The sequence below is a fragment of the Ambystoma mexicanum genome, chromosome 3p, assembly GCF_040938575.1.
Source record: "Ambystoma mexicanum isolate Mex_15411 chromosome 3p, UKY_AmexF1_1, whole genome shotgun sequence".
Classification (NCBI taxonomy): Eukaryota; Metazoa; Chordata; class Amphibia; order Caudata; family Ambystomatidae; genus Ambystoma; species Ambystoma mexicanum.
This window is the reverse complement of record NC_090925.1, coordinates 491,963,806-492,035,894: the sequence shown is the minus strand read 5'-3', so window position 1 is coordinate 492,035,894 and position 72,089 is coordinate 491,963,806.

The following is a 72,089-nucleotide window of genomic DNA, read 5'->3' as shown; positions in this document are numbered from 1 at the left end:
CTTCAACCGTGGCAAAAACCACGTTCTCATTTTCAGCAGACCTTTTCTCATCTTTAACTCTTACTCTTGATGCATGATCAGCCTGCACATTGTCCTTACCAGCCACTACTTCAATGCTGAACTTGTGGCATTGCAATCTCGTCACCCAACAGGCAACTCTTCTCGAGAACTTGTCCAAACCTTTGCTTTCAAAAATGGCCTTCAACGGTTTGTGATCCGTTCTCAATACAAATTCCTGTCACCACATAAAGTTTTTCAGCTTCTCTATGCCCCAATGACATGCCAAAGCCTCTTTTTCCAACACAGAATAGTTTAGTTCAGGACCTCTCAACATGCGTGATGCATGCAACACTACTGACTCTCCAACTTCATTTCCTACTTGTGACATAACCACTCCGATGCCAGTTTCACTCGCATCGACAGAAAACATCGTCCTCTTCTTTGTATCATACATAGCCAAAGGTTTGGCCATATCAATTTTGGACTTAATCTCAACAAATATTCTTTCACATTCTCCGTCCCAGACAAACTCCACCCCTTTCCTCAATAATGCTCTAAGAGAGTTCACACTATCAGCATAGTTTTCTATGAAACGATGGTAAAACTCTATTGTCCCCAAGAATGATCGTAATTCTGCCTTATTCTTCGGAGACTGCATTCTCTTTATACCATCTACCAGAGCTTTCTTAGGCTTTAGACCCTCCTCCGATATTTCGTGTTCTAAATATTCTACAATCTTAGTAGAAAAAACACATTTCTCACTTTGCAGAGTCATACCTCGTGCTCTGAATATATCCAAAACCAAACACAGTTTCCTTTTTATATCCTCTTCAGTACTTCCACAAATTAACACATCATCTTGGAAACACCAGACATTTGTAATACCTTTAAATAATCCATCCATGACTTTTTGGAAAACCGATGAAGCTGATATTAATCCGAATGGCATGCGCCGAAACTGGTAGATGCCTTCGTATGTAATAAAAGCCGTCAGCTTCCTCGACTCAACATCTAGGTTAATCTGATGGTAGGCACTCGCCATGTCTAATTTGGCAAAGTATTTGGCGTTCCATATTCTGGTCAAAAGTTCTCCCATATTCGGGAGTGGATGCTGGTCAGCTACTACACACCGATTTAATTCTCTTAAATCTATACATACCCTCAAATCCCCAACAGACTTTTTCACAACCACTACAGGAGAAATCCCTTCAACAGCTTTCGCTGGTTCAATAATGCCAGCTTTTTCCAATTTCTCCAACTCCACTCTCACAGCATCGCGCATTGACACCAGCAACGGTCTGAGTTTTGCCGCCACAGGTCTGCAACCATCACTCAAAAAAATCTTATGTACCATCCCTTTTAAGCAACCAACACTTTTCATCAGGATATTTGGCAATCAAACTCTTGGGACCCTCATACAAACCGCAGTCCACAGATATTCTCTCTACATTCAATACCTGTTCTTTGCTATTGGGATCTAATTTAATACACAGACCCCTTTGCTCTTTCCATCCCAACAATGTCTCACCTTTCTTGGTGATGTATATTTTACCATAGGTAACTCTGTCTTTAAATTTGAAAGTTGCAGGACAGCATCCTAACACATCAATTCCACTGCCACGATATCCCCCCGGAGTTTTGTCCAACGGGCTTAAATCATCCATGCTAACACCAACAACATTCTCATATACAGCCCTCGACATCAAGGTAATTTTGGAACATGAATCTGCCAACATTTTAACCTGACAACCATTCACTTCACCCCAAGCTGAAGGGTGTTCACATTCATCAATTTCTGAACATTGGGCCATATTTACAGTAACAATTTCATTTTCAGACCCTTCATATTCATCTGAGGAAGGTCCATCAGCTTCCTCGACTATCATGACAATTCTCCCAGCTCCGACACTATAATTGGAACAACAATTTTCAAAATGCCCCAATCTTTTACAATTATTACATAAAGCTCTTCTCCCAGGGCATATCGGAGAGTCAGATAGGTGACGGGCATTCCCACACCTTAAACATAAGCGTTCCTCTCTCCTTCTTCCGCCTTGTGCATTTTCTCTTTGTATGGCCTTATTGGCTACTTGGACATTATTGCCCCCCTTTCCTTGATACATGTCGCCCCGTTTGGACGTTTTCCCTTTTCTTTGGTCCTTGACCACATCTCTTTTTCTATCACCAATTTTCAAGACTTCACTCTGTTGAACATTTTTGGATTCTTTCACAGCAAGCTTCGCCACACATTTCAAAGTATGCTCAATTCTTTTTGCAATGCACACTACTTCATCTAAGCATGGGTCATCCTTTAGCCATACTTCCTCCCTAATTTTGTCATTGGAACAGTGTAACATGAACTGATCTCTAATATGCTCATCCAGTTTTTCATCAAACTTGCAATTCAATGACAAATGTCTCAGCGCAGTAATATATTCCTCCACTATCTCACCCTCATGCTGAGATCTCATACCAAAGTGATAACGTTCCAACACAGTACTTATTTTTAGTTTGAAATGTTTGTCCAGTTTTGCCAATGCCAAATCAAAATCATTGGCACCTTCTTCAATAACCAATGCATTCAATTCTGGCAATGTTTCAAAGATTCTCTGCCATTTATACCCAAGAAGATGCATGAGCATAGACACTTTTCTTTCAACTGACATGCCATTACCACATGTAGCCTTCAGGTAAAGTAGGAACCCTTTCTTCCAGGGCCCCCACTTGATTCTTGGTGGGCCAGGGGTGGGCAGAATAATTTGTGGGCCTGGAATGCCAGACAAAGCCATGTCTCTGGTATGTTGTCAATTGCACTTGTATATACACAGGAGTCTGCCAATGTGCAGACCGCTGATGTGCACTCACCTTTGGAGTTTCACAACATTGTTCCCAGTTGCTAAACACGTCCCTCGTTGCCGCCTTCCACAAGTGTCCCTAGGCGGATGGTAACGCTGCTGCCTTCCTTACCGTGATGCACGCGTAACATATATCCATCCCAATACGCTCCGATCCGCTTTCAAACGTTGATCCGCTTTCAAACGCAATCCGCTTTCCGACGTTCCTCCCTTCCGGACACGTGATGCGGCGCTTAGCACGCCTCTCTCCTTCCCGATGCGCTGGGAATCCGGCGGCGGCCGGACACACTTCCTTACACGTGACACGTCACGTGATGCAATTGCGGGTGCTTTACTCAGCGTGGGCACAGCTCTCGAGCTACCTTCGCGCTCTCGAGCCGCACTCGCATTTCCTTCACGCTCTCGAGCTGCGCTCGCACAGGAAGCGCGGGCAAAGCTCTCAAGCTTCCTTCGCGCTCTCGAGCTGCACTCGCACTTCCTTCGCGCTCTCGAGCCGTGCTCGCACCGCCTCCATCCCCAAAAGCGCTTCCAATGAGCCGGCGGACCTAGTTCCACTCTCACCCTCCTCACTTACAGATCGAGAGCGCTGCTGCCATAATGCCGACCACCAAGGGAGCACGGGTGGTCGCCGGCACCAGGCGATAGGAGCGGCTCAAAAGATCGCCGGCACCTCTCAGGGCCACCAGATCCATGGCATCTGGACGCGGCTCCGCCGTCTGATACCAGGTAGGAACGGGGTGCAGCAGGCAGTTCCAGAGGTGCCGGGAGGGAAGGCACAGCTGCCGCAGCGGGGCCTCATGGTCGGGGGTCTCGAATCTCTAAAGTGATTACTAATCCAGCCGCTGCCTCACCTCTGCAGCATATCCCATCCTCGTTGCCATATGTAGAAGCAAAGAACCAAGCCAATATAGTTAAGGCAAAAGGTTTATTGCATAATAGGGAAGCTGGATATCAGAAACCCCCAACATCTCCACAGAGCAACATCAACTGATATAAATCAAATAGTAACATTCTAACAACAATGCTTGAGAAGTATCATGGTGTCATCACTGAACAAGGTTCCATTCAACATACAGAAGCTGCCCAGTTAAACACCAAACATAACAGAGGGGCTGGTGGGTGCTGTCCAGTCTGGAGTGGGCTGCCTGTGGGTGGTGTTCAGTCTGGAGGTGGCTGCCTGAGGGGGGTGTCCCTGGTGAGGGGTTTTGTGGGTGGTGTCCATTCTGGAGGGGACTGCCTGTGGGTGGTGTCCAGTCTGGAGGGGGATGCCTGTGGGGGGTGTACAGTTGAGGGGGGCTGGTGGGTGCTGTCCAGTCTGGAGTGGGCTGCCTGTGGGTGGTGTTCAGTCTGGAGGTGGCTGCCTGAGGGGGGTGTCCCTGGTGAGGGGTTTTGTGGGTGGTTTCCAGCCTGGAGGGGGCTGCCTGTGGGGAGTGCCCCAGGTGAGGGGGTCTGCGTGTGGGGGTGTCTCAGATGATGGGGCTAGGGGGTAGTGCCTGGCCTACAGTGGATGATGTGTAGTAGCGGTAAATGGACAGGATGGGTGCCGAGCGTGTAGGCGGGGATTCACATTTTGGTAAGGGTGTAGCCTACACTTACAAGAAGGGCCTGCCTTATCACTGGGGTGCAGCCTGGGCTTGCGTGGGAGGGCTTGCATTTTCTATGTGGTGCGGCCTGGGCTTGTGAGGAAGGGCGCCTGTTTTCTCTGGGGTGCAGCCGGGCTTGCGAGGGAGGGCACTCGTTTTCTCTGGGGTGTGGACTGGGCTTGTGAGGTGAGGGGCACAATTTTGCTGGGGTGCAGCCTGGGCTTGCGAGGGAGAGCATGCGTTTTCTCTGGGGTGTGGCCTGGGATTGCATGGTGAGGTGCGTGATTTCGCTGGGGTGTGGCCTGGGCTTGCAAGGTGAGGCATACAATTTTGCTGGGGTGCAGGCTGGGTTTGCGTGGTGAGGCACGTCTTCTGACATGGGTACTGGATGCTGGGCCAGGGGTGGCATGGAGGCTTCTGCTGTGTTAGTCCTTTAGCCATTTTTGGTGTGTGTGGGTGCACGTTGTGGGCATTCCTCGCGCAGCTTGTTGTTACTTGCGCAATGGCTAGTAATGTGTCTTGAAATCCATGAATATGCATGGCACGCAATTTTATTTCTGCGCCACGGTTCATGTAGGGTCCTTATCGCTGCGTGGACTTTGTGACATTTCTGCACCCCATTCCATGAATCGGGACCTTAGTTATTTATTCATAGCCTTTTTGTAACTCACAAACCCTGAGGTATCACAGCGGTTGTACAGTAGAGGCATGATTACAACAGTGAGACCAGCAAGGTGGCTACGGTCAACAATTCAGTAGTACCGTGGTGGTTGTAAACGATAAGTAAAGAATGCCTTATTCCTATTTATTGAAGAGCCAAGTTTTCACCAGTTTCTTGAAGGTAGTGTAGGAACATTAATCTCTGCTATTTGGGGGAAGAGCATTCCAGAGTGAGGAGGCAGTCGCAGCAATGCTTACACCTCCAGCTCTGGACTTTTTGAAGTCTGGTGTGACAAGAGAGATGCTGTTGAAGAACGAAGAGCATGCCGATGGTGTTTCTGGGAAATACTCTTGTTCAGGCAAAGAGGGGTTTTGAAATCGATGTCGGCTTTGATGGGTAGCCAATGGACTTCAATCCTGGTAGCAGAAATTAGGTCAGACTGGCACAGGCCCAATGCTGCCCAAAGGGTTTTATGTTGGAGAAGTTGAAAGTTGGCTAAGTTGGTTGCTGAGGTGCCCATGAGGAGAATGTTACAATAGTCAAGTCTACTGATGATGATAGCTCTTGTGATCATGAGGCAATTAGTTGGTGACAGAAATTGTCTACTCAGGTATATGAGTTTTGCAGTGTAGGCTTTTGAGGAAGTCAAAGCATTGATATGCTTGGTCATGGTAACCTCAGTGTCCAAGTAGACCCCCAGGGGTTTGACTTGTTTTAGTATTGGGATGACAGTACCATCGATGGAGGAGGAGGAATAGGTAGCATCTAGTTTGTTGAGGGAGTGAGGGGATCCCACAATAAGTAGCTCTGTTCTATCATCATTAATGCAGATTATGAGTGGCCATCCAATTTTGGATAGTGCAGTAAATCCTGTTAATGATGATGGTGTCCTCAGTGTAGCAGCCTGTTATGGGGATTAGTATGTTGGTGTCATTAGCAAAGTTACTGTATGTGATATTGAGTGAGCCAAGGATGCCAAATAGTGGCTTAGTATTGGTGTTGTATAGGGTGGGTGACAGACAAGAGCCTTGGGGAACACCTAGAGGAACTGAGATAGGATAAACTGTAGAAATCTCAATGAATATTCTTGAGGTACGTTCACAGAGGAAAAATGTAACCCAGACGATGGCGTCCGCAGAGAATAGAAAGTGAACGCAAAGGTGTTGGTAAAGAGTGTCATGGTCAATCAAGTCGAATGCTGCTAACAAGTCGAGGAGGAGGAGGATGGCAAGATTGCCAGAGTCCCAGATATTATCAAGCTGTATTTTAAGATCCAGCAAAGCAACAATGGTTCCAATAAAATCTTTCCAAAAGATTGATCTGAATTGGGGGTTTCTTCCTATATATTGTAAAATCCTAATGAAGTATCGGTCCTTTTTCAAGCCTTCTGTAAATGGTCAATGGTTGTCCATGTTACAAACTGTACCTCCTTTTCAGTATCATTCCCACAGTCCTGGATTTGTCGGGAGAGGGATTAAAAAGAAAGTCAGGTGTGGGAAGGAACAAAATGGTGAAAGTCTTCTTCCTATATGTGCGTGCCGCCTTGTTTTTCTAAAACCTGCCCTCCGCCACCTCCTCTCCCTCACTCATCGCTGATTGCTTAACCGCCAATGACCTTTGTCTGAATGCCAGCAAGACGGAGATCCTCCTCATCAGCACACCTTCACCATCCTTTCCCCTCACTCTCTGGTTGGCCTCCCTTGGCCCTCCTCCTACCCCTACCTGCGAGGCTAAGAACATCAGGGTCATCTTTGACTCCACACTTTCCTTCTCCGCCCTCATCTCTGAGGTCTCTAAAAAGTCAAACTTCCTACTTTACCTCCTCAGAGGTACTCTCCCTTTCTTCTCCTTCCCCCGGAAGCTCACTGTCTCCCAAGCTCTGGTTCTCTCTAGGTTGGACTCTTGTAACAGCCTCTTTCTAAATCTTCCTGACTCTACTCTTCACCCTCTGCAACTAATCCAGAACAGGACTGCAAGACTTGTCTTTGGCCTCAAGCCCTGGGATCGTATCTCTCCAGCTCTGAAATCCCACCATTGGCTCCCAGAGGTTGCAAGGATTACATTCAAAACCCTCTGCATTGTCCACAAGGCTTTCTTGGGCCTGAGTCCAAAATACCTTCAGCTATCCCTCTGCAAATACCTCCCCTCTCGAACTCTTCACTCCTCTACCACTAACTCACTCAGGGTCAGCTGTTTTTCAAAGAAACGAGCTGGGGGTAGATCTCTGTCTTCGGCTGGGGCCTCCCTCTGAAACAGCCTCCCTGACACTCTAAAACTTGAGTAGAACCATCTCTGGTTCCAGAAGCACCTCAAGACATTCCTCTTTGCTTCTGCCTTTGCTCCCCCTCGCCCCTGCTGATCTGCTCTTTCTTGGCACTGTGCACCCGGCCACCATCTGTCGCCTGGGCCCAGGTACCTGCTTACCCTGCCACACTCCTGCACTGCTTCCTGGCCACCCCTTACACTGGGGACTGTATCTGTAACATTACAGTCCCCCACCTGTACCATTTTCTTCTTTTCTGCACTTATCAGACTTACCCAGTATGCTGCAGTGAGCACAGCACTTGCCACTTGCTGGCTGCACTACCACTGTTTATTGTCTCCATTATCTATTTATTTGTATTTATTATTATTTATCTGTTATCGTCTGCTCCACACTTTCCACTCTCCCCCTCTCATGCACTTTCCCCTTTCCCTTTGCCATGCACTTGCGCCTTCTCAATGTCACTGGGCCTAGTAAGATTGTTGTTTTGTTCCCCCTCTTCGCCTGCCTTCCCTTGTTGCGCTCTGAAACACTTGTGTATGAGCGCGAGACAAATAAAATATCATATCATATATCATATCATATCAAAATCCATAGGGGCACTTTGCTCTGCCACCAGATTCCTGGCATGACAATTTATCAATTCAAGCCTCTTTGTTTAGAAATAGAAGAAAGAACTTTTGATGTCTGAAACAAATGTGCCTTTTGTATTTTTTTATTAAAAGTTTATTTGGAGAAAAAAAATGACTTGCTCCAATTTTTATAGAATTGTCTTCATTCTATAATATTCTTTAACATTCCTCATATATGTCACATAGTTGATTCATCATCTTATATATTGTTTTTCTGTTGCACTTATCAAATTGTATTAATTCAATAGTATTTTGATTTGGACTTGTTATGCATTTGCACTCTGCTGCTGAATTAGGATCATTCAGTTGTATTAGAAATTAAGAATCTCTTGTTTAAGTTTATGTCATCTCTTTCTGTATTGTTATCTAATGCATCATTCAATATTGTGCTGATTCATTCAGGTTGGTATTAAAGCCACCTCAACACGTGTTTCCCCGTCTTGAATAGGGCAGTTCATCAGGAGGTGTTGTAAACCATTTGTACTGAGATTACACCCTATAGAGACAAACCAGACATCATTTGTTTAGCCTTATGTTTTTTGACCATTTCAAATTATGGTAATTAGGACCTTTTTGGTTATACTTACTTGTCAATCTTGATTGTGTTTTTCAACTATATAATTTTTCAGTTTCTTGGTACTTAGTGTCAACTTTTTTGATTGGGTATTTTGCATAGATTCCCCTTGCAAGTAATGAATATTTTGTGACCTTAGTGCTTGGCATATGCTATTTTCCATCTCTTTAATTTATACAATGACTTTCACATTAGGAAGAAGTTTACTCTTTTACCTTAAATTCGGGGGTTCATTGGTTAAGCTTTCAATCTCCTTTTTCAATGTTTCTATTAGGCTTGAAGACATCAACATGGTATGTTGTTTCTATCGATAATTTCCTTCCCATAGAGCGAGAATGTTTAAGTTCTTATGTTTCCCTTTGAAATTAGAATTACTTTGTAGTATTGTGAAGTGCTTAGCTTCCGTCTTGCACTAAGTAAAATATAGAGAGAAAAGAGAAATCGCTATTTACCTGGTTTGGTTTGAAGGACGATGTTTCCTTTTGCTCGCGGTGTGGTTGCCGTCCATTATGGTGGCAACTTGATCTTTTTATTTGGCGCAAGGACGCATATATGTGCATCTGCGCAATGACGTCTCTTGCGTCATATTGACGCGTGTGTCGTGACGCCATATGTCTATTTGGAATGACACATTTCTGGTTATTTCTCCTACATCCCCCATCACGCTGACCATTGGTCCTTTCACCTCAGTCACCAGGAGTGGCTCTGATCTCTATACTGGGTCAGTCTTCTTTTGCTGTGTGACCAGCATGACTTCAGCTATTCGGAGCGGGTGTTCTTTTGCTCTCCTCTTTTGGCCCGCCCACTCCTTTGCCTTCTTTTTTTTCTCGGCATCTCTTTCTCTGATTTCCGCATCTTCTTCCGGCGTGTAGTCTTCTAGTTGTGGAAGCCGAGTCCTCATTTTGTCATAATGTGGATAATTGTACTTAGACAATTGCTTTTAGCTTGTTGTTACTCTACTGTGGATAATTGCATTTAGCCTAAATTTTGCCCCTTAAAGGACAATTGCTTTTAGCTTGCTGTTACTCTACTGTGGCTAATTGCATCTAGCCTAATTGTGCAGACAAAGTTAGCCCTGCCTCGCCTCACCCCTCTCCTAATTCCTAGCTATGTTAGGTAGGATAATGCTCATCATATTCCCTTTCTGCCTTGTCCAAACAGACACCCCTTGCACCGGCAACCACTTCCTCACCCTCGGCAACGGGCTCACCAAACTGGCCTGCCCAAGACACCACCCTATCCCTTGTCCCACCACCTTCCTCCCCACAACACACCCATTCCCGTCCCTCCCCAATCGCTCCTCCAGTCACAAGGACCCCTGCGCAACCAATAGTGAATACCACTCGACCCAAACCTACCCTAATGACTCACTTGCACCCCTCAAACTCTCAGGCTTTGGAAATATACACCCCATCTCAGGTAATGAGAGAACGTCCCGACTAAGAGCACGCACCAAACCACCACATTAGAGCCCCATCACCAGGGACAGCCACCTAGACCACCCAAACCTACAGCCACCAGAACAAACAATAATCTTACTCATGTTATAGAAACCAAAACCTCAAGGAAACAAGCAAAACTAAGTAGTATTCCCTCTAAGATTGAACCCACTAAGGATACCAAGCCCCTCGTTAATCTGAAAAATGCACTCATCAACGCCCGCTCCCTAGGAGCCCATGCCATCGAAATTCATGACTTCATCATCAAACTAGATCTAGACCTGCTGATAATCACAGAAACCTGGCTACACCAAGCCTCAGGCCCTCTACTAGCACTAGCCATCCCACCTGACTACACCATACTCAGATCAGATAGGACCACCTCCGCAGGAGGTGGTGTTGCCATAATAGTAAAAAACACCATCAAATTAAGATCAAGTCCCATTGAAATAATCGCAGGATACAAACTACTACTCGCTAAACTAACTCTGAATGAAAATACCACAGTTAACATAGTGATCATCTATAGAACTCCCAGCGCAAACAGCCACCCAGAAACAGACATCCCACTAATACTGGCACCTATCCTCAAACCCAAAACGAAATTTATCATCATTGGTGATTTGAATCTTGGCGTCAATGATGTCCAAGACACTAAGGCAACCTCCCTTATCTTAGCACTCAATTAAATGAATTCCTGCCAACATGTAGAACTCTGGATTGGATCCTCTCCCTTAACACCAAAATCCCTATAGGCCTGATTACCCCACTTAGCTGGACAGACCACTACTGCATAGAATTCACCATCACTAGTGACGATCCCTGCCCGCCCAAGAATAAAATCATGGACATCATCGAAAGTAGAAATCCCAAAAAAACTCACAGTGGAGAACCTTGACCCCACATTGAATAAAATGCTAGATACCTACTCAAGCACTAGTAACGATCCTACTACCATCGCGGAGCACTACCACAAATGCCTTTCTTCAGCCATTGACACCATAGCACCAGTCACCACCAAACTAAGACGCACTAACAAAAAATCTGGTTCAACGAGGAACTAGTCACCCTCAGAAGAAAAAAACGCTCTCTCGAGCACATCCATAATAAACATCCCTCCCTGGACTCGGCCAAAGCATTCAAAGACGCCAATACCATCTACAGAAATTTTTTTCCATCCTCAGAGAACTTGAAAACCCTATACCGACTGACATTCCTGCCAACGCTAGCAAAGAATGGTGCACTACCATACAAGAAGCACCTGCCTCCAAAATTGCTCTGCTACAAAATAAAATAAACTCTAAAAGACTAGTTCTATCAGCCAAAAACCCCATCACCCCTAACCCCTGTGCCTCTCCCAGCGACAATGCTAACCCCCATTCTAATTCACACCCGTCACCCAAGATCTTGTATTTAACACAATCTCCAAACTAAAAGCATCCAACTGCAAAGGAGATTCTGTCCCAGCTAAACTAGTCAAAGCATGCGCCTCTACCTTGACCCCCATCATTACCAAATTTGTCAATGCTTCATTTAACTCCAACATAGTTCGTACCTGCATTAAAGAAGCCTGGGTTACCCCGCTTCTAAAAAAAACAAATCTAGACCCCTCCATTCTGACAAATTATCGTCCCATAACCACGGTCCCCTTTCTACTTAAAATCATCGACAAATTAGCTTATAACCAAATTCAAGTTCACCTTGAATCTAACCAGCTTCTCGGCACCAGACAGTCAGGCTTCAGGCCCAACCACATCACTGAAACAGCTCTCTTGGACCTCAAAATACAGATGATGCCATCAGAGATTCTGGGAAACTCTGCATCTTCCTGCTGTTAGACCTTTCAGCAGCATTTGACCTGGTGGACCATGACAAATTATGCAACTCACTTGCCCGTGAGTTTAACTTCTCTAGTGAAGCAACCGCTTGGGTGAAACATAATGCATCACACACAAATGCCTGACCAAAAAAGGACCTATCTATCTTAATAATACCTTACACCGAAAAGTGGACAAGAGATCACTAAGATCCAATGATAAATTCCTCCTGGCCCCCCCTCGCTTCAAATCCAATAGAGCGGGGGGGGCAACAGCTTTACCACGCTAGGCCCCAACCACTGGAACACCCTACCCATCAACATCAAAAAAGAATCCTCATTCATGGTCTACAAGAAACTGCTAAAAAGATGGCTATTCAACCATTACCAGCACACATAGACAGGATTCCGTTCCAATGGATATTGCTGTTTGTATCTGTAATTTGTATCTTCGCACCAACTGTCCACTAATGATGTAATGTTACCAATGAAATGATTGGTGTATTAATTTCTAAGTTGTCTTATAACCACGCCGTGACACCCGAGGGTCTGGGTGTGTAACAAATAAAATAAATAAATAAATAAATAAATAAGTTCCAGGGGTGTCCGTCCAGTAGTTTTGTGTGAGGTGTTTCGGTAACTTCTTAGCATCTGGCAAATGGATTGGGACAGCGACGTCTGATCAGTGGTCGCTTTCTGGCGGGTCCACTTGATGGTGGCCATGAAATGCTCCATCATGCCGTTGGCTTGTGGCCACAGTGTGGTGATTCTCTGGTAGTGTGGAATCAGAAAATACAATATTAAGGCTTTTACACCATGCAAAGAGAAATACACCAACACGGGCATGTAAAGATTCCCAGGATCTTTATTGCAATACTGTACAGTTTACAAAACAAAGTATACAAATAGCTATTTGGCCGTCAGTACATCACAGAGACCACCAGCAGGTTCAATGTGAGCAGTGAACAGGAATTGTTAGCTGGACATCAGCGTATTTATACAATTTCTTCATAACAATGTCCAGCATCCTACAAGTTAATCATGTACTGGGCTAGGGTCGCGCAAGGTTCATTCCTAATTTACATATCTCCTGCATGTAATTTATTTCTTAATACATTTACTAACAAACACTATTATTCTCTGGGTTTAACTTTACACTCTTTACACATTTGCTTTAATGTAGGTCAACAGATGTTTTGTATTAAACAGCGTCATTGTTCTTGTATACTTGTAGGTTAACATCGTCGATTCAAGTAATCCCCTGATCCCGAGGTCAACAAAGGACAAGGTCTACATGACCCTAACATGTAGCCTGCAGGCAGGTTGGACATTAACTCTCCTACAGAGGTTGAAGAGGTTAAAGTAAGAACAAGAGAACACAGGTTGGCCATTTTAGGCCACGGGGTGACTTTGCATGAATAACTAAAATGGCGGCTTTGACCTAAAATGGAGGCTCGATTAACTTAATGTTACGACCTTGCGATGCGGATTTCCTCGCAGAGCGACTGGGCATAGGCCAACATATACAATGAGGATGAAACAATATCATATCAGTTTTAACAGTCAGTCAAACAAGTTTATTCGGATTATAAAAATCCATTAAACAACAAAAAAGACACAATTAATCACAGATAAAGTTACATTCCATAAAACACTTCCTAATAATAAAATCATAAACATTTATGACCTAAATAACCTGGCATAAAAACACTGATCAGATAATTACATGAATAATTAAAACCCATAAAACACTGGCAGTGTCAATTAAAAATGAACGGTAAAGTTTAAATTTAAATACCTATTAAAGTCTTTCCAAAGTACTAACTAGCATTTCCCTGCATTAATAATAGACCCTTTCTGAAGAACATCGCTCTCTTTAAAAACATAAGCAGTGCCCACGCTGTGTAGGACGTGTCGGCACTCAATAAAAACACAAGAGCTGCCCTGTGCGAACGTATCGCTGTCTTCTTAAGGGCAGGGATTAAGGTCGCTCTACGAATGCCGGCATATCCAGTACAGAAAAACAACAAATGGGCTAAATCCTCGAGATGATAACCACAAATCGGGCAACCTGCAGAGTCAGGGAAGCCTTTCCATTTATAGGTGTTTCCTTGTAGCCTTAGGGAATCAAACCGTGCCCTTATGATCAACCACCTATCCTTTATGTGAGGGCTCCATATCAGATAGGGTTGTATTCCCGTGAGCCTACTAATACTGGTATGAAATTGACCAGAACTGTGGCCATACTCCTCCAGAATTCTTTTCCTCACAGTTATCTCTCCCAATGCTATTTTATGCTGCGCCCCCTCACTCTTTGTAATTAATATAGCGGGTGGGAAGAGGCATCTTAGATTAGCAGCCCCCAGAGTTTTCCAGACATATACAAGCCATGGGATTTTTTTCCATCCCTCTCTGCCCAGCACAGCATGAATAATGGAATGACAGAGAGAAGCGTGTTCATTGGCCCATAACCGGACCCAAAAAAGAAGTGGAGCCATTGCCCACTGATCCTCCCAAAACTCCACGCCTAGTTCTCTGTGTACAGCTATTCCAGAGACACTGGGCGGGAGTCTCAGCAGGTTTTTGAAAAATTTTGTCTCCTTCCTTTGTATCTCAGCTGCATTCTGGAAACCCCAAATGGCCGCACCATACATAGTGGTGGCTACAGTTTGTGATCCGTAGATCTTCATAATCACATCCAGTGGTTGTCCCCTACACTTGGTCATAAATCTAAAGATGCCCCCTAGTTGTTGACTCATCTTGACTGATTGTTTAGCCACATGGGTGACACCGGTTAGTGCTTCTGAGAAACTAATTCCCAGATAATCAAAAGCCTTAACTCTAGGTATAATTTCCCCAGCACAAAGCATTGGCTTCATGGGGGCAGAACGTTTTCTGCCCACACAGGCCATAACTGCTGATTTCTTTGTGTTTATTTTTAAACCCAGGTTATTCATAAATGTTGCATAAGTGTTAATCAGGGCCTGTAAAGCCCTAGGTGTTCTTGCTAAAAGAACTGTATCGTCAGCATATGCCAATACCGGGTAGCCCCTACCCCCCAGAACCAGAAAGTCTGCCAAAATATCAATAAGGTCCTGGGAGAGGCCATTAATATAAAGACAAAAACAAATTGGGGCCAACACACAGCCTTGTCTTACTCCACAGCCCACCTGAAAGCAGGCTGTGCAATGTCCCCCTGGACCACTACGAACACATGCCTGGTTGTCTGTGTGCAGGTCGACCAGCGCCTTCAAGATATCCCCAGGGCAGCCCAAGGACCCAAGCACAGCCCAGAGTTTAGCTCTATCCACTTTATCAAAGGATGTGCTCAGGTCCATAAAGGCCAGGTAAACTACCTCACCACGGCCAAATACTGAATTGGCCACTAAGAGGTATAGGTTGAGACTTTGTTCCATTGTGCCCACACCAGGGCGAAACCCAAATTGGATGTCAGAAAGGATAGACTGTTCACATATCCAGGTTTCAATTCGGGCCAACAAAATTCTTCCAAAGATTTTAAAGGAGGAATCCAACAATGATATTGGCCTATACGCACCTGGGCTTGACATATCCCCCTTCTTGAAAATTGGGAAGATTATCGCCTTTTTCCAGGAGGGGGGATACCTCCCCGATCGAAGGCACGCATTAAACACCACCGTGAGAAGTGGGGCCCATAAATCAACAGGATCTTGAAATAGATCAGAGGGGATCATATCAGGGCCCGGGGCTCTATTATGCGCTTGAAGCCTGATAGCCTTTCCAGTTTCCTCCACCTCAAATTTCAGGCATGGCCCAACATAGTCATGGTACACCTGTATACTTGTTGACCCAAACAAGCTCCCAAAATGGGTTAACCAGGCTTCTTCTTCCACATAAGTACCACTGGCCACGTCGGACCAACAGCTCTCCGGCCCATTTTTTACATAGGCCCAAAAGGCCTTCTGATCACCCCTCAAAGCAGCACTCAGAAAACCTTCCCACGCTAACCCTTCCAAGCCTAAGTGGGTAGCAAACTTGTGTAATTCTTGACCGTGGAATGGTGAACCATTGTCAGTCTTCACAGTGTTGGGGATCCCCTATTCACCGAACAGTTTGTCTATCACTCCCACAACATGGTGACATGCAGTGGACTGTACGTGTTTTAGGAGTGAGAAGCGTGACTACTCATCCATTATCACTATGAAGTGTCCCTCTTCTTCCAGGGTGCCATAGAAATTCATAGCTACTCTTTTCTACGGTCTTTCCGGTAGGAGTACCACCTGGAGTGGGCACTCTAGGCTGTTTGCCACTGTCTTTTGGCAGGGTATACAATGCATCAAGGTGTCTTCTACAATGGTGTCCATGTACGGGAACCATACTTGCTTCCTCAATATCTTTTTTGTATTTGCAACTCAGGCTCTTGGGGGCTACTAGGCGGTTGCCTCGTATTAGTGTTCCTTGGTCAGTTGTAACAAGCTCGTTCAGAATCTTTGCCATCCTGTGCAGGTCCCCTTCCACCTCCTCCTTCACAAACTGTTCCTTATCAAAGCGTTTCCATTTATTGGTGTTTGTAAGGCGTATCACTGCTTGGATCATGGGGTTGGCCCTGCTCTTGTCTGCGAACATCCCACTCGTGATGATGCGAGGGAGGGCATTGAGCGATAAGTAGGATATGTAGTCTTATGCCGCTTTCTCCATCTCTTCATCTTCCTTACCATCTGGGTACCGAGATAGGTAGTCTGCTGGACTGGCATCACCGCCTGGTTTGTTGACAATTCAGTAATCATATTCCTGTGATCTGATGCCCCACCGTTCGATACATGGGGGCATTTTGATTTTGAGATTCCCAAACAGAGGGAGCAAAGCCTGGTGGTCCGTAATGAGGAAAAATTACTGCCAATAATGAAATGATTGAACTTTTACCACTGCAAAACTCTCCCTTTCAGCTTGGGAGTATGCTTGGTTGATGGTTGACAGTTCTCTGCTGCCACTATCTCAGTCTTGCTGCATCCATCTGAGCAAGTACGGCCCCCAGGCCAACATGGCGGGCATCGTCAGTAATTTCTGTGTCCCATTTCGTATTGAGGTAAGCCAGTTAATGGTTGTTGGTGAGTTCGCTTTTGATAGTGCGGAATGCTTTTGGCATTTCTCATCCCACTCGAATGGGGAGTCTTTCTTGAGGAGTCTCCAAAGGGGGTTTGTGAGTGTGGTGTAGTTTGCCAAGTAGCAGGCGCAGTATCCTGCCATCCCCAGGAAGGATTGTATTTCAGCGACCTTGGTGGGGGCATCCAGGTTGACAATGAGGCTTATTTCATCAGGGTCAGCCATTATTCCTCGATCAGAGAAGATGTGCCTGAAGAAGCACAGGCTTCACTTGTTGATGGCACATTTGGGTCCATTGAGGGTGAGGCCGGCATTGTGGAGAATGCTGAGTATTGATTTTAGTGCGGTGTCGTGTTGTTCTTGGGTGATTCCAAATACTAGGATATCATTGCTGTAGTTGAGCACATTTGGTAAAGGGGGGATCAACCTCTGGATGGTCTCCTGAAATATTTCTGCTGCAGATGATATTTGGAAGTTGAGCCGCTTGTGGCAGAACAGTCCCTCATGCGTTGGGAATGTGGTGATCAGTCTGGAGTCCGGGTCAATGACTAGCTGGTGATACCCAGGGTTGAGGTCTAGTTTGGAAAATCAGGTGGCCTGATGGAGTCTTACCAGCATGTCCTCGATGTTGGGTACTGGGTGTCTCTCCCTCTGGATCGAGGTGTTGGGAATTCACATGTCCACACAGAGGCGCATGTGGGCATCAGCTTTAGGTACTACTACTAGGGCGACACCCATGGTGTTGGACCATTCACTCTCTCAATCATAACATTGTCGAGGAGGGGTTGTAGCTCAAGTGTGACTTGGGCCTGTAGATGGAATCCTATCCTGCGGGGGTGCTCAGACACTGGGCGGACTGTCGGATCAATGTGAAGGGTTATAATCGTATCTTTCAGCTTTCCTACTCCTTCGAACAACTTTGGGAAAGTGGATTTGGGTTCCGCCATGTCGAGTTCTTGTTGAGATAGAGCCCTCAGGATCTAGGCCCCTGGAGGCAGGCCGTGTATGACTTCTGATGGGTCGTATTGGAAGTCAATCAGAGCTAGGACACTGGCAGTCTGGTAGCTGAGGAGACATCTGCCGGTGATCAGACTGTAGATGACATGGATGGTGGTAGGTACTCGTCGTCCTCTGTGAAGTAGGTCACAGTGGAATTGGTCTTAGGACTGGAGCGGCAGAGTTGCTCCTCATTGAAATATGCATGCCTGAGATAGGCATACGGGATTGGTAATGTCTATGTTATCATAAGCTCCCTCGTTCATGACATTAACTGTTGAACCGATGTCTACGATGAATTGGTTGTTTAGTCCTCCTATCTGGACTGCGACCTTTGGTGCCAGGCTGTCATCTGAGGTGTCATAAATTAGTCACACGTTTTATTTGCTATACCTCTCGTATGTTTGGTAAGGTTCTCTGCTGGATGTTCCTCTTTGTCAGCTGGTGGGTTCTCATAGGGGTCACTGGGCACTGTATTCCTGCACCTGTTTATGTTCCAGAGCGTAATTTATTTGCGAGTCGGGTGCATAATCGTATGTATCGGAGTACCTCATCGGTGGGTCAATATTGAGGTTTTCCATGGTTCTTATGAACCCTTGGTTGGCGGGTACATCGAGGTATTCCTGCCTGGGAGTGTTCTCCTGCCATCTCTTTCTTGATATAAGTCCTCTAGGTGTGTCATATCTCCTGTTCGGAGCAGACGATGGTGGTGGTCTGTATGAGGCCAGCATCAGTGTTTTTCCACACACAATGCCTGAAAGTGGTTCTCTTGTCCGCATCTCATGCACATCTGCCCCATGACTGGGCATTGACCATTGTGGGGAAATTTGAAACTGCACCTGTGGCACTGTCTCTCCCCTGGGGGATGTCGGTTTGAGCTTCGGGTTCCTGATGGCCCGTTGGTCCAGGGTATCGTGTGTATCCCTTAGGGCCAGTGGCTATAGTTACAATGGACTCAACTTTCTTTGGATTCTCCATGGCTGCTGCTTGTGTGCACTGATTACATGTTTATCTTTCATAGTCTCTGTTTGGGAGGATGATTAGCTTTCTGTTGACCGCAGCAATGAGGCGTTCATATGTGGTTTTCTCTTGGGACGGGATGGTTTTCAAGATCCCTTTTATCTCTTTTCCTGTGAGGTTTGTAAAAATGTCCACTTTATTGGGTGAGTCTTGATCACTTATAGCTCTCAATAACCCCTCAAACTTCTCCATCTATTCCTCCCACCGCTGGCTCTGGCCATGATGTGGTTGAACCTAAACGGGTTGGGGTGCTGTAGAAATGCTGTAGAAATGTGGCTCTGCATGCTAGAATTGCCCCCATGGCGACTTTCTGTTCCTGCAGCTGCCTGTGCCCCATTCTGCTAGCTCTTTGGGATTTGCTGTAGGGGAGTTTACGGCTTGTACAGTTCTTGTGACCTGGACTTAGGGTGCTGGCTTTAACAGCTTTTTTCTGGTGCCTATGCCAAGGTGTTGTCTTGTCCCCCTCTTAGGGTGGTGCCGGTGCAGCTTTAGGCTGTGCGCTCTGTGTGGCCTCTTGGCACACTGGCTTCCTGTATGGCTCACCTCTGCCTCCCCCTTCTCCTCTTGACAGTCTCGCTGTCTGACTGGGTAGGTGTGGTTTCCCTTATGTGGCTGCTGGGTTTGACGATTCTTTATTGTCCCCACCTTCGGTTCAAAGAATTTTTTTTTTTTCGAGGCTGCACTTGTTGCGTGTGTTCCAATGCCTTTATTATGTGATTATGCACGTGATTGGTGGCCTCCTGCTGCCGCCTTTCAACTCTCCATGCACCCTCCTTCTAGCTCCCAGGGGGCGGGCCTCCCCTCCCTAACGTGGTCTCCTTAGGATGGGCACAGTGTCGCTGTCCCGGCCTGTGCTCCAGCGTTGCTTCCTTCCTGTCCCTGGGCAATGGATTATCCATTCTCGCAGGCTGACCACCACAGCGGGTCTCCTGCCGCTGTTCCCTCCATGGCCTGGTCTCCTCTGTCGGCGACCCTCTTTTTTCAGGAGTGTATGCCGTTGGGCAGCCATCTCCTCTCTGGTCCGCATAGCTTTGTGGGTCTTCCACCTGCAGCGGTTAGGACTGCAGTGGGGGTTGCGGCTCTTCGCCAGTTGTTAGGCCCTATGTAACACACCACACACAAACGACACCGAACACTCGGATGTTACGTCTTATCTCCTTTATTTCCCTAGTACAACTAACCCTTTCCTCCCTACCCCCCCCTTCCTCCCTATCCCCCTCCCTTCCTCCATCCTCCCGCCTTCCCCTTGTGGCTTGGATCTGCCCCCCGTAAAGGGCTACTGTACCATTTTCCCCTGTAACAGACACCTACCTGATGAGGTCAGAGGTGCGCCCTACCAAGTACTGTATTTTTTAGGAAAAAAAACGAGTTTTCAATTTGTAAGTTAAGACATCAGCTGGGCACCGTTTTAAAGGTGTTACCCTTTTGCTGTAAAAAGGAATTTAGTTTTATCAGATTATTTGTAGTTCCATGCAATACATTCTCTCACCCTATACTGAAGGATTAATAAAATGAGATGTGTCAATAGACAGCTGTATGATAAGAAAAGGTTTCCTTAGTGCCAATTGCACTTTGAAAAGGACAGCTGCATGAGAAATGTTTACTCGGTTTCTTCATATGCAGATGTTCTGATGTGCATACTGTTATTGTAGGTACTGTGTGCTAACATCTGTTGCCATGACAGTAACTGATGACCAGCACTATGTTTGCCCGGACTGACTTATATATAGGTGTTGGGTTCAATTATGCAACCAATGGCTGGCAGGCCGATACGGGTAATGCCTTTTAGCAGATCTAACAGAACCCACTGACTAGAGTTGTGGAGATTGTTTAGAATGTTCAGGCTATTCCCCGAGAAGACTGGGTGCTGTCAAAGACTGGGCAATTTGTGTTATCTCCAATCTCAGATTAGTTCACACAGCACGGCATCCCCATTGGTTAGCGTTGTTCAGCTCAGAAGCTAGATCGGCGGTCACAGGTTAAAAACCCAGCCCCCCCCAATGATCCCTTTCTATCTTTACGACATCTGTAAATGAAGTGAGACTTATCAGACCCTCCAGCTTATAGCGATTTTGCGATCCTGCAAAATGCCACGAAAACGGCCGTTTTGTGCAAAATGCCGCAAAAACGGCTGTTTTGTGCAAAAACACCATCTTTAAAAAAAATGTTTTTTTTAAACAAATCTGCTCAAATTAGTTTAAAAACAAAATACTCAGGGTGCCAGGTTCTCTCCTTTTTTTACGCAAGAAATGAAATGTGCCAACACAACTCATCACTTACGCCCAAATAAAGAGCAGCCCAATCCACAAGGGACACATGAATCGGCCATTTTGTATGCGCACCCATTCAGATGGACTTTTTCACCTCCTTGATCAAATAAAGTGGCGTTTCTGCCAATTTAAAAGCGCATCCCTCATTTCCAAGCAAGATTCACTTTTAAATGTGCAGAAATTGTAGGCAACCCTACGCGCACAGGAAGTGGGGCTGCCACTGAATGACAGGGTCTTTCCTGACCCTGTTATGCATTTCTTTTAAGGTATGAATCGCTGCTGTGTTGCTTGCATTTCTGTTGCTCAAACAGGATAAAAATGCATTTTTTGGGTTGCATTTTACAGTGGCAAGCCCCTGAAGGGCCTGTCCCTGTGAAAGGCGCTGGGAGCTTGCATAACACTGTCGGGAGAGAGATTCTATTCAAGGTACTACCCATTTTGATGACAAAAATCGATCGAATGGTACAGTTTGACCTATTTCGTCCAGTACTATTCGATCGATTTTTATATATACCGAACATGTTTTGTGGGGGTGTCAACCGCTCCCCAAGCTCAATATTTTTGGATTAGGGGGTTGCAGGGGTGTCCCCCGCTTCCTCGAAATTGGAGGCGGGGACAGAAAAAAAAATCATGAAAAAGGGACCCTGCGGACTCTGATCCGTCCCTCTAACACGGGTCGGATCTGACACTGCAGGGTTGCAGGGGAAGCAGCAGCGACTAAACAGTTAAGTAGGGGAGGGGGTTGGGGTGGTGGTGAAAGGTACATTTTCGGTTGTTTGGCTGAAGTGCAAATTGATTTGCGGCAAAATAAACTACGGTCAATTCCGCCGCAAAAAAATGACACTTCGGTCAAACAAACCAGAACACCTTTCAAGGCAGCTGGCCAGCGCAAACCTGTGGAAATGCGCCGGTCACCTTTGAGAATAAGGTGACCTGTTCATTTCCAAAAATGGGTTGTCGAAAAATAGCATATTCTTGGCTCTATTTTAAAATGCCCCATTTTTTGAGGATCTGCCTCAAAATCTACATTTAAAAAAATGGTTACACTATGAGAGGGAAAGGAGAGATAGGAGAGTGATGGGTGAGATGTGAAGTGATAGGCAAGAAAGCATAGGGAGAGCAGTGGGTCAGAGGAGGAAGTGGTGCACAAGAGAGCAGAGTAAGCAGTGATGCAGTGGGCCAGAAATCTGAGAGCGAGCAGAGGTACAGAAATTAGAGGGAGCGTGTGGTCAGTGAGCCAGAAAGCAGAGAGGAAGCGGTTGGCCGGAAAGAGGCAGTGAGCTGCAGATTGGGGAAAAGGATGAGGGAAGAGTGCGAAAGAATGAGAGAAGGGATGCAAGATGCAGAATCAGCACAAAAGAATGAAGGACTGTATATTGCGGGAGGAATTGTAGAGTGTAAGGTGTGAGTTGGGAGTATGATTTGGAGTGTGGCAGGGACTGGGAAGTGTAAATTGTGACTTGACAGTGTGACGTAGCACATGAGTATATGTATGACAGAGTGAGAGGTTCAGGAATGCAAGTTGTGATGGGGAGTTTGTGAGATATGTGTGTTGGTGAGAGAGGTGTGTGGGTGTTTGGGGGATTGGAGAACATAGAAGGGGAATATTTTCAGCATTACAACTGATAATGATCAATTTAGTTAATACTATTAAATATGCAAGCACATTAAAACAAAAATGTAGCCAAATCAAACACTGTTCTGCCAAGCCAGAGACATCTGGGACTCTTTCTATTAAATTAGTACAAATGATACATAATAATTATACCCTGGCTCTCTTGTAGCCTTGCACTCTGCCTATTTCCTGCAATGTGACAATCTTACTCCCTCCAGTTAATACAAAATGTCCCGCAAAAATGCTGCAACAAATAAAAGTTTGTGCCGCACAATTTGCCATTTCTGCCGCATAATTTGCCATTTCATGCCCCAAAATCCTGGAAGGTCTGACTTATATGCATACGAATAACAGAAGCAAGGGGTGGTATGTTTCAGAAGCAAGGGGTGGGAGGTCTCTGGCACGAAGCACTATATGAAAATCCTTTGTCATGGTGTTAGATTCTGAAGAGATGACACGCCTTGAAACACTTGTATAGGCGCGTTATAAATGCCATATCATTACATTATATTTGGAAAAGCTTAGCATTCACCAAACATCATGTTTGTTTTGCCTACACGATGTATGCAATCATGAAACAAAATGGCTTCAGCTGGCAAGCAACGAGACAAAAGCATGCAATCAATAAATGTAGGTTACTAAATGTCAAAGGTTACGGCAGGGTGGAATTCGGGAATGCTGCCACCTCTTCTACAGACATACATGATACAAGTCTACCTTTAGAAGTGTCCATGAAGCTCTCACTGATGAGCGCAATGTATGCAAGTTACATCCAACATGCATGCCTGAGATGTAAACATAACTCATGAATGTATGTGCGATATATGCATAGTGGTCCCTGCAACAGAGCAATCTGCACTACAGACATCAAACACACACCAAAACAGAGACAAGCCATGCACACATCAGCCTTTCCATGGAATCATTTCAACGAGCGCAGCCGCGCATGCGCCCCAATTAAACACACTGCTCCATATGCATGTCCATAGGTCAGTCAAGGGCGGACCATCGTGTTTAGAGTATGTAAAGATTAATAGTTTCAATTATGTTTCTAAGGATGTATGTATTTCTCATCATGTCATATAGCGTGAATATAATTGCTAACCTGAGCATTCCATTAGACATAATGTGCAAATCCTTGCAAAAAAGGCGATGTTATGTCATAAATCATATTCATTACAATCTAAACATGTTGTCAAGGAGATATTTACTACTTGATGTGCAAGCATGGACCCATCTGCCAATGCCGTGTCGAGCGCAAGGTAAGGGCCTTATCATTGCCAATATGAACATTTGCAAAACTTCTGAATGAAGCATACATGTACAGGAAGTTACATGAATGTTTGAATGTTCTTTTTTAGAGTGAACTGAAACACCTTCCATGACCACCTGGAGACATGGGAATGGACCAACTCCTTAAAATTCTGATGTGGAATATCACTATCAGGCTTCTTAGAACAAGTGAAATACAGACCAATTGTGAAGGTAGTCTGACAATATGAAGTATGCTTTTAAACCTACACTTGGCATCTCCAAATTATCAGTCTCCCAAAGATTGAATTGGGGACTCAAGCTGACATTGGCAGATACATGGACGATGGCAAATCCCATGCCTTGAGGGAAGTTATGGGATGAGAAGCTCAGGAACGTCTACTGTCCAAATAACCTCTAGTCCTGACGACTTCTTAGGCAACACTCAAATCCTGGGAGTGGTACTCACTGCAAACCTTTCACTAAGGCACCAGACCAAGGCAGTGACTGGGCATCCATCTCTAACTGTCCCGGCTCAAAAAATCACTTATCTTTCTCCAAACTGACTACAGGGTGGAATTGACTAAAGACATACTTAATGCTCTATTAGACAATGCAAATGTAGTATAGTCTTGGCACCCAAAAAACTGCATGACAAATTTCAAAGTATGCAGAATCAGACAGTGATATTATTCCTGAACCTCTGCAAACAAGGATACATAGAACCTACTGTGAAATATTTTCAATGGCTCCCAGAAGTCACAAATTGTTCACAAGTAGATTTTTTTAACACTCTTTGTATTCATATGATTGGCTTTTCACCTCTGCTCCTACCTTCTCTGTCCTTGCGAATGAAGCAATATACACCTCCTTGTTTCTCCCACCGGGACAGCGTGGTCTTCTCACCGTACCTGAGTTTTGGGCTGTCCCAATGGTTGGACATGCTCTCTCTGGTCTTGCTCCTTACCTTTGGAACTGTTTTCCCGCTGATTTAAGATCTCCTCTGGTCCTGCTGTCGTTCACACCAAGCCCTTTTCCACCCCTTTTGGAATTTGACCATCTGATTTTGGTTGACAATGTACTCTACCTCGGCGCCAAGAAACCACAGTCTTTTGTGAGTGCAGTTTTCACTATCCCATAACATGCCAATGCAACCACATTCAATTTTGATCTACTTTCCACCATGTGCAAGGCCGAGTTCAACAAAATGAATATATACAGAATAGAGTTCTGTGGGAGCCAACATTCATGAACCTTTGGTCGGCCAAAGCACAAGCGTACAGCCACCACACTTTCAAACAGCTCAAATCTGCAGGCAGATGCCTGCAAGTTGAATGATCCACCATCCGGAATGCCATGATCACAGCGTCAAAGTATACATGGAATACTCTGTATTTTTCAAAGTACCCGAAAACAGAACTGTTCAGCTTGGCATTCCATCAAGGACACATCTTTGCAGGATAGGTGGCTGGAGAATATCTGCACGGAGCTTGTGCGTGCCACCTGGTCAGATGCTGCCTGCCCCCCAGACTTGTGTGCAATGCCCCGAAGTGAACCCAAGGCACTCCATGAACCATCCAAATTATTAAATAATGATAAGAAACATAAAATTAAGACCCAGTTAACAGATGTGAAATGATGTGGCGACGCCTTCGTGTATGCAGTATCTATTTCTGTGCCAGTCTGAAAATGGGCAAGAATGTATTTTCGATGATGGGTCTGGCCGCCTTTTGCAGCAGCGAGAAAATCTTACACATTTGTCAATATGGGATTGCAATGCAAATCACCTATTTTGTTTCCTCATTACATTTCATAAACCACTGGAACGTGAACTGCGAGGAACAGGCAACACATTGCATGAAACGTCCCACATTTTTGAACAAAAGCTCTTGCTTTTCCTGTTGACATCCTCTAAGAAATCCTTCGTGTCTTATCTGTACTCCATGTTCCTTGCAGAAGATGCTATATTTATGTGGCTTTTTTCTGCTTCTATGGCAACCAGACACCTGTTGTTAGCACCTTGTTCAGGCTCAATCTAATGAACAGTGGGTACAAATGATGCTTACGCACCTGCAGTGTTTTCCTCAGCATAGCAATTTTTTCCGCCAAGCAGTCCCAGAAGGAGGCCGGGACCACATATTGAAAACACAGAGATGAAATTATAAGGACTAAAAGGAAACCAGACCCAGCTTCCACTGAGCATCAAGCAATGCACATGTTGGCAGAAACATTTCAACTCAGAGAAATGGCTATGTACGTCAACAGTTTGGGGATGGCCAGTAACACGCGCGGTGAGAAGAAGAATGAGAAGTGCTATTGACTAAAATGCCAAAACTGGGCATCGGACCTGCCGGAACTCGGGCAGTATCCAAGTATGAAAACACCTATAACATTTCGACCCCCATTTCCTTTTCTTCCTTATACCCTGATCCTAGCTCGAGCAGCGCACTGTTTTATAACAGCAGGTTGCAAACATGTGGCCTTACAATTTTATACAGTACCACAGTCATGTTGCTGGAGGGAGGGCCGGATTTGTATTCATCCAACATGCTTTGTTCGACAACCACCTGTCATTTAAATTAGACAGAGCTCGGATAATCTGCAGTCCTAAGAAAACAGTAGCAAGTACAATAAAGTATAAACATGACCTAATTTTAAATTGAAGTGAAAGATGTACAGTGCAATCCATTGATAGAAAGCAGTCCAAAAGCTTCCTTAAGGAACATATATTATATATATATAATACTATGAGGCCGATTCATGGAAATAATGTGCCCGTAAAAACCGGCGCACGCGTGCGAAAACGTGCGATTCGCAGTGGCACAGAAAAAATCGCAGAAAATCGCACAGAAAACAGCGCACATCCATTCATGGAAGCACCGGCACGCGCGAAATGTGGGATGTGCGCTGAGAAAGTGCGCGGCGCACGCTGGCGCATGCTGGCGCACAGGTCATCGAACGGCGTGCGATAAGGCCACAGCGAATTCGCACATAGCGCAGCGCACAGAACAAAAGTAGGTGTAACACGGGGCGTCACACGCAGAATGGGGAACAACTCGTGAAAATGTGGGCGTCACGGGGGAAGTACAGGAGGCAAGTGCGCAGAACGCCCACACGCTCGCCTACAACACGTATTCATGGAATCGAATAGGGAAAAACAGCGCACGGCCAAAGACGCGCACAGGCCCATACATGTCCGCCACACGAAAGCAGGCGGTAGCGTCCCTGCGCAGGAAACAAATGTGCGCCAAAGTCCTACACGCGCGAGAAGGCCCACACGCGATCGGGCCTGGGGGAGCGTGTGCGTGTATTTCAGGGGTGCGCGTGAAGTTCACACGCGCTTGGCCTGGGCGCGTGTATTTCAGGGGCTCGCGGGTGTGTTCACACGCGATTGTCCTGGGCGCGTGTATTTCAGGGGTGCGCGAGAAGATTCACACGCGATCGGGCCTGGGGGAGCGTGTGCGTGTATTTCAGGGGCCTGCGGGTGGTCCCACACGCGACGGGGCCTGGGGGAGCGGGGTGCGTGTATTTCAGGGGCTCGCGGGTGTATTCACACGCGATTGTCCTGGGCGCGTGTATTTCAGGGGTGCGCGAGAAGATACACACGCGATCGGGCCTGGGGGAGCGTGTGTGTGTATTTCAGGGGCCTGCGGGTGGTCCCACACGCGATGGGGCCTGGGGGAGCGGGGTGCGTGTATTTCAGGGGCTCGCGGGTGTATTCACACACGATTGTCCTGGGCGCGTGTATTTCAGGGGTGCGCAAGAAGATTCACACGCGATCGGGCCTGGGGGAGCGTGTGCGTGTATTTCAGGGGCTCGCGGGTGTTTTCACACGCGATTGTCCTGGCCGTGTGTATTCCAGGGGTGTGCGAGAAGTTCTACACGCGTTTTGGCTGGGTGCGTGTATTTCAGGGGTGCGCGAGAAGATTCACACGCGATCGGGCCTGGGGGAGCGTGTGCGTGTATTTCAGGGGTTCGCGGGTGTTTTCACACGCGATTGTCCTGGCGGCGTGTATTTCAGGGGTGCGCGAGAAGATTCACACGCGATCGGGCCTGGGGGAGCGTGTGCGTGTATTTCAGGGGCACGCGGATGTTTTCACACGCGATTGTCCTGGCCGCGTGTATTTCAGGGGTGCGCGAGAAGATTCACACGCGATCGGGCCTGGGGGAGCGTGTGCGTGTATTTCAGGGGCTCGCGGGTGTTTTCACACGCGTATTGGCTGGGTACGCGAATCCATTGGACCAAAGGCCCTTACAGCGCAGGCGCGTCTGTGACGTGAATTGCACGTCCTAGTATCAGCACTTGTAATAGGTCCTTAGCACGTATACGCGGAAGTGATGTTGGACGTGTGGTCCGGTTTAAAAGGTACGTGTAGGACGTCATTTCCTTGTACGTGCTTTTCGTGGAGAGCGAGTGGGTGAAATCTGTACTTCTTGTCGGTTCACACGCGAATTACTTCACAGCGTTTCGAGTTCGTACTCCCTGTTACCTCTGTCAGATTTTCTTTTTCTCTTCTTCTCTGGACCTGTTCCCTCAGACACCGTTCACTTCTCCTGTAGTTCTGTCTCCTCAGACAGCGTACAATTCTTCTTTTGGCGGGGGTGTTGCCAACGCGTGCGCACGCACGCACGTGTACTTCACGCACTTTTTCCAGGCAGACGGTGAGTTGCGCACCTATTTTCCAACAGTGCTTGCCCCGTGTGTCGCGTACCCCTTCAGAGGTCATTGTAGGCTGCGTGTGACACGCATACGTTCATTATTGTGTTTCTGGGTGCCACAGCGTAGTGCGTGTTTTTGTTTACACGCACGTGGTCTACGAGGGGTCGCTTGCACGTCATTTTCTGTTATTGGGGTGCCTGTGCATTGCGTGACCCGTCATCTTTCCCCAGGGGTTCCATTCAGCCTTGCAAGTGCACTAGGGTACGAATACCATCTAGTACCCTACCCCTTTGACCCCCAATTGCCCAGGACAATACTTCCCTGCTACTCCCATACGCACAGCTACATCAGTGCCATGTCTGGGAGGCGAGCAAGAGGTAAGGGTGGCAAAGGTGGCCGACCCTCAAGAGGTGGGCGTGGTGGGCGCGGTAGGGGACGTGGCCGGGATTTGCAGGCTACCCCTAGCACCCCACGTGTGGAGGACCAGTCAGGGAGACCCATGCCCCCCCCATAGTTGAGGAAAACGTGGCTGACACCATCGATGCTCAGCCCTTGTTGGACCCGTCCATTGTGGCACCTGACCTGGCACAGGCTGACTCCGAGACTGATTTCCAGGTCCACAAGTCTAGGCCACGGGTGGCCGTGCCAGTCAGTGTCACCAGGCCACGTGTATCAGGGGCAGCCATGTCATCTGCTGCCCCAAGTATGCGGGGTGGGAAGGCTGCAGGGGCAGCTGCAGCTCCGTCCACCCCAGCTCTGACTCTCCCAGCCAGGACAGTGTTGGTCCCAGTCCGTCAGTCTGAGGTTCCCCCTGCCACTATCACACTCGAGCTAATGCCTGCAGGAAGTCAGATGGTCAGTGTGCCATTGCACACTACGACACAGTCCACCAGTGCTCCTGCCCCGAGTGGCCAGAGCGGCATATGCCACTCACAGTCCCCACCACCTTACAAGAGGAAGAGGAAGAGTGCACGTGCACTACAGGCTGATGCCCCAGACACGGCTACACAGTCCGGCACGCCGAGGAAGCCTAGCTTCAATGATGCCGAACTGAATCAACTTGTGCAGTACGTGTCCGATCATGACGCCGAAATGTTGAGCACTCCAGGGTCTAGGATCACACCTGCTCGCCGTCAGGCACACTGGCAGGCCGTCGCGGACAGCATAAGTTCCCTTGGGTTTATGAGGCGCACAGCTACCGAGTGCTACAAGCGATGGAATGACCTGAAGCGCAGGGCAAAGAGTAAGCTGGCCTCAAGTCATGCCGCAACTCTGGTGACTGGAGGTGGGTCTCCAGTAGAGGACATTGAGCTCACTCCACATGAGAATGTCGCTGGGACCTACGTCACAGAGGAGCAGATCCAAGGTGTGGGAGAACTTCCAGATTACGAGGCATTGTCCGGTGAGTGCACATGCATGTGTGTGTGATCCATGTGTACGTTGCATGTGGGAGGGGTCCAGGGTGGGTGCCAGGTCAGGGTGTGTGTGCCTGAGTGGTTTGGGTCACCCATGTGCTTCATCCAATGCATTTTGCCCCCCAGGATTTGGGTATTGCAGTGTCCCTTCTGGCCACAGCAGGCATTTGCCACTATATTGTGCCAGTTGACCTTAAAGTGGCAACATGCAACAACATTGTTCCGTATTTCGCTGTGCACGTTCTGGCTGATTGTAGGAATACCCCCAGTTCTATTGCACATCACTCTGCCCTATTCTCACAAATATGACATGCCTATGGTACATGCCAACTGTGGGATGGCAATGCTAGCCAGCATGCATCTGATGTGTTGCCCTTCCATCTTGGTGTCATCAGTGTCTGACATTTACCTCCCCTTCCAACTCAGTGACAGTGCATGCATGTGAGGGACATAGTCATGTGGGACATGTGTCTATCAAGTACATCTCCTGTAGCTTGTCTGGCCTATTTGTGTGCCATGGTGCTAATGCCTGTTTCCATTTTCTGTCTTTCATGTTTTTTCAGAGGATGACGCACTTGATGCTGTTGAGGGTGAGGAGATGGTGCTCACCCAGGAGGGATCTCTGACACGTCCGAGCACGAGTGGGGGACGTGGTGTGTTGGTGGGTGAGAACCCACTCTTGCTGCAGGGCATTCTCTCCAGGGCTGTATATGGGTGCACCTCCCCAGAACTCTTTTCAGGTGTTGATTCGGATGAGACCCATGTGGATTCGTAGGTATGTGTTCATGGAAGGGATACTGTTCTGTCTGACCCACCTGCACCAGGGGTAGAGCCCACAATGGGGATGTCAGTGTTGGTAGGTGCGCCTGTGGTGGTTACGGATGCAGGGCCACACTCCGCAACATCTGATCCTGTTCCTGGGCCAGCAGATCAGAGGGGAAATGCAGTCCTGCAGCCTCAGGCAGTGCCGACACAGCGAGGCGCAGTTCGCCTTGCCCCAGACAGGTGTGGTGCCCACCAACGCGGTGGCCGTCCGCCACCTGGCAATACCGTATGGGAGCAATCCATATATGGTATGGCCAACCAACAGGCAGCATCATCAGAAATGATTGCTCAAGCCATGGACAGGGTGGCCACTTCCATTGTCCCCCCAGAAAGGCAGAGGGAGCTACTAGAGCAGGCAACAGCCTCCATTTGCCAATCAGTAAGGGAGGACATGTTGGCGTCCAACAGGGACAGACAGGCGGCCCTGGACAATCTGAGGGAATCAATTTCTCTAGATGCCCAGGGACAGAGGGAAGCCCTGAGGGGGGAGGTCCAGCACCTCAGGCAGACTCTACTGGACTTTGAGGCTTCCACTGTCACCAGGACAGAACAGCTGCTGGAGCGCGTCACCCGTACGCTCTCGGCAGAGATGCAGGCAACTCGTGCGGAGGTCCGGGCAACACGTCGGGTGTTGCATGGGGATCTCCGCACCATATCCCTCCAGAACGAGGCCTTCAACACCCGCATGCTTGCTGCAATGGAGGACCACACCAGGGCTTTGCGTGGGCTGCCTCCCATAGCACCACCACCTCCTGTGGCAGCAGCAGAGGTCGAGGAGAGCGAATCCAGCAGTGATTCTCCCACAAATTAGTAGCCGTGCAGGCCATGAGCCCATGGAGGTGTTTTATTTTCGCAACATTCACCCAGGTGGCTGTTGGTGAGCATCCTGTCCTCGGACCTCCTGGGTGGCCTCCCCCACCCCCCCTGGCCCCCACATGGCCATTTTTGATTTTTGCTTTTTGATTTTTGAGGTGCAGTGTGTTGCCTTGTGTGGCTCCCGTGGGCTTCCACTGTGTTCCGTTGGGAACATGCAGGCTTGTCCTGAGTTTGGGTTAGATGCTTGGGTTTGTGAGACACACACCCCTCCTGCTTCCCGTTTCCATGTGCTTGCAAAGGGTGTGCCCAAGTGACAGTGAATTACACAGTGACGTTGGACTCCCATGAGCTATGTGGCCAGTCTGTAGTCAATACTGTGTATACATTCCTAGTGCATATTGTAGTAGTATTGTACACTGCATGGTGTATTGATGTGTGCTTGTGCTTCCATGTCTCCCTCCTAATTTGCAGGGTCAGTCCTCATGTCTTCACAAGCCCGTCTACTTTGGAGATGGAGTTCATGTTGTTAGCAGTGCACTCGCAGATGTGGCTGGCACCAACACTGTACAGTAAGAGGTGCTCGATGTGCTGGCATCATCAGGTTGTAGGTCAACGTATCCTTTGGTATTTGGTCATGTTTGTTGGCATTTATACATGTATGTGGGCATACTGTGTGTGGGCAGTTTCCATTTGGGACACTGTACTCTGTGGCACTTGTGTAATGTTTGGGGTATGAATTTGTTTGCTCTCACATTGCAGGACATGCCATGGTGGAGATGAGTGTGGGCCTGTTGGCATGTGCCCCTCACTGCTGGGGGGTGGGGGTGCAGGGGGACATGGATGGGGGCCTGGGGGGGAGGTGTTGGGTGACATGGCACTGTTGTCATTTACTATCTTTGATGGTGGTAGTGATATTGGCATCATTGAAGTGTGTCTTTTGATGACACAGCATTGGTGGTGTTTGTGTAGGTAGGGTGGCACACAATGGTACACTTCCAGTTGTACAGTCTCAGGTTGGTATGGTTGTGACAGGTGACTCTCCATTGAGGCATCATCTTTGTCAGAATGAGTCATCATTGATTGTCAGCTGGTATGTGCCAGGGCTGTGCCCACTCCACAGGGGTGTGATTTTATGTGAAGTAATCAGCCACCAGCTGCGTGCGGGCTGCCTCCCCCCGTGCCCTTTCCCCTCCCATGCGCAGCGGGCGTGCATGTGGTTGGGGATGTGGGGGCACCACCATGTCCACGGCCAGGCCCCGGCGTGTTGCAACGTTGTGCAGGACACATGCTGCCACTATGATCCTGCACACTACTGGGGGAGCGTATAACAGCTGCCCGCCAGAACGGTCAAGGGAGCGAAAGCGTGACTTGAGCACTCCGAATGTGCGCTCCACTATGCCCCGGGTTGCAATGTGGGCTGTGTTGTATCTTACCTGGGGTGGCGTGGTGGGGTTCCGAATTGGCGTCATCATGTGGGTGCTGAGAGGGTAGGCACTGTCCCCTGGGGAGGTGGTGATGGGTATCATTAGTGGGGTTGTGTCATTACTCAGTATCTGACATGCATGCACGCGCAGTGGCATTTATACTCACCGAGCAGCCATGTATCGCCATGCCGCCCAGCCTCTATGTCCCGGTGTAGGGTAGACATTCTGTAGATGAAGCTGTCGTGGGTTGAGCCTGGATAGTTTGCATATACTGAAGTGATGATTCCCTTGGCATCACATACTACCTGGACGTTGATGGAATGCCAGTGCTTGCGGTTTCTATAGATGTGCTCAGTTGCCCTGGGGGGACGTAGAGCCACATGGGTGCAATCAATGGCGCCTAGCACTTTGGGGAATTGTGCCACCCTGTAGTATTCCTGTGCGACAGCCTGCCTTTCTGCAGGTGTTCTGGGCAGGTATATGTGCCTGCGGACTGATGGTGCAGTGATGATGGCCAAGACCTGGTGTAGGCAGCGTGACTGGGTGGCCTGTGACACCCCCCCCACTATGGCACTTGTCCGCTGAAATGATCCAGTGGCCAAGAAGTGCAGTACATTGAGGACCTTCTCCAGGGGGCTGAGGGCTTGGGAGCAAAGGGTGGGTGATGTGAGGTCATCCTCCCACTCACTGACCAGGTCGAGTATAATGTGAGGTGGGAACCTGTACCTCCCAAACACCTGGTCATCAGGCATCCCAAAAAGGCTGGTTCTGGGTCTGAATATTCTGGCCCGGACTATCCTCCTCCTCCTGCGATATCCCACGGCCACTGCTGCTAGGAACGGTATATTCATCCTGGCGTCTGAGCTTGTTTGTTGTTTGCGCGCACTTTTATGCTGTGCGGGTCAACGTACGCCTGCTTCCTGCTGGCGTACGTGCTTCCGGATTGGCCACGTTCGATTCCATGAATGCGTGTTGTAGGCGAGCGTGTAGGACTTCTCGCGCACCCCTGAAATACACGCACGCAGCCCAATCGCGTGTGGGACTTCTCGCGCACCTCTGAAATACACGCACGCAGCCCAATCGCGTGTGAAACCACCCGCGAGCCCCTGAAATACACGCGCCCAGGCCAATCGCGTGTGGAACTTCTCGCGCACCCCTGAAATACACGCACGCAGCCCAATCGCGTGTGGAACTTCTCGCGCACCTCTGAAATACACGCACGCAGCCCAATCGCGTGTGGATCTTCCCACGCACCCCAGAAATACACGCACGCAGCCCAATCGCGTGTGAAACCACCCGCGAGCCCCTGAAATACACGCGCCCAGGCCAATCGCGTGTGGAACTTCTCGCGCACCCCTGAAATACACGCACGCAGCCCAATTGCGTGTGGGACTTCTCGCGCACCTCTGAAATACACGCACACAGCCCAATCGCATGTGGGACTTCTCGCGCACCCCTGAAATACACGCACGCAGCCCAATCGCGTGTGGATCTTCCCGCGCACCCCTGAAATACACGCACACAGCCCAATCGCGTGTGAAACCACCCGCGAGCCCCTGAAATACACGCGCCCAGGCCAATCGCGTGTGGAACTTCTCGCGCACCCCTGAAATACACGCACGCAGCCCAATCGCGTGTGGAACTTCTCGCGCACCTCTGAAATACACGCACGCAGTCCAATCGCGTGTGGATCTTCCCGCGCACCCCAGAAATACACGCACGCAGCCCAATCGCGTGTGAAACCACCCGCGAGCCCCTGAAATACACGCGCCCAGGCCAACGCGTGTGGAACTTCTCGCGCATCCCTGAAATACACGCACGCAGCCCAATCGCATGTGGGACTTCTCGCGCACCTCTGAAATACACGCACGCAGCCCAATCGCGTGTGGATCTTCCCGCGCACCCCTGAAATACACGCACGCAGCCCAATCGCGTGTGAAACCACCCGCGAGCCCCTGAAATACACTCACGCAGCCCAATCGGGTGTGGAACTTCTCGCGCACCTATGAAATACACGCACACAGCCCAATCGCGTGTGAAACCACCCGCGAGCCCCTGAAATACACCCGCCCAGGCCAATCGCTTGTGGAACTTCTTGCGCACCCCTGAATTACACGCACACGCTCCCCCAGGTCGCGTGTGTTACTTCTCGCACTGGTACAGGGTTGGCGCAGTCCTTTGCGATGGTTTTGCGATCTTGTTGGCTTTTCCTTGCGCGAGGGTGTTCTTGGGGGCGTAACTGGCGCTGCTGCAGGGTCGCTGCGATACTCTGCGCCACGGCTTGTTTTGGAGGATTAATCCATGAATACGATGTGCGCTGAAATGGATTTTATCGCACGCGGCTGGCGCAGACATTCGCACGGGAACACTCTGCGCCAGCCGCGTGCGATACTTTTGACTGTATTTCCATGAATCGGCCTGTATGTGTATTTATAAAGAGCAGACTCACCCAAATGAGGCATCTTGGCAATGATTAAAGACATTTATTGGTACGCATCTTAATTTTCCTCAGTTTATTGACCTCGGCAGCATTCAGGGGTGGGCGTTCCCGCCGAGATTTGGACCTATGAGCGCGAGGTAAAACACAGAACTCTGTAGTATATACAGCCATGAGTCTATTTAGCCAAGACACGGCTCTGTGCATGATGCATGGTAGCCTCCACTATAAGTATCAAAGCCTGCACCTGCTTTCCTTATTGAGTGCAGCAGTGACATCACTACGTGCCGCGCGTTCCTCTTTGGTCTCCAAACTCCGTATAACGTGTGGTACAGTAGAGAGAACCCATCCCATGGATGCAGCTTGCCATTCCGCCTACACACAGAGGTGCCTTTTCCAGCCAGCCATTTTCCACAAAGCTGATTCGCCATCAGTCAGAGGATGTTCTAGCTAATGCCCCCTCGTGTTGCAGGGATGTGGGATTACTTTGCCGCACTGTGCTATGCTCTAGTCATTTAACATGCTGTGCGAGTCTCTCCACTTCAGGGCGGCGCTGATGTAAAGCTTCGGTCATGAAGGGATGGAAAGCAAATATACATGCATAAAAATGTCATTGCCGCCCTGTGAAGTATATGGTCCCCTGATACTGCCGGAGGCAGGCTACTGAATGCGGCCTAATGTCATGTGATTATGTCTTGGTCACCTTTTATACTGAGTGTTTTGTATGCTTATATTTCATCGAACGAAATACGAGTCTGCTTTTTGCGGGCCTCAGAGAACTTTAACATTATGCTTGAGAATGGCAGAGAGCTCCCTGTCTGCACGTACTGCCAAAGGTGAACCTCTGGAACAATGCCATAGTCAGCGCCACTACTGAGAAACAAAGGCAAGGTTTCAGACAAACTGTTCATGGGGGATGTTGTTTGTCAATCAAATCTGAAATGCACTCGTATGTCTTCTCACAAATCTCTACAAACATCCAGCAGTGTAATTGCTCAGCGTGTTATATTTATAGACCCACGTACTATCACTAGATTGATTTCGAATTGCTTTGGACCACTGCCGCGATCACCTGACGTGACATCACTCCCCTACCCCTACAATGACAGGGCATTGTTTGACTTTACAAATTGTAGAAGAATCGGGGAACAACATTGAATTCGGACTTTTCAGATTATTTATTTATTTATGTATTTATTTAGTCGGATTTGTAAAGTGCACAGCAGCTCGGAAGCATTGTGGCGCTAGTTACATAAAGGGGTGAACAACTTAGTTACACAGGTATCAGCAAAAAGAGGTCACAGTTACAAGGGGCCTCATTACGACCCCGTCGCTAAACCATGGTGCTATTAGCACCATGGTCCATGCCGGGTTCTGCCATGGTGAATGGCGGAATTACCGCCCCATTCCAAGGTTGGCGGGGCGGTAATTCCCCATTCACCATGGGCCCTTCCCCATTCCCATTTTTGCCCCATAGGGCTCAATGGGAATGGGGAAGGCGCTAAGTACGGTACTGCAAATTGCGGCACCGTACTTAGCACCAAGGTCCCCTTGCGGCACCCTACTTTAACGGCTGGTAAAACCAGCCGTTAAGGTCGGGTCCGCAAAGGGACCTTGTAATTAGGCGCTAAAAGGTTAACAGCTCTGCAGCCTTTTACGGCGCCGTTAATCCATTAGCGCCTGGGTCGTAATGAGGCCCAAGGAGTGGCAAAAACACAATTCAGTTATAGTGGTTGTAAGCAAAAAAGAGAAACCGGGGAGGATCAGGCAGTTAGTGGCACAGAAAATGGAGGGGTTTAGTTGAAGAGAGCCGTTTTGAGCTTTTTGTGAAAAGCAAAGAGGGACGTTTCTGCCCTGAGTGCAGAAGGAAGCGCATTCCACAACTTGGGCGCCAAGTATGGGAAGCCTATTCCTCCCGCTTTGGCTCTGTAGATGCGTGGGATGGTCAATTGGTTTGTGTAGTAGGTTCTAGTGGGCCTAGTTGAGGTGGGTCTAGATAGAGTGTCTGAGAGGTAGGATGGTGCGGTGAAGTTGATGCATTTGTGTGCAGTGGGGAGAATTTTAAAAGTGATGCCGTCTTTGACTGGGAGCAAATGTGCATCTTTTCTTGCTTGCAAAATGTGATCTCTTTTTGGTATGCTTAGGGCAGCTCTTAGTGCATTGTTTTCAGTGGTTTGGAGCCTATTTAAGTTTTATGTGGAAGAGCCAGCGAGTAAGGCGTTGCAATAGTCAATCTTGGCTCCCATAGTGGCTCTGGCTATAGAGAGACAGTTGACCTTAGTTAGGAAGGGTTTGATGGCGTTAATGAGTGTGGTGCTGAGAACGGAGGCAGAAACTATAGCACTGACTTGCTTGTTCACTGACCGAGTGGCATCTAGATGTATCCCTAGTATTTTAACAGATGATAGCACTGGAATGGTGCAATTGTCAATGCTAAAGTTGGTGTAGCGACTGTCTAGGTTAGCTAAGGTGGATTTTTGGCTGAGGATAAGGATCTCGGTCTTATCCCCATTGAGGCAGAGGCCATTGGTGGCCATCCATGCTTGTATGGTGACGTAGATTTGTTGAAGGGTGGAGGCATCTTGGGTGTATGAGCCGGTTAGGGGAAGGAGCACTTGGGTGTCGTCAGCATAGTTAGTGTATGCAATCCCAAGTGCATCCAGTCTGTCAAAGAGAGGCTTAGTGAAAAGATTGTACAGCGTGGGGGCAGTACATGATCCTTGTGGTACGCCACAGTGAAAACTGGTAGGCGTAGCATGAGCAATGTTGGAAAAGACTTTCATCGTTCTCCCCTCAAGGAAAGAGGTGATCCAGGTAGCAGCATGCTCGGAAAAGTGAGCATCATTGGTGAGATGTGATGTGAGTGGTTTATGGTCAACAAGATCGAACGCTGCCGAGAGGTCAAGAAGGAGGAGTAGGGCAGGCTTGCCTTTGTCTAGGATTTGAGTTATTTGATTTTTTAGGTCTAACAGTGTGGTTTCCGTACCGTGGCCTTTGCCGAACCCTGACTGCCTTTTACATAGGATGGAGTTGGTTTCTAGATAGAGTTGGATCTGGGTGTACGCTGCTTTGTCTAGTAGTTTGAGTAGAAATGGGGCGGTTGTTATGGGCCGGTAATTGTTAGGTTGGGAGGGGTCTAGTGTAGGTTTTTTAGGAGGGGGCGCACCCATGCCTCTTTAAGGCTGTTGGGGACAATGCCTGATTTAAATGAGGCATTAATGAAAGCGGAGAGGAGAGGGGCCAGTGGCTCGGCACAATCCTTGATAATGTTGGGGGGGGCATACATCGCCCTTGCATTGCGATGGTTTGAGATGTTTAAGAATGTCAATGACTTCTGTTTCTGTGATGTCTTTAAATACGAATTTGGGAAAATTGGTATTTTTACTAGTGTGTGCGGATAGAGCTGGCAGGCTTTAGTTTTGATTGAGAAGAGTTTGGTAATGCGATAGAATTTGGTTTTGTAGCGTGTCAATTTTTTTAGCATAGCAGATTGTATACTGTTGCACCATGCTTCATCCTTAATAATTTCGTCCGTACAAATCGATGGGTCTTTAAGTTCCTTAAAGATAGTGATCTTTAGATTGGGAGTTGGCTTGGGCTATTCGATCATTATAGGCTTCAGATTTGGCTATAAAGATGGCCTCTTTGTACTCTTTAGCACTAATTTTAAAACTTTCTTTAGCTGAGTCACAGGGGTTTGCCTGCCAGTTTTTTAAGGCTTGGCGTTTGAGGTTGCGCAGGTGTTTGAGCTCTTCTGTGAACCAGGAGTTTGAGTGTAGAGATTTCTTTTTCCTTCTTTTCTTCTAGAGGAACGATTAGATCGAGTACTTTGGTAATAATGTCCTTGAATATATCATCTAGGACATTTGGATCTTGTGAGAAGGGAGATATAAGGCAGGGGATGTTGAGATGGGGGCGTAGGTTGTCTGCGGTGAGCTTTTTAGCACTTCTAGCTAGAGTGGCCAGGGCAGGAGTGATTATTTTGGTGTAAGGAGCTGTGGGTATAGTGAATTCTAAACAGGTGTGATCTGTCCAGGGATGGGCTGTGTTAGAGGTGATAGAAGAGCCACAGTTGTGGTCAGCCATCCAGTCGAGGGTGCAGCCTTTGATGTGGGTGGGGGTGGTGATCTTCTGGGAGAAGCCTGGATCTATCAAGTCTTTGGACATAGAGGTGACAGATTTTGACTCAGTAGGTGCATGATGTGTCCTTGGAAATCGGCCATAGGGCCTGGCGGTCTATATATAACGTGCATATTGATGGTGTTTTTTGGTGATAGGGATAGTTTGGCTGATAGTTTGTCAGCATTACCCTCCCAGTTAATGGGTATGATCCTGAAGGCTAGTGCCTCTTTGAAAATCAAGGCAACCCCACCTCCTACTTTGGTAGGTCTATCCTGTCTGAGGATATTGTATCCAGGCGGTAAGGCTAGTGCTATGGTGGGCCAGAGACTTCATGTAGCCAGGTTTCAGTAATGGCCAGTATATCCAGATCATGACTTAAGATAAGGTCATCAACTTCAATGGAATGAGCAGAGAGAGAGCGGACATTAAGCAGGGCACATTTATAATGTGCTGCATCGTTATTTTTGCTAAGTTGGGTGTGTTCTTTAGTTTTAGGTGTGGGCTTCTGAGATTTCGTGGGGCGGTTTTGGTTTAGTTCAATTTTGGGTTTTGGCCTAGTACTGCGATTGGTATTATATGTATTTGAGTGGACAAGGTTTTGTATGCCAATAGTACGAGATCCTAGTCTGAGGTTCCTCCCTCCTGTGTGCAATGGGCTAGAATTGATATGCAGGTATGAGGTGTGAGATCTAAGTCTGAGGAGTCTAGCATGGCAGTTAGGCATATGAGTGGATGAGGAGGTGAGGTGGTGCGTGGGACAGTTGGGCTCGGGGATGTTGGTCATGTTCGTGCTGTATAGGCTGAAGGGGTTTTCTTGGTTGAGGGGCTCAAGCTGAGCAAGGAGCAGTAGTATGCCGGAGATGAGCAGTGAATATAACATACTGTGGTAGAGGAGTGTGATATGCATGCTAGGCCAATGTTATAGCGTGAGTATTACTGGGTATGAGGCAGGCTGAATTTGGCTGCAGTGATGAGGGAGCGGGCTGGGTCAGTGGTGCATAAGAAGTAAGCAGAGGATAGATTCAGCAGCACTGAAGGCTAGTTATAAAGCCCAACAATTGGCAAGATCAAGCAAACTCTAGGCACATAATAGCAGATCAGCAGGTAGAATCATAAACAAAGCAATTGGCAAAGCCAGCGGGCCGACTATAAGCACATAATGGCAGGTCAGCAGGCAGAAACACTACACATAGTTAATCAGAGCAAGGGGCCACCTTACAACGTTTCATTTACCAAGGGTAACCGGTTAAATAGGCCGCAGATACGCTAGTTCTGACTGTATTAATAGTACATAAATAGTGGAGCAGGGTGATCAACAAGGGTGTTCCATGAGTCTAGCGTGCAATGCAACTAGCTAAAAAATTTGATCTGCGCACGCTGCTGAGTAGGGTTAGCAATAATCAACACATCACTGACACATGCTTCCTCATTACAAGTTTGCCAGTACTTCAGCTGTAAATCTCATTAACTGTTACCGCCACTGTGGGTGTAACAGAGGCTTACAAGTGGTGGGAGGTGGTGTAAATCTCCATTCTGAAGCTATCCTGCTTTTGTACTGTGATACCTACCTGCATATTCTAACTTAGTAGTAATGGAAAAAACCCAGAGTAATAGAACCACCACCTACTTTTACAATACTTGAGAGCGACATGTGTACAAGCCACTTTTTTATTGCTCATCTCAGTCACTCACTAACAAATCTTGTCACTGTTTGGGACCCAATGTGTCTCTGACATTTGGCAGCTGCAGCCTAGTGAGACCCTGTTTATCTTTTCACCATTAGAAGTCTCCTTTCCGTTCAAGAGGGGTGAAATCACAGCTTGGAAATACTCATTATTTCATGCACTGGCCTTCGCCATAAACACAATCAGCCTCATTACATGTTTGCAGGTCCGGAAAGAAGGGTCCCGGTAAGCTCACCGGCACCTTTGTTTCCAGACTGCCAAATAGGAGTTGGCCTGCCGGGGCATCTGCCCCCAACAGGTCTGACACTGCCAGGCGCAGTGGCCACAGTACGCAGACTCATCACGGAAACACTGACACCGTTAGCAACGGTGCGTCCATGTCCCCACTCCCATAGAGTCCTGGGAATGACATTTTACTACATGCCCCAGAATGCATAGACCACATTGAGGTCACTACAGGGGTTTTACACAACATCCTAAAGACACAATCCCACCCCTTTATTTCACCCCCCCAACACCCCTAACACCCTCACCCCCACCCCTAGTGTATAGCACAATAATGCCATGCAATCCGCGGTACTGTGAGGATTCCACGTAGCACATCCGGTTGTTTTTAGGATGGCAGCTATAGCATTTCCACTGAGGAGGCAAAGCAATTGGGCAATGTGCTTACTGGTTGTAGTGTACACAAAGACTGTGAGAAAGAGGTTTGTTTGTACACATAAATGTAGGAGACTATGGTGAAAGTGTGCAAGTTAAGGAGCTTGCATCATATTTGTATGCAGGGACGAACGCACATGCGTAACATTGCTACTATTCATTCTCTGCTGCTTTTGTGGGATCACTTTTCCAACATTTGTAGTACATGCTTTACAATGGAAGACCATATTGTGAAGTGTATAAAGTACGTGGCAGCCATGATGTTGTTATGCATGCAGTGTGTGCATTATATCATATGCTGTGCTATGGTATTTTCTGCCGTTTGTATTGCGCATACATACAAGCGTGTGAAGGAGCGCAGAGGAAAGTGACATAGAACGGAGGCCAGACAGATATTGATTCCTCTAGGCCAGCTGACATTGAACGTGTGCAAGTGAATGGGGAGGGGGAGGGGAAAGTGCAGTATATGGGAACAATAAGAAAAAGAAATACATGCAACTACGGTCGGTTCTGGTAAGTGGAAGGATACGTGTTGACATAAAGTGCGGGGGTTGGCTGAGAGCTAGTGCAGGGGTGGAAGTGTAGGCAGGGAGGTGGAATGGGACACTGATAGGTTGGGTAAGAAACCAGTGCACAATACGTTTTAGCCAGGAAGTCAGCAGGGACAGGAGGGGAAAAAGAAGCAGTGCATGGAAAGGTTTTCAGGTGCTTTGAGAGACTATCATTAATCTCCTCAAGGTGCAGGGAGACAGAGAGCAGGATCGTAGGAGACCCATAAAATCTGGGGGGATAGGGGACTCCTTGGGCACTTGTGCGGGGAGAGGCAGGAATTGCCTGCTCGCAGATACTCCTTTACATCTTTTCCCCTTCACTGACATATGCAGTAGAATGTACAGGAGCTTACCCAAATGTATGGAAATACTTTGGTCTTAATAATATTCCCTCACGGGCCTTGTTTTTCTCTTCCACCTCAGTTGGTGTGATGATCCGTTTCACTTCTTGTGTTTCTACAGGTCTCCCAGCAATGGACCTTTAGAGAGATCTTTTATAATACTCTCACCTCCGCTTTAAGTGCAGATGCTTTATAGAGTTTCGCCAACCGATCCTATCCTATTCCACTTGAAGCCTCAATGATGGAACATGAATGTGCCCCTTTACAGCAGTGTATGAGCTGCAATCGTACCTCGACACAAGGGTATTCACTGGATTTACATGGATAGCAGAACAAGTGCTGTTGTGAATCTCGAGGCTCTGCTTGATTTTTTTCTGGGTCACCCAGATGACTTATGGTGGACTCTATTAAAACTTGTCTAAAACTCATTATTCAGCTTGTGGTGGGTACCAAAAATGCAGTTGCATCTCTATTTTAAAACAAGTGTTGGCAACACCAACTGTTTGGGCTTTAATATAGGCATGGAAAAGGCACTTGCCAGGCACAGCCATAGTGGTATTAGGTATCCTCTGATGGTAGCAGCTGCAAAATGGTGCAAGAACCAGGACATTTAATGGCAGTGCCTGGCAAATGCCCAATACGTATACACAAGCACACACTTGCCATTGCTGGTTTTTAGCAGGACTTCAGTGAAGGAAATGCAAAGTGCTAATAGAGTGGCTGAAGGCATCCCTGGATAAGACATTTGTATTACACCAGTAGTATGTTCCCAGCACGAATTAAGTTGTTAACTACACAAGGCCACCAGGTGGCAAATGCAAGGGTAAGTGCAGACAACAGGTGTCAAGTGCTAGTATTGGGACTGTAGGGATACAGAAAACAGTCCCCAAGTGCGGGGGTTGCCAGGAAGGCAGTGCAGGAGTGCGACTGGTGGGGTAGTGGGCCTGGGTCCAATATCAGAGGGTTGCCAGGTAACCAGTGCAGTTTCAGTATTAGCCAGGAAGTCAGCAGGGGAGATGTGGGGAAAAAGCAGAAGCAAAGAGAAAGGTTTTGAAGTGCTTCCGGAACCAGAGATGATTCTCTCAAGTTTCAGGGAGGCAGGGAGGCTGTTCCAGAGGGAGGCCCCAGCTGAAGAAAGAGATCTACTACCAACTCCTTGCTTGGAGGAGAGTCTGATCCTGAGGAAGTTGGAGGCGGGTGAGCAAAAAGTTTGAGAAGGAAGATATTTAGGATGAGAGAGTTGAAGGTATTGAGGCCCCAGGCCACAGAAGGTCTTATGGACAATGCAGAGGGTTTTGAACTTAATACTCACATCCACTGGGAGGCAATGCAGAGATTTCAGTCCTGGAAAGATACGATCCCTGGGCTTGAGGCCAAGGACAAGTCTCGCAGTCCTGTTCTGAATGAGTTGCAGAGGGCGGAGAGTAGCAGGCAGATATAGAAAAGGCTGTTGCAACAGTCCAGCTTAGAGAGAACCAGAGCTCTGGAGACAGTGAGCTTCTGGGGGAAGGAGAGAAATTGAATAATACCTCTGAGGAGGTGCAGCTGGTAGTGAGACTTCTTAGAGACGTCAGAGATGGGAGGAGAGAAGGAGAGTGTGGAGTCGAAGATGACCCCGAGGTTTTTGGCCTCACAGGTGGGCGCAGGAAGAGGGCCAAGAGAGGCCAGCCAGAGAGTGACAGGGAAGGAGGGAGCGGGTGTGCCGATGAGGCAAATCTTGGTCTTACTCGCATTAAGCCAGAGATCATTGGTGGCACACCACTCCTGTATGGCGGGCAGACAGTCAGAGAGGGAGAAGAGGTGGGTGAGGGAAGCCTGAAAGTGAGTTGAATGTCATCCGCATAGCACTGGAAGTTGGGGCAGAGCGCAGCAAGGCGATAAGCAAGAAGGGCCAGGTTTTGGTTGGACAACCAGGGAGAGAGGTTAGACCCCTCGGGAACACCACATGTAGAGATAGAGATAGAGATATTTTCCCTACTTGGATTGTTCTAACTGCCTTCTAGTTTCAATGAGTTTCATTGCAATGTGTATTCTAGTGATATGTATATGGTGTTTTTAAGTTGTATGTGAAGACAATCGGTCAATCTCTACCATCCCCTGGGTCGTAGTACATAGGGGTTTTCAATTCTCTGTGCTTGACGCACCATTTCTGTCCCCTGATAAACATCCCTTTTTGAGAATTGCTTCCCCGAAAACAAAAACTTTGGGATTTTGCCCTCTATTTGTATATTTGTATTTGGACAGCCCTGGGCTGGTAGGCAATACTTTGTTGAAGTTATAGCCTGTAACTCTTTTTGGCAAGGAACACCATATTTGTGGTTCTTTCCCTGTTTTAAGATGGACAATGCAACATTCTCACGTTCTCTGATGAATACTATCAAAGACTAATGAATTTACCATCTATAGTGGCAGCAGACCCCACACCCGCGACACCCATGGCTAATAGTGACGACTTGGATTTACTATTACAAAAACAGAAAAAATTAATTTGTACTGAATCCCATGGCCAGATGATGCTAGTCTATTTAAAAAGCAGGCATAATACCGGAAGGGCTGCAGGTCAAAAACGTACCGAGAGTATTTATAGACAATCCTAAATTCAAGGGGCAATTTAGTCCCGTAGGAAATAAATGCTCTCAAGATTATCTTATTTTGATCATCGACACTTCGGTGGAAGAAGCCACAAAACAAAAATTGGAAATTGAAACTTTAGAAAACAAGATGAAAGGTGACAATTTAATTAAAGACATCTAAAATAGAAGAGGAAATAGTAAAATGTAAAAAATGTACTCTTGACAAAAAAATGACACTGAGAACTACAAAGAAACAATCACCTACCCCTATCTTGTGGCCTCGTTCTATGATGATCAGAATAAGTTGGCACAAAGCAGAAATAGAAACACCGGCCGTCTGAGAAATAAATATGTCAGCTTTTCAAATACATCTAACACTACAACTAGTAGTGACTCTGATAATGCCTCCTCCTCGAATGGCTCCAATGCCAATAATCAACCTCCTTTTTTTCGGGGGCGCGGCAAGAAAACCCGTCACTGGCTACAAGGACCACCCCGCATGCAGACTCGCAACTGGAGAGGCCCCCCTCAGAATTGGTGATTCCCATTTTTAACCTGTCCACTCACCTTCTAACGGATCTAGAAACCCGAGTCCTGAAGAATGGACTTAGCTTTGTTCCCACCACGAAAGCTAAAGATTTTGACACTCAGGTAGAACTTCATAAATTTTTCCGATTAATCCGTCTCAAGTATTTCTTTAAAGACGGATGTACCTCCACAAAAGAACCCAGCGTAACAGGACTTAAACCACCATCTAACTTTACACCTTTGAATCATATGGTCAGCCCTGCCATTCTAGCTTTCGAGAATAAAATTATGGAAAAAAACAAACATTTACTTAGAGATAAGAACCATCATATTGATAATTTCACTAGAGCAGAAAGAACAGCACTCACTGAACTACAAAACAACTCGGATTTCTTGGTAAAACCGGCTGATAAAGGCGGTGGCATTGTCCTCTGGGACACTGCTCTATATAAAACAGAGGCCATTTCACAACTAGACAACCCTTTGTTTTATCGGAAACTACTCAGAGACCCCACAGCAGACCTACAAGAGGAGATTAAAAGTCTGATGGATCATGCTTTACAGCAGAAATGGGTTGACCAAGATGAACATCAATTTTTGATAAAAACTTCACCCACTATCCCGGCGTTCTACCTCCTGCCCAAGGTTCATAAAAATCTGCTGATTCCTCCAGGAAGACCAATTGTTTCGGCAATCAACTCCATTCTCGAGCCTCTTTCCATGTACGCCGACTATTTCCTCAGACCTTTTGTAAGATCTATGAACTCCTTTGTCAAGGACACCACAAATATGATCAATATAGTGGACACTATGCAATTAGAAACCACAGATCTTCTTGTCACTTTAGACGTGACTTCTCTTTACACAAGCATCCCCCAAGCGGAATGCCTGTCCATCATGGAGTCTTATCTTAACAAACGCACAGATTCCCTCAACAAAGTTCCCCCACCGCTTTTATAATGGAGTGCATTAAGATCGCACTCACTGAAAATGTCTTCTTATATGAGGGGACATTCTATGAAAAAATCCATGGCACGTGTATGGGGGCCACATTCGTCCCAGATTTAGCGAACCTTTTCATGGATAATTTTGAATCCACCTCTATTTATGACCCCGCAAATCCGTTTAAGCATCACATCGTCAAATGGTTACACTACATTGACAATGTTTTCCTTATTTGGAAAGGTGACACTACTCTTCTTCAATCCTTTCTTGAGTGGCTTCATAACCACAATCATCATATTAAGTTCACCATGTCTTATGATTTAAATTCCATTCCTTTTCTTGACCTCTCAATCTATAAAACGGCCACTGGTCTTTTGAAAACTAAGCTGTTTCGCAAACCAACTGATAAAAAACACTTTTGAGATTTAATAGCTTCCATCCCCAGAGCCTACGTGAAAATCTACCAGTAGGTCAATTTCTCAGAGTAAGAAGAAATTGCTCTGATGACAGTGACTTTATCTGAGAAGGAAAAGATCTCAAGCAGCGGCTTATTACCAGGGGATACCCAAGAAATTTCATCATCAGAGCTTCTAAAAGAGCCAAACACACAAATAGAGATAGATGTCTCCACCCAAAGCCTACCATCTCAGAAGAAAGAATCACATGCGTAAGCACGTTCAGTCCTATTAGCAACACCTTAAGTAGAACAATAAAGAAACACTGGCATCTTTTAGCTACTGAAGATGTCTGTCCGATACAACCGAGGTTTGCGTTTAAACGCCAAAGAAATATGAGGGACACACTAGTCCATACTTACCCCAAGGAACCTTCTAGTTTCAATGAGTTTCATTGCAATGTGTATTCTGGTGATATGTATATGGTGTTTTTAAGTTGTATGTGAAGACAATCAGTAAATCTCTACCATCCCCCGGGTCGTAGTAGTGAGGGGTTTTCAATTCTCTGTGCTTGACGCACCATTTCTGTCCCCTGATAAACGTCCCTCTTTGAGAATTGCTTCCCCGAAAACAAAAACTTTGGGATTTTGCCCTGTATTTGTATATTTGAGATAGAGATAGAGACAGAGGAGAGGAAGGACCCTAGTTAAACCTGGGCGGGTCAATCAGAGAGGAAAGAAGTCAGCCATGCCAGGGCCTGACCGATGATCCCCAGGTTATCACAGAGACGGTTGAGCAGGATGGCATGGTTGACTGTGTCAAAGGCAGAAGAGAGATCAAGTAAAATGAGGACACAAGGGGTGTTGGAATCAAGGTTGAAGAGCAGGTCTTCAGGGATGTTCAGGAGAGCAGTTTCCGTGCTGCTGGCAGCTCTGCAGCCAGACTGATGATCATGGAGAGAACCAACAGATTCAGTGTGAAGATTGAGCTGGGAGATGGCCAGCTTTTCCAAGAGTTTGTCCAGGAAAGGAGTGATGGAGATTGGGTGATAGTTAGCCGGGCAAGACATGTCGGCAGAGGGTTTCCTAAGGAGAGGGTGCACACGGGAGTGCTTCAGGGTTGAAGGGAAGACTCCAGTGGCGAAGGAGTGGCTGCAGGAGTCAGCCAGGGCAGGAGCCAGGGAATCAATGTGGTTGTTGATGGCTTTGGAGGAACAGGGATGAACCTGTTTTGATGAGAGTTTCATAGATCAGACTTGTCTAGAAACCTTGTCTAGGGAGAACAGGGGAAAGGCTTAGAAGGAGGGGGAGAGGTGGGCAAAGAAGTGTCAGAGGAAGAACAAGGAGTAGAGGCAGGGAGGTAGAGAACGACAAAGAGGACAGGATGTGCTGAGTTTTAGAGATGAAATGAGAAGCCAGTGCTGTGCCGTGCAAACAATCCTAAGTCAATGGCTTTATCTAAACCCGAAGCACATCCTATGCCATTTCTGCCACACACCACTCTCCCTGTGTTCTGGTCTTTCCTGAACCCCTCTCTCCCCTGCACACACTGGTCACCCCGTGCTGCAAACCATCCCTATCTTTCATCTACACTATGTTCTTGTTCCCATCTCTGCCCTCCCTTGCTCCGCTCTTTTTCTGTCCTCAGCACCCTTTCAACCCTTTTTTCACTTTGCAGCCCCCCACTCTACTGCACCCCAGTCCCTTACTTCTCATTTCCCATGGCCAGAACCCCACAACTCACATCTGTGCACTTACTCAGCACTTTCTCCTCAGTCTTCAGAGCACCCTTGATATACCTGGACGCTTTTCTACAACTATTAGTCATGCTCCATTGTTGTATCTCATTTTGTGGTCTTCTCCAGGTCACTGTCGAGGCAAGGTCCAGCCAGTGATGTGCACACATGCTTGTATTTATTATTTACACTTTAATGCTGCTTGCCGCTTGCCGGATGCTGCCCCCCCATACTGGCCTGCACCGCACTGGTCTGAGACCACATGTTTGCCTCCCCTGCACTGTATGCAGTGTCAGTATACATACACTCATCACTATGTGGTGATGAAGTCCAGGTATGGACCCAGCAGGAGGTTGAGGGGGGCAAGTGGGTAATGGAGATTATAAGCCACTTGAACTTCCATAAGCTAGTGCACTGTTCTGGATGTGCTAAGGGAACGGAAGGGAAGATGGCAACATGCTTCTTCTTACAGCAACAGCATTAATACTGCATATACCATAGGGACCCCTGGGAGCTCTTGGAGGCAAGCACACAACACAAGGCAAAGGAAACTGCAATGGAGCATGGACAGGAATGTGCACTGGCACGCAGGTCCATGAGGAAAGATGCCCGCTAAAAAGGCCATACAGTGCTGTCTCGATCATCGTCACCAGGTAAGTAGCACGATGTAAGTGACTGACCTGCACTTATTTTCAGGGTGTTGGGCTGTAGGGTTAGGTCTTTGTAGTATTTTTACATTATCCTGCAGTGCAGGCCTAAGTAATTTCTCATTTCTGCATTCATGTAATACAAACTATTCTTTTTAGTCGACACGATTTCCAAACGGTCATCTCCCTATCATGGATTTTTAATTCTCACAAGGCGCAGGTGGCGTAGCGGTGGTGGTGCTCTGACCTCACACTACACTTATGGTTCCTAAATCCGAATTCGAGCTCTGCAGAGCCTAAACAAGCTCCCCCCATACCCGGGCCAACCGCTCCCTGCGACGCACATCTCCACTCAGCCACAGCAACCACAATACCGTAGTTGGGTTCAACTGCTTCAAATTAATCCACAGACGTGTGAGCACATCCGTTTGCTCCGGGTACAGGCTGAGGCAACTTGCATTGCACACCCACTTTTGTGGTCCTCACGAATGCCCTCATTATCGGGAAGACCACACTGCACAATGCACCCCATTATGACTTTCAACATAAACAAATTGCTTAATTTTCCAAACAATGGATAGCTTCCCAGAATAGCGCTCCGGTGTATGTGCTCCACGGATGTCACCACAAACCAGCTTGCCTGCGGCAACCTACAAAAAGTTCCACCAGTGGGTAAAAATCAGTAAATATTGAATCCCTCTGAGCGGGGGTCTTTTTTCTGAAGTCACGTAGGTCTGCGATGCACTCGTGAGCACGTTGCGCAACACAGGGGTCTTTGGTGTTGATTTATCATTTGTGTTCTGTAATGGGGCTATGCGAAATGTAAACAGTGCATGCAACACATCAGGGATGTATGTATTTTTCTCATCGTTTAAAAGTGTACATTGCATGCACAGAACAGCCCAATTTAGCACTTGTGTGCTGTTGGATCACCTGCATGCAATTTGAAACCTTTATGAGGCATGGGGCGAAGCCTGTCTTTTCCTGTTATCATGAAATAAAATGAGGGTTCGACCCTCAGGTTTTTCAATTAATGATGAAACATTAAGAGGCAAGGATTCCCTATCAGGTTGCAACGCGCTGCACATGTTTTGAAACTGTATGAATATGACGTTGGCACATTCCCTCTAAAAAATCCACCCCATTCCGGCCTGCACTGCACCTGGGAGAAGGGGGCCATTTGATTTATCTTAAGTACGGTAGCTGAGGTCTCAGTAGGTCGAGTCGCAATCAGAGTCTCACTCTGTCTCCCTTGATATGAACACATGCTGTCAGTCAGTCAGTCAGTCACTCTCCGCAGGAGCATGCATCGCTTCATGGCTTCTCCTTAGTTCTGGAAGCTGAGGCTGCGCAGCAGTGCACTGCGCTGGGGCACGTGCAGTTCCCCAGCCTGGGAACGTTCCAAATGCACAGGCGCAGGGCACACATGAGAAAACAGAAAAAGTTCTTCTTTTAGCCCGCTGCTGCAGACAGTCTGAAGTTAACTTGTACTTTTGCACACATGGCCAGGGATGGCCTTTCACAAAAATGCCTGGGGTAGCGGAAGTGACATCACACAACCCTTGACCTCTGATGACATCACAGGAGGTGATGTCATTTGACCCCACCCCTAAGTGATATCACGGGAAGCGATGGCACTCAACCTTTCACCCCTTGACAAAACAGGAAGTGGCATCACATAGCATTGTGCCCTAAGTACACTACGAAAAATATGTTTACAATATCACTATAATGTGATGTACATTTCATACAAGAATGGATCGCCATATGTATCGTTAGGATCAGTGTGTATAGACCCATATTACCAAATTACTGAGACTGTAGCAGACGTCCATGGCCAAATGAAAATGATGTGTTATTATATAGCACTTACGCTTAAGTGCTTTATATAGAAAAAATATACACCCATTATCACCCAACCTGTGTTGTTACTCATTTATCGACCTCAGAAGGATGAAAGGGTGAGTTGAGGTGTTTAAGAACAGACTAAATCGGTGACTCACCCCCTGAAGTGTGCCTGAAATGAACCTTTAATGAGTGTAGCAATTATTGTATAGGGTTCCAGAAAGACACATTATTTGGTTTTCTTTTTCTTTCTTATTTAGGGTCAGTGCTGAAAGTGTTAGACTTGTGGCACCCCTGTTCTTTTTTTTCTTGTTTTTTTAGAGGCCTGAACAATAAAACCAGCCACTCCAGAAGTGAACAGCCACATGGTGCTGGTGCTGCAGACATATTTTACATGCTGAAGGGACACACATTCTGGGGGGGATAAATGACATTATATCCCCCCCACTTAAAATTGTGGGGAGGATTTGTCTCCCCTGTCCCGCCCATGTCCTACGCCCATGACAGAGAGCGTGTTGCACAGGGAGGCTGCAGCAGAAGAAAGACATGAACTATCATCTGATTGTGTGCACAAGCAACTGACCTGGATGGAGTAGGAGGCTGATGAGGGAAAAGGAGGAGCAAGCAGATAGGAAGGAAGTGAAAGTGGAAGGTATTGAGGTCCCAGGGACCAGATGTCATTCTGCATAATGCACAGGGCTTTTATTTTATGCTTTGCAGTTAGTGGGAGGTAGTGCACACATTTTACTAAAGCAGAGGTAGGATAACTGCCGTGCATGCAAAGGACAGGTTGCACACTCTTTCATAAATGAGTTGGTGAGAACAGAAAGTGGAGGTGGGCAAATTGAAAAAGATCCTGTGGCAACAGTGCAGCATACAAAGCACCACACCTGTGCAAACACTGACCTTTTGGAAAGTGCCTGTAGGTTGCTAAAATACATTCAGTGGTGCATTTAGTGCATATTTTTACAAGTTATTTAGTAGGTGTGTTAGTGGGGAACACATTTGATATCAATGTGGGAAGGCAAGAACAGAGTTACTGATTACCTAATATAGTGTATGATATGGGTAAATAAAAACGTTGGAAGCATATACCAACAAATTGCCACTTCATGGTGGCAGATGGGAGGAACATTAGTATGCTTTTTAAAGGCGTAGTGGACGCTTATAAGCAGATGTCGTGCACACAGGTACTTCTAACAGAGCTGTGCACACACTGCTAAAAAATTGGCCATCAGTTTCTTTTGTGGTGATGGGTGCTTATGTGCATGAATGTGCATGTATAATTACTGCAATGTTTCACTGAAGTTTTAACAGGAAGTGCTTCCCAATAACAGCACATGTGCAGCCTAATGTTGTAACGGTATATACCAACTGTTGTGGAGAAGTGACATTGTAGGATGCTGAAGTCTTGGAGGCCAATGGTGGATGCGTGTGTCAGTACTTACAAATACCTAATCAGGACGTGGTGGGAAGAGGCTAGTGGAAATGGAAGAAAGACTGCATGGGGTCTAGAAACAATGGGGATTCTGAAATTGTAACATATGTTGTTCCTACAGCATTGCACTTCATCCAGCTTTCATTTTTTTGTCATTTGGACAAAGTTTTCTTTTTTGTGTGACAGTGGGGTAGTTTCAGTAAAGCGAAAAGCAGCTGTATTTTTAAGGGGTGTTACATTAGATTAGGGGTGGAGATCCCCAAACAGCCCCCTTTCCTTTTTCTTTTTTTATTTTCCTCTTTTGTTTTATTTTTCCTTGACATATTCGTTAAACTGTCTCTTTACTTCTACCCCTCTGGGTATCATTATATTTATTATGTTCATGTTTTATAGGTTGTGCTTTTATTTAATTGTACAGTAACCTGGTTTGTGTGATTGCGGTTTGTATAAAAGTTTTTTTAACCAGATACAATTTAAAAAAAGGACTGTAAGTGTATTGTTGGGGTGCGGCTCTAACGGTACTTTGCGAGGAGCACGTGCTATATTCTGTGCCTTTGAACATGCTGGCCAATGGAAATGGGATTGTTGCAAATGTCCAATGAGGTGCTTAGATTGTGCGTCACAGGAGCAGGCGGCCATATTTTGTTTAATTCCTGTGTGTAGTGAGGCTTGCAGAGATGGCCAAACGCAAGGTTTTGATACTGGGTGATCGCTTTGTGCTTGATCTGCTCCAGTATGCTGTTGAAAGAGGCCTTAACAGCAATTTGAATTTGGACAAAGTGGAGACTTTGTGGTGCGGGGTCCCTGTCTGTAGTTTTCACCATTCGGTTGAAGAATGTCAATGAGTGGTAACTTTAGCTACTGCTCACATAGTGATAGTGCATTATGGAACATTGCTTTTGGGTTCACTACCTTGTGCAAGTGTGTACCATCAACTGAAAAAAAAATTATGAAAGAAGGGAAGCACATTATCATCGCTGCAAAGGTGATTTTCTCATGTATACCACCAAATCCAGTATATAACTATTCTAATGAATGTTGCCGGCAGTCAGAGGAGGGAAGGGGTCTTATCAACAGAAATATGTGCAAACTTTTGCGTGCTGCTGGGATGTATTCCTGTAAGAATGAGAAGATTGGTCAAAGATAGCTGCACCTTCTCAATGGAAATGACATTTCATTGTCGCACAGTGTCAATGACATTTGGTTTTCAAATCTACAAGCTGCTGTGAAGATGCTATTGTAAGAATGTCAGGCACAGAGCAACAATAAAAAACCATTATAAAAGCACGACAAAGGAGTTGTTACGGTGGAAGTTGTTTTAAAAAACAAACAAAACGGCTTTTTTTAAAAGCCACCACTACAAAGGACATCCCCTACCTTGGTTGACATTTATTCCCCTACTCCCGCGCATGCACACCTGCAAAAAATTGCACACATCGCCACAGTTGCAGGGTTGTAGTGTAACATATGCTGATTTTGCAAATGCACATATTCTGTTTGGGATTGTGGAGGACACAGGATTGCGCAATAAGCTTTGTGGGTGTGCAATCCACGGACAGAATGTGCTATATGATATATTACCTCACATTAATGCAGAGGGTGAACTTTTGGCTGAGTGTTGTACGTGCCACAGCGTATGCTCTATGGGTGATTTGCACATACATTACTTGACAGTGAATGAACAAGTGTGTCCAATGGGAGTTGTGTGCAGTGTTTCAATGTCGGGTTGTACAAGTGTGGAGCACCTACACTGAAGTGATTGCTTTTGGTTTCTTTGTGTAAGACTGGTGATTCTAGATCAAGACAACATTATTATAGTTGCTTGTGTAGGGCGAAATGCACACCATGTAGCACGGTGTTTAGTGGCGTTTGTGCTGAGAGAGGTAGTAGGGCAGGCAATGATTCTGTTTCCAATCTCCTGCATGATTTTGTTTCCCAATATGCAGCCACCCATGTAGGGATGTTATTTTTCATTCGGTGCAGAAATGGAGAAAGTACAGCACCTAGGTGTAGCAACATTTTTCCATTGAATTTCATAGGTTTTGTAGTGGTGCAACTTAACCATAACATCCCTTTAACAAGGTTTTTTGTTAGTGAATTTCATAGGTTTTTAATAGTGCACTGTAACCATAACAATGCTTTAGGCTAGTTTTGTGCAATAAACTGAAAATGGTTTGCTGAGGATAGTGTGTTGGCAGTGCTGGGCAAATGTGTGTACAATGCTGAGGCAGAGTATGCAGTGTGTATATGTATGTGTCTGTGGGCATTCGTGTGTGTGCGGGCCACATGGCAATCCTTGGAGTGGAATGTGAAGTGCATTGCTCGTGAAATGTGTGGATTAAATGGAGTACCGACTGGAAGTGAGTAAAAGCAAAGGGATCCGACAGAATTGGTGCCAGTTCCAGTTATTGTCAAGGTAAATACTGGAGCCTTGACTGGTGTCTGATGGAGTAACTTTATGAAGTGTGCAAGTGAATATGGAGGCTTTCATCAATTGGAATGCTGAGCTGCCAAGCTGTGCTCACCAGACCTCCTATTGGCCTCTCACGCATGCATGTTCTAGCATGTTCTAGGCACTCGTGTGTAGCATTCCTAAAGAGACATGTGTAAGCTACTGCAAGGGGCAGTTGCAGGCAGTGGTCGAAGTGTGCGAAAAGTAATAGTGGAACTATGTTCCCTGCTGGCCTGTCCCCGCTCCCTACAAACCCTATAGCCTCGTCCCCTCCCATGTGCAATACAAACCCACAACCTCACCTGCTGTTTAAGGGAACGGTCAGTGCAGTGCAATAAAGTGCAAGTTTCATCTTCTTCCTACACTTTTATTTTGAAACAAAACCATTCCGTAGAGTTAAAAAGAAAGTATGGGAACAGTAAAACATAATTTAAAAAAGTAAAGGAGCACCGCTCCCAACCGCTCCTGCCCACTTTGACCACTGGTTGCAGTGGACTTGCAGCGAAATGGAAGGGCAGAGCTAGGGGGCATGCCTGAAGGTGGTGAAGGGAAGAAGGGGATATTAATTTACATTTTCAGCAGGACTGTCATGATTTACTAAAACAGAATGACTTTCAAAAACATTGCCCCAAAGCTGCCTGGCTATGCATGTGTAAACACAGTTTTATAGTGAAATTATGAATCTGGACCTTATCGGCCATGAGGTTGGGAGGGAGAGAAGGGAACTGAGGCTGATTGGTTTAAGTGACTGGTTTAGTTAACCAATCAGGGAGTGTCTGATGCTGCCATATCAAGGTCAGACAAAACTTAATTGGATGACTACTTAGTGGTGTTGATTGCGTGTTTTAACAAATGTGTATGTTACAGCCACATCAGTGTCAAGCAAAACTGGATTGTTAAATTGCTCAACAGACTGAAACAGCAGGCAGAAAGAACTATTAGGCGCCCAATTCATGTAAAAGTGTGTCGAAATCCCGCAAAGCCTGCGCACTGAGAACGCCACTGCGCACATAATATTTTCTGCATGCTGCACGCATTTATGGAATTCTTCACGCAAAGTAACAGTGTACGCAAGTCACGGCCGGAACCCCCGACACGCCACAGCACAAGGCAAAAACAGCCAGAAACAGCTACCTTTGCGTGCTCCACGGGTGCAAATACATGCACCCTCAAAACAGTGTGTGGGGTCCCACGCAAGCAGGCCTGCATTTTGGAGACCCTGAGCAGGTTCCCCCGTTACTGGTTCTTTCCCAACATGTTACAATAGTTAAAAGTATATTGTTATTGAGATTTACCACAGACATTCCAGACATGTTTCAGGGTAAGACCTTTGTCAGGCATCTGTGTACAAACAACTAACAATAGTTTCTTACAGCGTATCATGCTGACACACACACATCCAATTGACAGTGGGTAGTAATTCTAACACTAATGTTCTAGAAGTGCAAGTGTGTACTGTTCTTTACACAAGGACTAGAACACACTGAGAATTACACCCGTGATGGATTTCTCATTCCTGGAAGAGCATCACCTCGTCTCACTTTACTCACAATTATATACTAAACATGGACAACAGATTCAAGGGTCTACATCACAGTAAACATAAAAGACATACCAGAATGCCATGTTTGATAAAGCATACCCAACTGGACAAATTCGTTCCAAAGAATCGACAAATTGACTTTTGAAATAAATTCAACAAAACGAGTCATGCATAATCAGAACTGCATGTGAAATCATGTAAGACATGAAATGTGATGGTTGCATTTACTAAAAGGACTATGTTTAACTTGTATGTCACCATTGTATTCCCCAATTCCTTGTTTTACAATGTGTGTTGTTTTACAGGCCTAGATCATTTGAAACATTGTATATATTGCACACCAACTTATATCTTGTTTTGATGTAATCCGTTTCCCTGTTATTGGTGTATTAAAACAGATCCTGTTTTAACATTGTTACAATGTACATATGAAAAACAATAAGTCGAAAAGCAGCCTTATACTTTGTGCAGCTTTTTTGTGCAATGGTTATGTGTGAACTATGCAGTTGCTGTGTGTTTCTAATATGTTTCAGGCTATTCCACCCATTATCCATGACGTTGACAAGGAAGAAAGAGGTGTTCATACAAAGCAGTTGCTCAAGACAGGTAAGGACTTCAATGACATGTCGTTCATGGACAAGACATCCAACACGTTTGAGAGGTTCAACTAGATGGCATTCCAGTAGAGAGGGCACCTGTCGAAATCTCCACACTCAGTGCATCTGGTGAAAGTTCATATACGATGGGGCCATCTGCAAGAAGGTTTTGAAATCAAGGAAGGCAAGTGCTTCAACAACTCAAAGTTCATAGACAAGACATCCATCACACGTACAAGGTTCAACTGGATGTCATTTCTGTAGAGAGGGCATCTGCAGAGTAATCAACATTCAAAGCACCCAGTGAAACTCAATATATGGTGGGGGAGATCACCAAGATTAGCCCACCCCCATCATTATCTCTGAGGACAGATTAGACACAACCTTTTCTAAAGGACCAGACTGTTTGTTGGGTAATGGTCACACACGTGAAAAAGTATTATGCCCAGGACATCTGAAAATTAAGAATAATACAGGACAATGTTACCAAATGTTACTCTGCTACCGAATTCATAGAGGCCTAGAGTCATTTTTGGGTTCAAAGACATGCTAGATCTGATCAAAAGGGTTTGGGTGCCCTTCAAGGAATATGTAAAGTGTGTTCATAAACCCATGAACTCTGAAGAGATCATTGATGACATCTACAAGTTTAGGTGTCAAGTATGTTCACAATACTTTTGCGGGCGGACAGTCACCCAGATTCAAAGGTTGTTACCAGTGGTTCGTCAATAGCAATGAAGTAGCTATCAATCAGCAATGTCTGTGTGCTTTGAATATTTTTACTACACAATTGTGTTTTGTTATCTTTTAACTGCAACTTTGATTAAACAAAGTAAATGTGTCATAATGTATTATTCTCACAGTGGACATTTGTTTCTTGGTTTCGCTCCCTGTTTGGCACCCACCACTCAATAGATGTGGAAGTGCAGTGCAGCTCAATAACAATTTCAAAGATGCTCTTGTGGAATCCCACAATTCTATGCCAGCTTTAAAGACATTTGATATTTAAGCATTCAGTGGTGGACACAGTGGCCACACAATTCAATGTCATCTGGTACTTAATCCACCAAAAATGCAGGAGAAGAAAACATAAACACAATAACAATATATATATTGTGATAGCATAGGGTAATAGATACAAACATCAATGTTCTTAATGGATACCATAGGCACTGCCCACCATATTTGTTAAATGTACTGTTTTTCCAAAATAACAACACTGGACCGTATCAAACCCTGCAGTACACTCTTTAAAGCATTACCTACATCATACTCACCAAGAACAGATTGCATTTGCTGTGGCACCATATACGCTTGAATGGCCCTAAACTCACATTATGGCAGATGTGAATGGATCAGGGAGGGTCGGCGGAGGAGGGCAGCTTCAGTGCAACATTGTTGCAGCCAGCAAAGAAATATTTTATTAAGTGGCATTGCATTTTTTTCTGAGATTAGCAGCAAAGCCAACAAGATGAGGGTTCTTGTATGGCTATACTGGCCTACACAGTTGATCCAGGAAGGGATGCGGTTTCTTACAGTGTCATGAGATTTATTACTGGCATTACGAGCAAAGCCAACAAGATGAGTGTTCTTATGTAGCCACTTGAAACACTTGTGTATAGGCGCATTACAAATGCCATATCATATCATATCATATTGGCGTATACTAATACAGCCAGAGAGGGCATGTTTTGTTGCAATGGTATTACATTATTTACTGGAATTATGAGAAAAGAGAATACAATGAATGTTCTTACATGGCCTTACAAGCCTACATTGGTGCAGACAGTAAGATTATATGTTCTTGTATGTAGTGTCATTGTCAATTTTACTGGCATTACGAGCAAATCCAACAAGATGAATGTTCTTAAATGGCCATTCTTCTCTCCACAAGTGCACCCAGTGACGGCATGTTTTCTAAAAAAAAAGTGGCATAGCATTCTTTACAGGCATTATGAGCAAAGCCAACAAGATGAGTACTGCCATTAAGGGGATTCTTTTTTTTTTACATGGGCATTGAATTGTTGACTGCCATTACGCTCAAATACAACTTGATGAGCGTACTTATGTAGTCACATGGGATTCAATTAGTGCAGTCAGTGTGGGAATGTTCTCTTACACTGCCATTGAATTTGTGTTGGAATTAAGGCCAAAGCAACCAGAGTATTTTCAAATGTGGGAACACTGATATATATTGGTGCATCCAGTATGGACATTCTGGATGCAGCCAACACGAAAGGATTTTTCTACTGGCATATTCTATCAGAAAATACATCATGAACAAGTGTTGGAAAATTATACTTTTCACTGTTGGTGAATTGACATTTACTGTTGTATGTATGTGTTAACCAACAACATTGATTGCAAACTGTGTGACGTTTCACCTATTTTATTTACAGTGTCCTGTAAAATGCACCAGTTTAATACATAGATTAAAAAAGAAATTCTTCAACGACACCCCCAAACCTTTCATCATTGGTTTGCATATTCATAGCCAATATTTATGCCGATTTTTCTTTTTTAAATCACCACCCACCACCGTTGCACTGTACAGCGTTGTGTTTAATGAGGATTAACTACAGTGGTTAGATAACTTACAATCCTGCTTTTGAACTTGCAGGGAGGAACATGGGAAAAACCTATTGCTACAGAATGTACAGCTTTTTCCCTAACCCACTGTATGAGGTAACCAATACTTGTTTACCTTCATCGGTTGAACCCAGACCGTTTATAGAAACAGATGGGTCCTAACATTACCCAAATAAGGGGTTAGGTATGAATGAAATATGTAAAACACTCATTTTGAATTGACTCAAACTTAAAGTAGATGAACTTTCTTTTGAAAACTCAGAGGTAGTTAATTCAAGGTGCAAATGCTGGACACAAGAATCTCCCTAGTGTCTGCAGCATTGAACAATAACGTCTAGGACTTTTCTCCCCTTCTGAATTGAAAGGAATGTCACTGCTCCCTCTGAAACTCAGTATTTCCACTTCAGAGATGTGTCACCTTATAAAGGTACTACACCTTTGGCCTTGAATGGATAGTTGGTCACGTAACTCCTCTGTGACCTGCAATAAATCATCAAATACGGTAGGGTGTAGATTTGATTGATTTTTATTACACTTACGGCTGATTAGTCCTTTCATGTCAGAAGAAAAATAATAAAACACATGCACATACAAAATATACATAGATCCTCCATAAAATAATGTTACTGTCAGCCAAAAGGTATTAAAACACCCGCACCACCACCCCCACCCTTTATCAGCGATGCAAGTCTTTGGCCTTCATGAATAAATAATACTCCAGGCGAGAGGTAGATGTGAGAAAAGACATTAAGATTTCATCACTCGCAGCCTTGGCGAGTAACAGCCCTCTGGGTGCTGTGATCAGCAGCTCCCAATTCTCTGTCTCCAGGCTCGGTATATAAAACCTGCAGTTGATTTTTTGATGTCCCTTTCAAAACCCCCTAAAAGAATTACTGCATTCTGGTTATTTAGGAGGACTGCATACCGTACTAGGGGGGTGATACATCTTGACCTTAAAGGGTGATACTCTAGGGATGCAAGGAGAAAGTGATTTACATTTTGCTCATCCCCCTCATACATTTTGCTTATAGCACTGTTCATATTTTCAGATTACTCGTCAATGGTAGATTTTCAGCCGGGCAAGAGGGAAAAGTTGTCTAATTTGATACCATGGACTGCATAAATGTCTGCCCAATCTCGATGGGCCAGATGAGCCAATTCACCTCTTCTTTTTTTTTTTTTTTAAACATCTTTTTATTGGCATTTGTTAGACAGAATAGCAATCGATTGAAATCAAATTACAGGCGCATGCATGGTTATGAGAAGAAATCATAATGCACGTTTCTAGGTCAGGTACGGAAGAGTCCTTCATACTTTGAACATTGTCCTTTCTATGGTCCCAACAATCCGCCCCCCTCCCCCCTTCCTGCGTTGATTTCACCTTGTTCCATCTCTTCCGCCTCGTTAACTATTAATCCCCCAACAACTAACCCCCTGCCCCCAACTGAGTTGCTTCATGTGGCGCTCTTCTTTTGATCTTGCATTTGCAAGATGTTAATATTTTACCTCAATCAAGAGTGAGCTATGAGAGTCCATGGGATTCAACAATGGGTCCAGAACATGTTCTAGATCCATTACTGTTAGGTCTTGGAACAGCTGTTTCCTGTAGGTCAAGATGAAGGTTTGGGAAATATGCTCTTGCCAGGCTACGTCCGTCAGTTCCCTGGATTGAACTGTCGCTCGTTTGACCATGTACTGCTTCAGTGACTCCTTTACCCTCATCTGTTGACTGTAAAACCTACATCATCATGTAAGGTAACATTTGGAAAAATCTGTGGTAGATACAAAAGGCACTTCCAGAATTGATGCTCACATATGCCAACTCTGTCAGAGTTTGTATCTAAACCAGATAGTTCTGCACATTAGACGACTGTGCCACCAAACTTTCCATGGAAGACCATCTCAATTTCAGCCCCGAAGTTATCCCTCTATTTACGCACTAGATTGAAGATGACTTTCCTAGCTATTACTGCTTTAATGGTTTAAAACCCTGCTTGTGTATTCCAGGATAGATTTGAAGATATGGATACCCAAGGTAGGTGAGACAATCTGCAGCCACTGCAGGTTTGCCCTCCATCATAAAGCATGTTTTTCGTCTTGTATTGTGATTTCTGTCAATGACCATAACTTTCGATTTGCTTTTCTTTAAATGTAGATGGTTTCGTGTGCAGTAGGTCAGTACCGTCTGTAATTGGGCCATAGGGGCATTAGGCCTAGAGAAGAGGAATGAATCATTTGCACATGGGAGCATATACACTTATTTCCCACCAATAACTTGCATGTGTTTAGAGGCATTTTCAACATATGTTCAAATGTCATTGATATACAAACAGTAAAGGACTGGTGCTAGCAGATAATCCTCTTTGAAACCTCTAACTGTTAGTATTTTAACTGGGTTTGCCACATGGGCCATACAGAATCTGAACAGAAGACTAAGAATATAAGGCCCTGATAAAATCGAGTTATGTTCTGCCAATTTAACTCATAACCTCTCTGTATCAACTAGGTCAAAGGCCGATGAGAAATCTAGGAAGGCTACATATAAAGGCATTCTCTTAGCTACAACATATCTATTAGCCAGATGCCAGAAAACAAAACCCAGGGCCACAGTGGAAATCCCAGGTCGGAAACCTCCCTGTTGAAGATAGCATTCTCCACAATTCAGCTGTTTAGTTCAGACAAAATAATGTGGCAGACAATCTCAGGATACATCATGAATAGGGCCTTTCTTTAAAAGTGGAATAATGATGGAGTTATTCAATGATTCAGGATATATCCCACTTGCAAAAGAACGCGGAAAGACTTCTTTAATGTTAAATGTTAATGTTAAAGGATATTTGTAACGCGCACTATCACCACCGGAGTGGTCCCCTGGCGCTCTGGCGGCTCTTAAAAAAGGGAGGGCGGGTAAGTTAGTGGGAATGAGCTGGAAAAGTGCAAGAGAGCAGTGATGTGCTGTTGGCATCCTCAGCCCGGTGGGTCTGTTGGCTGAGCTTGGGGTGTATTACTGTTGGAAGTCGTTGTGTGCTGTTGTGCAGGTCTATGTGTGGTTTGTTTTGTTGTTGCAGTGTAGTGAAGTTTGTGCGGTTTGCTGCGTCTAAGGCTTGTGGTTGTGTTTGGTTAGAGTTTGAGAGGTGTATGCAGAGGGATGAAATTGTTAGTGGATTGGTTAGTTGGCATTGCTGTCCTTGCGGTTATGTCTAGGTGTGATGCCTGCTATCATTCACTTTGCCATCGTAGTGTGGTGCTTGCTAATTTTCAGTATTCTGTCTAGGTGTGAGGCAGTTCATCATTCACTTTTTCAATTAAGTGTTCGAACATTCTTATTTCTGTTTAGATGCGACGCAGGCTAAGGTTAAGAATTCCATGCAGGTGTGGTGCATGCTAACATTCATAATCCTGTCTAGATGTGAAGCAAGCTAGTGTTAAGAATTCCATTCAGGTGTGGCGCATGCTAACATTCACATTTCCATCTAGAAGTGATGCAGGCTACGGTTAAGAATTTCATCTAAGTGTGGCGCATGCTTAACATTCACAATCGTGTCCGGTGTGACGCAGGCTAAGGTTAATAATTCTCTAGAAGCAACTGAATCCACCAGTCACACACTTATAAACAGCAGTCGAATCACAAGCCATACCCATGATAAACCTAGAAAAAAACTATATTTCTAGAGTGGGTTTATCATGCGAGAAATATTTTTCTTCTCTATTTCTGTGGTTAATGAAGACACATTAGAAACATGATAAATACAATTTCTTGCATGGGGGACATGATTGACATAATGGGCCTGATTCATGGACTTTTTTAGTGAGGTGCAAAGCGACATTGCACTGCCAACAAACACCATGATTCACAGAGCAGTGCCAAGTCCATTTAGGCAGTGCAAAGTGACTTTGCACTGCAAAAATACACTTTACACCGCTATGTGAATCATGGTGTTTGTTGGCAGCACCTCACTAAAAAAGTCCATGAATCAGGCCCAATATGTATTATATTTCTACTTTAAGGACATCGTGCACTGGAAGTCAGTAAAATGTATATCTAGAGAGGGAGGCTATCATGGCTAAAATTTAACAACCATTAAACCTATTATTTCAAGGATGAGGCACACCTTAAAATTAGACACAAAATATGCCGAGTGTTTGCAGGCGTCTGTGCCTCTTGGTTTCGCTTCTGGCATTTCTTGTCTTGTGCACATTTCTCTATTGCTCATGTGTTGTATGTTCTGGCTCCATCCCTTTAAATCTGACTGTATGGATCTTTCAAGTATGTCTTCTAACTAATCGGACGCGTATTTGCCTCCTATAGCATCAAGTGATCAGTATTGGAATGGAAACACTATATACAACTACATACATACTCCCTCTAAATGTATTATCAGAGGGATAGATTCGCTGAAATGTTCTGCTACATTGAAGTCCGGCACTGGAGGTTGTAGGTAGCTTCTCGGTTTTTGAACTGTTAATATTGACATATATTCTAAGGGCCTCTTTTAGGAAGACGCAAAATAAAATCTCCCATCATGTAATTGATTTGTAGCGCCTGAAACAATGGTGTACTTTTTGTCTTTTCGTCTCAACTCAAATTTAGCAGACGTGGGGTAACACCACTTTCAACTGATTACCGTCTTTCGGGCAATTTCTGATGGCTTTCCTCCAGACTCTAAATCTGGCCCTCAGTCTCACACACACACACGACACAGCCAGGGGTGGACTGGGAACTAAAAGAGGCCCGGGAAATAATGACTGGGGACCAAAAGAGGCCCTGGAAATAATGTCCAAAGTGGCCCCAGATGACACAATTTCAGCAAGCCCAATGTGTTTCCTATGAGAACATTTGGAAATACCACACAAAAGAGGCCCAGCGTGCAGAGGCCCACCGGGAAATCTCCAGAGTTCCCTATAAGCCAGTCCACCCCTGGACACAGCCACCACACACAGAAACACACACAGACTCTGACTCGGGCACACACCACCACGAACACATTACATAGCACTGGAAAAATGCACAAATACATGCCATCAGTCACTGAAAATCGTGCAACTATTAATAACAATTCAAATATATATAAATCATGTTCTTACCTGTGGAAGAAAGCCTGAGGTGAAATGTTAGTTTATATTCAGAAGAGTAGCCTGGCGATCCAACGGCCAAAGGAAAGAATACAAGTTGATAGCTGTAAAAGCCTTAATTCATATTAATCGAAATAGAAAACATGAATTTTGCAATTTGTTTGAAGCACAGGTAAAGAATATTACACGCATGTGTGCTCTGGCCACTGCTTGTAAATGATGTCAAAGAAAAAACAAGTCAACTATTTTATTTTGTTAGGCAAGATTGTATGTAGTAACCCTGTGGGAGACTACACCAGCAGTATCCTCTTGGCAATAGGGAACCAAACCTTTGGTATAGGTCTGTACTACACACGTTGGTAGAGTGACTGAGCAGCCAGATGTATCTCAAGAAGGGGCAATGTGAGCTGTAGAGATTCAACATAGAGATTCACAGTGACAAGTATTCAAAGAACACTTATAGCCAAGGTTTCTTACTAAAATAATAATTTATTAATGTAATCAGTTTTTAAAATAAGCCTTCTTTAGAAAGGGCACTATGTAACAAGAAAATACACTTCAAAAATGCACTCCTTCAGTTTCAGCTAAGTAAGTAGCTACCCTTTTGGGAAGTCTCACACACGCACTTCCTACACCCAGAGGTGACTTCAATTGCTAGAACAGTGTGGACATTGATATATCACTTAACACTTAATGCAATACTGAGGGTGTGGATAAAGGAAAAGGTTAGGGAAGGAAACAAAGATTAACAAGTTTCACTGAATAGGCAAGTACCTTTCAATCTCCCAATGAAGTATAGGTTAACCCTTTCCCAGCAATACAAGTACATTATGTATGACCTATGAGGGACAGATAAACACAAAGTCAGAGCGTCAGAAGAGTCTGCAGGGAGCCAGGACAGCCAATGTCAATTGAACTAAGTCTAGGGGAACTGAGGCACGTCTTGTAGATAGCATAAACATCTTTCACAATGTTAAATAGAGAGTTTGTAGAACAGAATCACTGTTGGGTCACAAGCTGGGAGGCATGCGAAAAGCAAAGATGCAAGCAACTCTGCTGCAAAAGGTAGCTGATGCAAGTCTCCAGTGAGAACAAGCAATCTACAAACAAGAGGTAAGTACCCCTAGTTAAAAAGTACCTTTCATCTGAATAAAATGATGCATCTGGCTTCTGTTCTGATTGTAGTCCTGCAGTTCCTGTGCCTCAGTCATGGGGACAAGAGGGAGAACGTCTGTAGGAGTCCTGCACTCAGTTCGAAGGTCGGCAGCGGCAATGGGCTTACTTCAGATCAGCAGCACTTTGCGGTTTCAGCTACCAGCAAATAGCACCACCACAGATCTTGTGGGCTTGTCTTGCTTCTGCGGTCCAGAACTCTGGTGAGGTGGCTCAGGCTTGGATCACCCTGCTTCAGGAGGGTCCTCAGAATCTTCCTGGAGCTCGTGTCCAGCTTAAAGACGATGCACTCGTTCCTGGTGTTCCTTTCCTCTGACACTCTGTTCCAGCAGCAGCAAAGAAGGGAGAGGGGTTCCAGTTAAGTTCGTCTTTGTCCCACCAACCCAAGGGAAGAGGTCCTCTGTTACTGGCTTCTCTAGTCGATACGAACATTGGAGCTTCAGCACAGCAGCAGGGCTTCATTAGGCAAACCAACGGTCCAAGAGGGTGAAGCAAGCTTCTCTTCAAGTTTGTTCTTCAGTTCCTTGGTCCAGTGGTCGACTCTGCATTCTCTCCAAGAGACCTCGCCTTTTATGCAGGTTTCTCCCTTTCCTTCGCAGCCTAGCTGTCACTCAAACTCAGCAGGGTGGCTGTCCTCCAAGGACAGCCAGCCAATCACCTTTGGTTGCATTATTATAACCAAGGAGACTAAGAACAAAGGGTTTCAGGAACCTCCCTCGCTTCTTGCCCTGCCAGACAAGCTGGAGCCAGAGTCGGGTTTTAGCACTGAAGCCCACCAAAGCCAAAACTAACAAAGGGACCAAACCTGGTTTGACGTGCAGAGTAAAACCCAAGAAAGACCTCAGAAGCAAGAAATGGCAAAAAAAGAAGATCAGGGCCATTTTGACAAAGTCTGTGGTAAAATGCACAATGGTAGGAAAATTAAACTACTGCCACCAGCCATTAAATGTTTTGAGGGTAACATAAAAATGTTACATGAGAAAGTAGGAAAAGGGGCTACTAAGTAACCCCCCAGTACTTCCAAATAAGGTGGTTTGTACTGAATCTACATAGGAAAAACAGCTTAGTAAAGTCAATTTCACTTTACTACTCTTGGGAACAGTAGTTTACCCAAGAGAAGGTATTTAAGACTTAAGAGAAATCCAAGGGACTTCTCTGTGACACTGCACTGAAGGAGATGTGTGTCACAATACAAAAGGTGATGCCTATGGAGATTGTCAGACACCAAAATCAAAAGTAACAGAGAGTCAAAATCAGATAAACAAACATTATAGATTGAGGAAAAAGGTCTGACCCACTCCAGGATAAAAATTAAAGGTCCTAAAGCCCAGCAAAAGAGCATGGGATCTCTAAGGTAGGGGGGAATTAGCACAGAAATGAGAATTCTCCCTAACATAGCTGGAACAATTATGACACAGAGAAATGTAGCTGGGTGATTTTACATCAGTAAATGGAACCCTGAAGAATGATACTACTTAACGTGCAGCTGGCCATTCATTTTTTCTAACTAACAGAAAAGTATCAGGCATAGTTAGGGTCCAATTTATAATAAATGTTGACGCACATTAAGAGGTATAGGGATTGCATGTCCCTAAAAATGCAAACAAATATTTAACACATATTAAAAAGCAGTGGATTAGAACTCCATATGTGTATATCAGTACTCTGTCCATATGCTAAAATTGCCATGTTCAACGCTTGGACTGGTGGAATAAAACATTTTTAGAAAAAATAATATTGGAAAACATAAAACCTTCATCACACCTGATAGATTAGCCACAAAATTAAAAGCTACTATATTTCAGAATTTCATGATGCCCAGAGTTGGGCACTGCACCAGACAATATTTAAGATCATTGTGGAAAGTTAATCTTCTAGATATAGGAGCGAGAGTACAAGCAGAGAAGATGAGCTCCTCGCAGTGGCCATACATCATGCAACGTGTCGTTAAAGATATTGCTGCAATGTTCTGGGACCTGGATTTGGAATTCACTGCAACTTGCATCATCTTTTGAATCTTTAGCCAATGTTGATCCCCATTTACTTTAAATGTGTGTTATGGGGGACCGGTAGAGACATCATTCAGCGTTTCAAGCACATATGTCCCTCACAAAAACATAATAATATGCTCAGTTGTATATGTGACATAATGAAGCATGTATGTCTTGTTTAAAATTGCTTTATATCATATATATAGAAACACTTATGTGGCATGGTGAACAAGTGATATCATAGATTGACAACTCCCATATGTTATATAATGAAAATAAATATACCAGTGAATTAGACTATTATTTAATATTCTAAGATGCTTAGGCTCGTACTGAAAACAATGTGATTTATGTTGAAAATGATATGCTATATTGTGGAAACAATTTCGAAATATTTATTTCCTGGTGTGACTTTATAAAATGTGCATCTATCCTGTACAGAAGTGTACTTACCGACAACAGCAAACAAAAACAACTTTTTATTAATTGGATTATATGGCAGAATGAGAAAATGCATATTCTGCTGAGTAGAACCAATTGCATGTTTCTTTTTTTTTCACTGAATAGCATACATCATAGAATGAAACTTTTCTTAAGGGACAAATACCTTTCATATAGCAAGATTAGCCATCAGTCATCTGACTCTCTCTCTCTCCTCTGTGACCTTGGCACCTTCCCTCAGATTACTGCAGCTTATTGTTACTTTGGAGGAGCAGAGATCAGTTTCAGTTTGCTGGACAAAATGCTGTGTCTAACAGGCCAAATCATCCTCTTGACACTTAGGCCCTGATTCATGGAATTATTTGCGCAGTAAATTGGGACATTGCACGCCAAACCATGCGCAAAACCCTGTTTGTCGATTTATGAAATCAACTGTGCAGGACTTTTTTGTACTTTGCAGGGACTTCACGCAGGCTCCTCACGTCTCTGGGAATGGCCGAGTGCCTTGTACAAGACAGCTTGCAGAGCGTGGACGTGGTCTGTGCATTGATCAGAGTAGTAGGTGGAACATGCTAAATGGGGAAGAACAAGCGATAATGTGGGCATTACGAGGGACGGCCGCTGGCAGTCCATTGCATGGACACAAATGCACATGCCCCCGCGTATTCATATATCTGTCTGTGCAACCTCTCATTATTGAAATGTCCACACAAAGCAGTTGATCTAACCACCACCCAAAGGCAGGTGTACAGACACCTGCACATGGTATCACTGTGCAGAGGTAAGTTTGGATGTTGGATTTAGGGGTACTTGCAAGCAGTCGGTGTTCTGATCGGATTTAGGGGTGCACGTAAGCAGTGTAGCGCGGTGCAGGAACAGTTTACAAGGGTTCGCAAACATGAGTCCTGGGGAATTATGATGTGTATATGTGCTGGGAATAGTTACCGGGGATTCCACGCACCCCCGCCGCTGGCCGGGTTGTGGGGGTTTGCAAGCAGTTTTTCCAGGGTGCATTGTATCGCGTGCGACGCAAAGGTATGTATCCATTGCTGCAATGGCTCTGTGTGAGGGTGTTTCATGGGCGTTCCAGCTGCGACTTGCACATACGGTTACTTTGCCTGAACAATCCATGAATAGACATAGCGTGCAGATTTTCTTCTGCGCGACAGGTCACTTCTCAAAATCAGTGGTCCTTTGTAATACAAGGCTTTTGTTCCGGAATATTCATAAACACAAAGGGCCCTATTTATGGAATTTCTGCACGGTTCAAAGTGACTTTGCACTGCTCAAAAGTGACTTTGCACTGCCAACACAAACCTTGATTCAAGGAACTGTGCAAAGTATATTTTTGCAGTGCAAAGTCAGTGTGAAGTCATTTTGTACTGCAACAATGGGCCTCATTCCGAGTGGGGCAGTAAGGGATACTGGACACCGGTAAGGAGACCGGTGCCGGTAATCCCTTACCGCCCTACTACGAGTTCCTTTAGTGGGTCCCTCCTTTAACGCTTGGTCTGACCAGGTGTTATGGATGGGACCTGTTAAGGGAATTCAGAGCCAATAACGGTATCGCAATTTGCAGTACCATTATTAGCGCCTTCCCCATTCCCATTGAGCGCTATGGGGTCTCAAATGGGAATGCGGAATGGCTTTTTCAATGGGGACTTACCGGTCCGGCAAAGGTCGGACTACACCGGTAAATCCCCATTGAACGAGACCGGTGCCGGACACGTTATTGGTTGCAGTCATGGCGCAAATAGCGCCATGACTACCACCAATCTCGTAATGAGGCCCACTGACTTTTTACTGCAATCACTAACTTCATTTCTCAACTCTCTCCACAGTGTGGTGCTAGGCCCAAACTGTACTCAGCTTTTGTCATATTCAACATGTTAGGCTATCTATTGTCCTGCAGTGTAGACATGCAATGCCATCGAAGCTTACGTGCAGACATACTAGAGCATGGGTAGGTCTAGGAGTCAGGCACTCAACTTTGAAAAAGCAGGCTTGCCGTGTGAGTTGAGTTCCAATCTCTCCCCCATTCGTCGGCTTTATTTTTGTTTTACAAGTACTGTCACTCTAAAGTGGTCTACAATTAAAACACAGGATAGAAATGTGTCCTTTTGTAATGGTATAGGCAGGTGTTTAAAGGCAGGACCAAATCGTCCATTGGCCAAGTGGCAGAGATTATCCTTTTCCATCCCTGAATGCCACCTTTTTTCGGTGACAATGTCCCTCCACAGCTTGCTTTTTCAGGCCACACGTTGCTCCGTGGTCCCTCCCTTACAAATGAAAACAAATATTTTGCAACAAAATACAGATTTTTTAAAAAAAAGTGGTAACAACGGACACAGAAACCACCATCTTGTTCATATGAAGGTAGTCACTGTGATACATAGGACCATCTGCAGCTGCTTCGCTGTCCAGAGCCTTCGTCTCCTTAGCCAGTAACGAGATTGGGTCATGGTAAGAATGTATTTATATTAATGGGTGGACTAAAATGACGTTGTGAATTTGTAGGTCATCATATTCTGGGTTGTGCACAATAATAATCTACAGTTTAATCAGAACAGGGTGAACCACTTTAGAAGACTGTAAGCGTTGCCCTTTTTTTTTTATAGGAAATTGAGCATTCCTGTCTGAACCTGGGCCTCAGTTGTCAGATTTATTTTTTAGGAACTGATGAAAGCCTGTGCATATAATGAATAAGGAATGTGATGTTGCCCACTTTATAGTGACACCCCACTACTTGGAATATAAATGCAGGTGCTACAGTGAAGGAGGAGGCGAAATGTTTTTCTCTAAAACAAATATGAGTCAAAAGAGCATCGATTGACTCGCCAGTGCCCCTAGGCATTCGTGTATCCAGAATGTTCCAGGGTTTAGCAGGGTTAGTGTGGATGGATCCTCCTGGCACATTGTGAAAAATCGTTCGGTGCCTTAACTTGTCTATATGTACACTGTCTCTAATGTGAGCGATAGGGGTTCAGGTTAACTTTTACAGAGGGTGCTGTCAATCAAATAGTAAAATGATTAGGAGAGTATTGGTAAATGCAAAGCACAGTGCCAAGTAGCAGTGATTATGCAAAATGCCTGTTGCATTGACTGGCTATGGGATGATTCGGGTTGAGGAAG